Source organism: Podarcis tiliguerta (assembly GCF_965153285.1).
Source record: "Podarcis tiliguerta genome assembly, chromosome: 10".
Taxonomy (NCBI): domain Eukaryota; kingdom Metazoa; phylum Chordata; class Lepidosauria; order Squamata; family Lacertidae; genus Podarcis; species Podarcis tiliguerta.
The window spans coordinates 14,134,126-14,206,214 of record NC_139543.1 but is presented as its reverse complement, the minus strand read 5'-3'; the positions used below and the strand labels follow the sequence as shown (position 1 = coordinate 14,206,214).

Below are 72,089 nucleotides of genomic sequence, written 5' to 3'. Positions count from 1 at the left end.
ATATATTCTGAATGATGTTTTATTTCATTGGCTTTTGTGGTGATATTGAAGGTGTCATCTGAGTCAAAAAGGTTCCAGGAAATAGAAGGAAATATAATTCAGATTACCTCTTAATGTCTCTCTATACATTCATTTCTGTGCCTGCACGTTAAAATAAGAGTACCACTGTGTCCGTCCCATCTCAGAATAAAATGTAGAGATGGAAGAACTATCCAGAATGTAAATACATTTCCATGAGAAGAGACTCCTAAAATTTTTAGGATGGCTTATTAAGATGAAAAGGGAACCTCTTAACTGGGGTCTAATAGCAGTCTATAAAATCAGGAGAAAGTGAAGAGATAACTATTTCTGTTTGTAACACAAGAGAGAATTTTCACTTGCTTGAAAAACAACAGATATAAAACATGGAAATAGTTTTTATCTTTCTTTCCATAGAGCTTATCAGGGGGTTCCCTTGAGCATGGTCCAAAGGCTCTAAAGGTAAAGGACCCCTGACAGTTAAGTCCAGTCGTGAACAACTCTGAGGTTGCGGTGCTCATCTCGCTTTACTGGCCGAGGGAGCCGATGTTTGTCTGCAGACAGTTTTTCTGGGTCATGTGGCCAGCATAACTAAGCCTCTTCTGGCAAAAACAGAGCAGCGAATGGAAACACCATTTACCTTCCTGCCAGAGCAGTACCTATTTATCTACTTGCACTTTGACATGCTTTCGAACTGCTAGGTTGGCAGGAGCTGGGACCGAGCAACGGAAGCTCACCCCGTTGCGGGGATTCGAATCGCCAACCTTCCGATCGGCAAACCCTAAGCTCAGTGGTTTAGACCACAGCGCCACCTGCATCCCGCTCTAGCTGGTGCCAAATAATGTGTCGAGACTGTTGATGGGGACAGACGATTGCCAACACATAACTCTGGTACTCAAAAGTCTTTCCATATGCTTCCAGGCCATGTTCAAGATTCCTGTACAGTAGTACCTCTGGTTAAGTACTTAATTCATTCCGGAGGTCTGTTCTTAACCTGAAACTGTTCTTAACCTGAAGCACCACTTTAGCTAATGGGGCCTCCTGCTGCCACCGTGCCGCCGGAGCACAATTTCTGTTCTCATCCTGAAGCAAAGTTCGTAACCTGAAACACTATTTCTGGGTTAGCGGAGTCTGTAACCTGAAGCATCTGTAACCTGAAGTGGTACAGTGGTACCTCGGGTTACATACGCTTCAGGTTACATATGCTTCAGGTTACAGACTCCGCTAACCCAGTGGTGCGGCAGCAGTGGGAGGCCCCATTAGCTAAACTGGTGCTTCAGGTTAAGAACAGACCTCTGGAATGAATTAAGTACTTAACCTGAGGTACCACTGTAATTTAAAGCCATTTAGGGCTTTAGGGGTCTGGCTTTAGAGAATGGAGATGAGTTGTGAGAGCATGTGCAACCTTCAATATCCAGTGTTGGCCATGCTCAGAACAGATCAGTTGAAATCAATGTGCTGAGGTAACTTCAGTCCATTTCAGTGAGTCGACTTAGTTGGGTATCACACCCATGTGTATTACCTCTGAAGCTCTGCTGCTGCTAAGTGCCACCTTTCTCTGGTTCTATAAAACAATAACAGCACGTTATTCAGGTTACATTCTTCTGAAGCAACAATCTTATAAAACTTAGCCACAAAAGCTGTAAACGTCTCCGACAGCCAGTTTAGCTCTGGAAGAACATTCTGTTTTGTTTGCTAGTGTCACTTTTCACACATAACCACAAGATCTCCTGGGAAGCCCTTGATCTCCATGTTTTCTGCAAACATGAGCTGACCCTATCAAGGGCTTATAACAAAAAAAATAATAATCTACTCAGGTAAATTAACGACTTGAGTAACATTAGTGCTGTGTTGGCTCACGTGTCATCGCAAAACACCGAAGAGTTGAACTTGCAAGCGCACCAGGCAATAAGGAAGTGGGAGATTTCTGTATTTCAAGGAGGTTTTTATGCATGGAAATTACACCTTTCGCGAGGTTCTCATGAAATGCTAGTGAAGATGAAACCCCACTCCAAGCCAAAAAAACGTTTCTTAAAAGAAAGGTGATCCATTATGCTTCTCTTATGGTTTGGCAACAACAGAAGGATCAGCCTTCCTTCCCAAATAAAAGCTGGGAAGCGGATATATTTAGTGTGGGATTTGAAGAACCTGGGTTGGAGAAAGGTATCAGATAGCCACCTTATCTGCAAAATACTCGGATATCAGTTCTTAACTTACCTGAGATAAAGAAAAGGAAGGAAGGAATTCCACATTCTTTGTAACTTGTTGACTAGATAGGAGTGTCTTAAAGGTTGGCATGTGCCAAATATTCACCACTTTTATTTCAGGTGAAAAATAGATTTATTTATTTATTTTGAGGTAGAAGTTTTCCTTCCTTCCTTCCTTCTTCCTCCCTCCCCCCTTTTCTCCAGACATCCTTTTCATTGTGTACATACAGTGGTTTGCGCTCATGATGGTTATACTCACTTTCAATGATATTTGTACCTGGAAACGTTTTGGGGTAGGCTTAACTGCTTCATTTCCTTTTTTTAAAAAAATAATATTTATTAAAAATTTAAAGATTACAGGGGGAAAAAAGAGTGGAAAAAAAGAAAAGAATAAACAATAAAAATCAATACCTTACAATACATAAAAAACAAAAAACAAAAAACACAATACATCAAAACACGAACAAAAACAAAAACAATTAAAAACACATCCAATATTTATCATTATCTTTCATTAACTTATTTCCTTGACCTCCTCCCACCTCCCTTTTTTGTATTCTAGTTATTAATTATTTCAGCAAATCCTTTCCATCTTCCACTGCTTTCTGTCATTTAATTATCTTAATTTATATTAGCGTTATCTTACCATAAAAACCCTAAAGCTTATTTGTACTTAACTCCTTATAATGTTTCTACTAAAGCCATGTAATTTCATTCCAGCATTTTCCTAACATGCATTAATTTTACATATTTCTCTAAATAATTCTTTTTTTAAAAAAAATTCCAATCTTCCTCCACCATCTCTTCTCCCTGGTCTCGGATTCTGTCAGTCCTTTCTATCAGTTCCATATAGTCCATCAACCTGGTGATCTTCTGTCCGAGGCTCTTAGCTCTATTCCATGTCCCTTCTGCAGATCTTCTTCATATTTATGCATATTAACTGCTTCATTTCCAATCAGTGCATGTCCTGTAACTTGCTGCTGATATTCTGTAAATTTTCATATTGTAAGTTCCCCAAGGTTTATTAATTTGTTATTTTAAAAGATTTATATCACACTTAAAACAAGAGGTTTGCGTGAAACGGTATAAAATACTCATTTAAAATAGTGATAAAAATGGTCATTGGAACAGTAGACATAAAACGATCAAACTACAGAGAAAATCAACAAATTTGAAAAATGAATGTGCATAATAAAATTACAGTTAAAGGCAAGATTGTGGTTATCAATAACCATGCTCTTAGCAGTTAAAGGCCTGTTTGAGGAAGAATATAAATAGTGAAACATTGCCAAATAAGAAAAGAGCTGAAATGTGCTTTCCAAAGATGTTTCTGATATGTGTGGTTCTTTCTCCTCCAAGACAATGGGATGCTGTTGTAAAGCACAGAGCACTGTGGGATTTGAACCCATGGCCAAACTGCTGTGCTACAGTGTCAGGGCTACAGGTCAGCCTGGAGAATCAGAGATGAGCAGTGAAGTTGATTCTTTACTCAAGAAAACAGAATACAGAGACTGGCCCCAGTGAAGCAGTTGCCAGAACTGATGGTCTGGGCCTCCTACTTCCTTCTAAGTCTCCTCGCCATCTGACTGTTTCCCCCACAGTCTTAAACTTTGCTCGGTAGCCCCCCCAAAAAAACCTCTGGGCTCGTTGTTGTGCTACACACAAAAGTCTCTGAGTCCTTCACTGCCGAGAAGGCCCTCTGCCTAACCAGCAGCCTCTGTAGCCTCACTTCTCGCAGTGAGAGAACCGCTAGAAGGCCCTCAGAGCTGGACCTCAGTGTCCAGGCAGAACGATGGTGATGGAGAGGCTCCTTCAGGTATCCTGGGCCCAGGCCGTTTAGGGCTTTGAACTGTAGGACCAGCAGGTTCCTGTTGCAGCCTCATCCCCCAGCTCCTTCTCAGCTTCCTGTCCTGCATCTGCAGTGCTTTCTGTGTCTTCTTCCTCTCTCACACTCAAGCCTGTGGCTTGTTCAGCATGCAACCATTGTGCCCCCCCACCTTCATCCTCTGACCTGTCCTCCATGTTCCACCCACCCTGGCTCTCAGCCTTCCTCTTCTGAGGCTTCCCTAGGTAGGCTTCTCCAGGTAGAGTGTCCCACCACTCTTCATAGTCCAGCCAGTCCCTGACATACAACAAAGGTGTGCTGTGGCACCACAGAGTACCAGAAAATAGCATAGATGTGGTGGATTTGTTTGTTTGTTTGTTTGTTTGTTTATATTTCATTTCATTTCATTTCTATACCATCCTATACCCGAAGGTCTCAGGACAGTTCACATAAAATATAAAATACAGTGGTACCTTGGGTTACATACACTTCAGGTTACATACACTTCAGGTTACAGACTCCGCTAACCCAGAAATAGTACCTCGGGTTAAAAACTTTGCTTCAGGATGAGAACAGAAATCGTGCTCCGGCGGCACAGCAGCAGCAGGAGGCCCCATTAGCTAAAGTGGTGCTTCAGGTTAAGAATAGTTTCAGGTTAAAAACGGACCTCCGGAACGAATTAAGTACTTAACCTGAGGTACCACTGTACTTAAAAAAGTAAAGGACCCCTGACAGTGAAGTCCAGTTGTGAACGACTCTGGGGTTGCGGCTCCCGTTGTTCAGTCCCAGCTCCTGCCAACATAGCACTTCGAAAGCACGTCAAAGTGCAAGTAGATAAAAAGGTACCGCTCCGGTGGGAAGGTAAACGGCGTTTCCATGAGCTGCTCTGGTTTCGCCAGAAGTGGCGTAGTCATGCCAGCCACATGTCCTGGAAAAACTGCCTGTGGAAAAATGTTGGTTCCCTTGGCCTGTAAACCGTGTCTTTATTCTCTACATTTGTGGGAGGGGGCGGGAATTGCCACGCAAGCTGTATCTGCAGCCATCAGGAGCAGAGCCAATCCTAATTTGCATGCACAATAATTAGTTGGTACAGTCCTTAGAGTACAGACTGCACCACCTCAATTTTCACATTTGGTGGTTGTTGAAACAGGCCATTTCAAAAACTGTAGCTCTTGTAAGAAAAGAAAAAAACTGAGTGAAAACTAGCTTTTCGCCTGACATGTACATTTTCCAGATGGGAACATCTTAACACAAATTACCAATGTGAACACTAATGCAGTCCCACCCCCACTCCGAGAGGACTGTGCCACCGTATCATTGCATCTATTAAGTCGCTGAAAACATTTATTATTATTATTATTATTATTATTATTATTATTATTATTATTATTTATTTGTACCCCAACCATCTGGCTGGGCCTCTCCAGCTACTCTGGGAGGCTTCCAACAAAGATTAAAAATACATTAAAATGTCACACATTAAAAACTTCCCTGAACAGGGCTGCCTTCAGATGACTTCTAAATGCCAGGTAGTTGTTTATCTCTTTGACATCTGATGGGAGGGCGTTCCACAGGGTGGGTGCCATCACCGAGAAGGCCCTTTGCCTGGTTCTCTGTAACCTCACTTCTTGCAGTGAGGGAACCTCAAGAAGACCCTCGGTGCTGGACCTCAGTGTCCAGGCAGAATGATGGCGGTGGAGATGCTCCTTCAGGTATACTGGGCTGAAGCCGCTTAGGGCTTTAAAGGTCAACACCAACAGTTTGAATTGTGCTTGGAAACGTAATTGGCATCTCCAGGAAGACCTGGGGAGGACTCCTGCCTGAAAGTGAAACACAGGACAGTTAAGGAGCCAATGTAGGTCTCTCAGGTGTTATGTCTCGGCAGCCGCCCCCAGTCACCAGTCTAGCTGCCACATTCTGGGTTAGTTGCAGTTTCCAGGTCACCTTCAAAGGGAGCCCCACGTAGAGTGCATTGCAGTAGTCCAAGCGGGAGATAACTAGAGCATGCACCACTCTGATGAGACAGTCCGCGGGCAGGTAGGGTCTCAGCCTGCGTACCAGAGCTGCCTTGAACACAGAACTGACCTGCACCTCCATGGAAAGTTGTGAGTCCAAAATGACTCCCAGGCTGCGCACCTGGTCCTTCAGGGGCACAGTTACCCCATTCAGGACCAGGGAGTCATCCACACCCACCCACCTCCTGTCCCCCAAGAACAGTACTTCTGTCTTGACAGGATTCAACCTCAATCCATTAGCCGTTGTCCATATAAACGACTAACTCCTTGATAACTCAAATACTGTCATGCATGGGGGGGGGGGGGATGTTCCTACTTTAATTGCAGAAGTGAAGATTTAAAACAAACAAAGAGGAAGGGATTCTAATGGACTCCAAGATACTTTTAATCTGCGGCATATTTTATTGACTTGCATTTTAAATGTTAGGCTGTTCCCTGTGTCCTCGTATGACTTTTGGCTCAAGCAAAATTAACTCCAGAAGCGAAGGATATGCCTGCTGAGATCACTTCCTGCTCCAGTCTGTTTCTTGGCTGGGAAACTAGCTTTGCTTGTTCATGCTGGAAAACATTTACAATGGAGAGGTTGTAGTGTACTGGCAGTGTTACTCTAGGACATGAACACAAATATAAATAGCCATTTGAATACTGTTAGGCTGTGTGATAGGAGTCTGCAGAATTGGCCCAGGAAAGCCAAACCACTTCATAATTTGTATATAAATCCCCCACTCCCTGTGTCCAAACTCCATGTTATGATTACTGTACTGTAACTAATATTATTGGAAGTGGTTCACGTACCAAGGAGGGAATACCACCATCCGAATCTTCGGAAGAAAGCCAACTTTCTGCTCTCTTAAAGTCGCCGAATCCTAAACCATGCAAATAACACGGGTGCATTTTATGGAACAATGTCGATCCTTTCTGAAAGCAACCATTGATTTAAGATCTCCACCCTGGCAGAAGCTTTACATTTCAAATTCTTCTGCTCTTTGCCTCTCCCCTTTGGAGCTGAGCACCGACTTGGCCCTAAGTTCGGTCTGTGCGGGGAAACCCTCTATGGCAAAGCAAGGCTGCACATACAAACAAACCATTGGGAGACTGACTGAGGCAAATTCAAGGTGCTCTTTAAACACATCCACTTATCCAGCTCTGATGCAAGCTCTGTTTTCTTTTAATGGTTCTTTTGGTGGGTTGAGATGGGGCAGGGAAGTTCCAGCTGTAGAAAGAGTCCATACTCAATTTGCTTATTTATTTATTTAATAATAATAATAATAATAATAATAATAATAATAATAATAATAATTTATTATTTATACGCCTCCCATCTGGCTGAGTCTCCCCAGCCACTCTGGGCGGCTCCCAATCAAGTGTTAAAAATATTTAAATATTTTTTTAAAAAAGTACAGCGTTAAATATTAAAAACTTCCCTAAACAGGGCTGCCTTCAGATGTCTTTTAATGATAGGTTAGCTGCTTATTCCCTTCACATCTGATGGGAGAGCATTCCACAGTTTTGCAGTCCTGAGCTGTTATTCTCCCATTGGACAACCCAAGCCTTCTAAATCATAAAAGGTAAAGGTACCCCTGACCGTTAGGTCTAGTCATGGATGACTCTGCAGTTGCGGCGCTCATCTCGCTCTATAGGCCGAGGGAGCCGGCGTTTGTCCACAGACAGCTTCCGGGTCATGTGGCCAGCATGATTAAGCCGCTTCTGGCAAACCAGAGCAGTGTGCAGAAAGGCCGTTTACCTTCCCGTCAGAGCGGTACCTATTTATCTACTTGCACTGTGACATGCTTTTGAACTGCTTAGGTGGGCAGGAGCTGGGACAGAGCAATGGGAGCTCACCCCGTCATGGAGATTCGAACCACTGACCTTCCGATCGGCAAGCCCCAGGCTCTATGATTTAGACCCACAGCGCCACCCGCATCCCACTTATAAATCATACTCTCAAGTAAAGATGGATAAATACAGTTAAACTTCATATATATACAGTGTGTGTGTGTTTGTGTGTGGTTTTTTAGATTAAAAAATTACAGTCACCTATCCAACATGCAACATAGAAACAAGATTCCAAGGAATCTCATGGACTTCCCTCCTCCCCTTTGTGGATCCTACTGTTAATCATTTCCTCCTGCATCTTTTATAATAATCCAAATCTTTTACCTCTCCATTGTGTCCAAAATTCACCATTAAACTACAAGTGTTATTCCAATGGTCTCCAAGATAAATTATAAAAAAAATTCCCATTCCTTATTAAAACCAGCAGCGTGGTGTAGTGGTTAAGAGCGGTAGAGTCGTAATCTGGGGGAACCGGGTTCGCGTCTCCGCTCCTCCACATGCAGGTGCTGGGTGACCTTGGGCTAGTCACACTTCTCTGAAGTCTCTCAGCCCCACTCACTTCACAGAGTGTTTGTTGTGGGGGAGGAATGGAAAGGAGAATGTTAGCCGCTTTGAGACTCCTTCGGGTAGTGATAAAGCGGGATATCAAATCCAAACTACCCTTCTTCTTCTTCTTCTTCTTCTTCTTCTTCTTCTTCTTCTTCTTCTTCTTCTTCCTGGTTTCTGATTCTTCCAGTCATTTTTAGCCATTTTGGCATAATCCATCAACTTGATCTGCCATTCTTTTCTGGTAGGGACTTTATCTCCTTTCCATCTCTGGGCCAATAACATCCGCACAGCTATGGTCACATACATAAATAGTCATTTCTGCTCCTTTGGGATTTTGGCACCGCATTCCTCATAAGCTGTGCCACATTTGGACAGAAGTAGTTCGCTAAGGATCAAGGCGGCAGGCCAATCAGGGCTATGCGGCTGCAGTGGCAGGAGCAATGGACTCTTTGCATCCACGTGGCCCCATCTTTCATGCCTTCTCACTCCTTTTCCTCCTGGTAAGTGGAAGCAACAGCCCTGCAGGGTAGTGCACCTTCTGCCTTTAGAACCTTCTGAATCGTGTCCAAACGATGCTGCATTAATCTTTCCCAGTTTCCCCACTGAACCCAAAGGAACCCATTCCTTAGATCCTTGCTTGGATAGGTAGCTGTAACCCACCCCCCAACACACACACACACACACACTTTAATCATTAGCCTAAATTACTATGCAGCTGGGAAATTAATACACTTTTAACTAGTTTGAACTGGTGGGAATTTTAGGAGGGTGCCATTTAAGGCTCAGTAATATATATGCTTTATTGGCTAGTAGCAGTTTGGTTAATTATTTTTTATTTGCCAGTTATTTCTGTTAGTTCATTATTTTTATTTGCCAGTTATTACTTTTAGTTGGTTATTTTTATTTGCCAATTATTTCTGTTCGCTAATTATTCTTGTGTAATTGCTGCCATCTTTATATCCCTTTGTAATGCAAAGTCGCTTAGTTCCTATTGTTTCTCAGGTTTTGCTCATTTCTCCCTCGTTCTATCGTTCTATCGTTCTATCGTTCTACGTATCTCACATTTTACTTTCCCCTTACAGTAGTACCTCGGGTTAAGAACTTAATTCGTTCCATAGGTCCGTTCTTAACCTGAAACTGTTCTTAACCTGAGACACCACTTTAGCTAATGGGGCTTCCTGCTGCCGCTGCACCGCCGGAACACGATTTCTGTTCTCATCCTGAAGAAAAGTTCTTAACCCAAGGTACTATTTCTGGGTTAGCGGAGTCTCAGGTTAAGAACGAACCTCCAGAACGAATTAAGTACTTAACCAGAGGTACCACTGTATTCTTATTTTTATTCTTATTATGGCTTCCTGGGGGCTCAGGGAGCAGAGCAGTGGAGTCACAATGCTCACTTCCCAGTTGGTGGGTTGCTGTTGCTTAATGGGAAAGAGGTACAGATAGGTGGGGCCCTGGCAAATGCCCTGGCAAGAGTGCTGGAAAGCTTTGCCAATGTGTTTGCACCACACCAGCCAGCCCACCCCAATCCCACCCTCTTATTGGAGGCAAGCTAGTATAGCAAAAAGGTAAAGTAAAGGTAAAGGACCCCTGGACAGTTGAGTCCAGTCAAAGGCGACTATTGGGTTGTGGCGCTCATCTTGCTTTCAGGTTGAGGAAATAGGCGTTTTTTCCACAGACAGCTTTCCGGGTCATGTGGCCAGCAGGACTAAACCACTTCTGGCACAACGGGACACCGTGACGGAAGCCAGAGTGCACAGAAATGCCATTTGCCAGCCCGCCATAGTGGTACCTATTTATCTACTTGCACTGGTGTGCTTTAGAACTGCTGCCATTCCACCCAGCAAGCAGCTTCGGTTTGCACCCGTCTGCATTTTTTCTATGCCTGAACTGCTAAGAGCAGCATCTCATTGGGAGAAGTGCTAAATCTGATGGTTAACTAAGGTCTAAACTGCCCCATGATATGCGGTTCAGGTGCGACTCATATAGGAACGTGCGGCAATCTGAACCCTCCATCATCCCTGGCTTAAAGAAAGCCTGATCGTGGTGGGAGATCTCTTTGATTCCCAACTTGAGCGGCATTTCTGCCAGTGGCTCTGGAGCTTCGTGAGTTTGGAAGGGCATACTTTCTTCTGGCAAAATGGCTGGGGCATGTCAGCATCTGAACAAACACTGATTTGACCTGAGAAGCAGTGTTCAACCTGATGCCATGAGCTGCATCACTGCAAAAAGGGAAATGAAGTCCATCACCGCGGGGCATTTTGAGTCCCTGACTCAACTTGTCGTAGCCTGTGAAGGTCCTGCTGTTCTCTTCCTGCCATGTTGGGCCACTGAATGTTGATTTAAGGGGAATGGCCACTTGCATGTGCTGTACATCTTTGTTTGTGTTCTGTAAGACACATGGGCAGGTGTGAGAGCCAGTGTGGTGTAGTGGTTAAGAGCGGTAGATTTGTAATCTGGGGAACCGGGTTCGCGTCTCCGCTCCTCCACATGCAGCTGCTGGGTGACCTTGGGCTAGTCACACTTCTCTGAAGTCCCTCAGCCCCACTCACCTCACAGAGTGTTTGTTGTGGGGGAGGAAGGGAAAGGAGAATGAAAGCCGCTTTGAGACTGCTTCGGGTAGTGATAAAGCGGGATATCAAATCCAAACTCTTCTTCTTCTTTGAAACTGCAGAATAAATTGCTTTTCAAAAAATAATTATCCTAGTAATGAGTTTTCAGGCATAAATTCATGCCAATATTCATAGCTGGATGTTGTGTGATTGTCTGTGTAAAGCATGGGTAAGGCCCAGGGGCTGGATCCAGCCCAATCACCTTCTAAATCGGGCCCATGGATGGTCCAGGAATCAGCGTGTTTTTACATGAGTAGAATGTGTCCTTTTATTTAAAATGGATCTCTGGGTTATTTGTGGGGCCTGCCTGGTGTTTTTACATGAGTAGAATCATAGAGTTGGAAGAGACCACAAGGGCCATCGAGTCCAACCCCCTGCCAAGCAGGAAACACCATCAGAGCACTCCTGACATATGGTTGTCAAGCCTCTGCTTAAAGACCTCCAAAGAAGGAGACTCCACCACACTCCTTGGCAGCAAATTCCACTGTCGAACAGCTCTTACTGTCAGGAAGTTCTTCCTAATGTTTAGGTGGAATCTTCTTTCTTGCAGTTTGGATCCATTGCTCCGTGTCCGTTTCTCTGGAGCAGCAGAAAACAACCTTTCTCCCTCCTCTGTGTGACATCCTTTTATATATTTGAACATGGCTATCATATCACCCCTTAACCTCCTCTTCTCCAGGCTAAACATGCCCAGCTCCCTTAGCCGTTCCTCATAAGGCATCGTTTCCAGGCCTTTGACCATTTTGGTTGCCCTCCTCTGGACACGTTCCAGTTTGTCAGTGTCCTTCTTGAACTGTGGTGCCTGGACACAGTACTCCAGGTGAGGTCTGACCAGAGCAGAGTACAGTGGCACTATTACTTCCCTTGATCTAGATGCTATACTCCTATTGATGCAGTATATTTTATTTAATGCATCTCTGGGTTATTTGTGGGACATAGGAATTCGTTCATTTTCCCCCCTCTGGTGAGATAGCAGGACTTCCCTTAGGCAAGAGGTGGCCCGGCAGGCAGATGCTAGGCATATGTAGCTTGTTCCTGCGATCAGACTCGGTGTACCCCCAAATACGCAGGTCAGAAGGGGTAGCAAATCCCCCCCGTTCCTTAATGGATGTCCACACAGTTCTCCGGATTATGCTGCAGATACATAAACTTTTCCAGGCTATGGGTGTCAATGGGAAGAAATACATTAAGTTTCTCTTGGGACAGGATTTGCAGTGATTGGAAATGTACTGCCTCCATAGTACTTGCTACATTACAAGTGTTATTGCAATCCTGCTAACATTTGCATCTGCTTACAGTGGTCTCCAAGATAAATTATAATTCCCCCCCCCCCCATTCTTTTTTAGTTTTGGTCTTCCGGGTTCCTGAGCTTTCTAGTCAGTTTTGCCATTTCGGCATAGTCCAACAGTTCAATTTGTCCTTCTTCTCTAGTACAGACTTTATCTTCTTTCCATTTCTGGGCATAAGGAGTTGTGTTTATCATGCACCTCTTAACCTTCGTGTGACATTATTATGTAATATGGACGTAATATTTCAAAGGAGCATGATTTGCAGTAAGTGCTCCCCTTGCCTCCTGGACGCTGTCCAAATTCACTGCAACAACTTGGGTCAAGTTTACCTGAGGTTACACCCCAGCTTCCCCTATGTGACTCTCACAATGCATCACTTCAGTATTCTTTTAAAAAGAAATGGCTGTGACTTATCAGAGTTCATTCCAGGTGGTCAGAATGACATTGGCTGCAGGCTGGCTGAGAAGTAACCTACAATGTCTCATGCAGCAAGCCGATGTGAGGAGGAAATTCTGTTAGGAACCATCCCTGAGAAGTCAATATGTTAAATTTCAAACTAGGTCAGCCTGACATGGATTGTGATTGCGCATGAGGAGGAATAGAGAAGTTATCTTTGCTCTAAGCATATAAATCGATTGTTCCTTAGAAGGCCTATGGGATACTCTGTTGTTCCTATGGAAGAGTTTTGCATTATGCTCACGGCAAGTTTTCTACAAAGCCACTTCCGAGCTTGAGAGGAGGGGGGGTTGCAGGCCACCCCCTCCCACACATGCAGGGGCTGGTTTTAGCCCCCGCGAGAAGAGGGAATCCCCGGGCGTGTCTGCGACCCGGCCCGCAAAACGGCGGGCAGGGGAGGCGTGGCCTAGCCCATTTTAGGCCGGTGTGCCCGGGGACCGCCCTCTTTGCCCCGTTCCAGCTGCCCAGTTTTCCCATCCCACCCACCCTTTAGGTTAGTTAGCTTTGACCTTGCTATGGACTCCGGTTGGTCACCGCAAGGGGCCTGGTAGGAATTTTTCCAACTTGGCACACTTCCAGCCTTTTGGTTTTTTCGCCTACCTCGTAGCAAACGTCACAACTTCTTCGGTATTGATTGGCGGTTAGGCATTGGCAGGGATTAATTGTTATGCAAATGAAGGGGGGTAGGAAGTGCCATCACCTTCCCCCAATGAAAAGGGTAGTCCGGTAGAGGACTCCGGGGGGCATTGCCCTGTCCGAAACCTAGGGAGGTGAGGGCCTCTGGCACGCCCCCGAGCGGTGACACCCGTGGGATCCTAGTTGGCGCACTTCAACAGGACCCCCATGGCTGGTGGATAACCCTTCCCGGTCCCCATGCCGGGTAGTCGATAGGAGCCAATGCCTAAGGCCAATACCTTCCAATTCCTGTAATCAATAAAGTTGTGGCCTTTTTATGCCCAGTAACCTTAAATAATAGGTCCAGTGTCTTCATTTCACTTGGAGGGAGGGGACTTGCCATGCAACAGGTGTTTCCACATCCACACCTGTGCAAGAGGCACAGCCTGTAGGCCATCCTATAATTTCTCAACCTTCGATCCACTTTAACCAGGGCTGTGTGCTCTCCAAATTTAAATCCTATGTGCCCAGGCAGTCCATTCTGCTACCCATCTGGCTTCTGATATTTCAACAGGCATTGTGGAAATACACATCTTTGCAGCCATGAAGACTAGATACTTCTTTTCTTTTCTTCCAAAACGGAAAGCTGAAATTGTCAAGAAGTTTAAATTCTGTGTTCGGTGCCTCACCTTTTTCTGAGCATCTGCAATTCAAAGCAAAGTTCTGTTCTGAAATCTTCACAGCTGACTATGGCCAAGGGCCAAGCTACACGTTTTCCAGAAACAGCACCTCTGTTACATACTCACAAATGTATGCATCAAATCCATAAGGTTTCTTATTACTCTCATTTCCACTGGCAACCCTCAATAATCCCTCATCCAGCCACATTCATGCGTCCTAACGATGATCCTTAGAAATCAGTGCCAATCAGATGATCAAGAGGAATGCACAAAATTTGGTTATGAGGGCCTTTAAAAATTATCTGATGCGCCTAAATGCAACATGCATGTACAATACGCCAAATAGGATACATGCATGTTTTTAGCAGTATACAACAGGGTAGCCTTCTAGATGTCGTTATACTACAACTCCCATCATCATTCACTATTGGCCATGCTGGAGAGGAACTGCGGTCTAACGACATCCAGAATGCAGTAGAGGGAAGAAGCCTCTGTTAAAGAAGAGGAAGAAGATTGGTAAACTAAACTATTGAACTATACAGGACAAACTAGTTAGCGTAGAACCCAAGACAGAAAGAGGACTTTGAATAATAAAAAAGGGTTAAAGGTTTAATGCTCATCTTTAAAGCTTTGTGTACAGTGGTACCTCTAGTTATGAACTCAATCTGTTCCGGGGTGCCATTGACACCCCAAAAAGTCTACAACTAGAGTGCCGCTTCTGCACGCACACACGGCGTGATAGAGCGCTTCTGCACACACGTGAGGTGCACAGAGCATTTCTGCGCATGTGCGCACAGCGAAACCTGAAAGTATACACTTCTGGGTTTGGCTCATTCATATCCAGAAAAAACACAGATGGAGACTGACGTAACAAGAGGTATGGCTGTATAGATTTTTACATTAGTATAACTTTAAATAACTCAGTTGTATTGAGATGAACAAGGCCTAAAAAAATGGATTATTAAGATTATAAGGCTATAAGGACATGAGTGAACAAGCATTAAACAATGAAACCAATAGGGAGAGGGGAGAGAAGTCAAGCAAATATTTAATATTTTTTTATGATGGGGTTTTTTGTTTTGTTTTTTCTTTATATATTGTTGTTTTAGGTATACACACACACACACACACACACACACACACACAGAATGCAGCAGAGAGGAATGGCAAATTAAACTGTTGGACTACACCGAAATGATGAAACTGACTGGAAAGCTCAGGAACCAGGAAGACCAAAATTTTAGCAAATAATGGGGGGAAATTATAATTTATCTTGGAGACCACTGTAAGCAGATGGAAACATTAGCAGGATTGCAATAACACTTGTAATGTAGCAAATACTATGGAGACAATGGAGTGATATAAAATAAGTATTATTGAAAAAGATACAGTAGGAAAGGTTAATAATAGGGCCCACAGAGGTGAAGGTGAGAAGTTCAGAGGAATCTTTAAATGTGGATGTACAGTGGTACCTCGGGTTAAGAACTTAATTTGTTCTGGAGGTCTGTTCTTAACCTGAAACTGTTCTTAACCTGAAGCACCACTTTAGCTAATGGGGCCCCCCGCTGTCGCTGCCTGATTTCTGTTCTCATCCTGAGGTAAAGTTCTTAACCCGAGGTACTATTTCTGGGTTAGCGGAGTCTGTAACCTGAAGCGGCTGTAACCTGAAGCATCTGTAACCCAAGGTACCACTGTATATGGTTGTATTGTTATAATTTTATACTTGTAAAACCAAATAAAACTTATTTCAGAATGCAGTAGGTTGCCTGCCCCTGCTATAGAAGCTGTAATGGTGGGTTTGTGTTTCTTTTCAAAACTTGAGAGGTGGGATACAAATTATTTTAGCGGCATTCATAAAAGGGGGTGGGGTGGGAGTCTAGGAAATGAATGGTACATTCCCCAACCGCCACTCTCCGAAATCAACAGGAGGATGAAAAGCACTAAGCGATCGCAGGTGTGTAGCTACATTCTTTCCGACGGGTTTCCCCGCCATGTAGTAATCTTTACAGAAATGCTTTGAAGTCTCAGAAATGTGAGATTGCAGCACACAGTACACATACATATTCATATTAAGGTTATGGATCGAAAATGCAGGCTTGATTTAAAGGATGCCAGATGAGTGCTTGAGGAAAATTAGTGGGATGACAACTGTGTGCTGCATGAAAGCCAACTCAAAGAGAAGGTCAGCCCTGCGTGCCTACAGTCTTTCTTTAAAGCTCCACCGATACTCAGCTCTCGCACAGGCTTTTATGCAGTGAATTAAAACATCTGTCTGGTATTTCTAAGGATCTGGAAAGCAAATGGAAATAAGATACCACATCCCAGGCTTTTGATCTGACTTTTATTAATTGCAGATCAGAAAGCAAAGTAACAATCCAGGTGGGATTGTCTCGGTATGACTTTTCCAGCCCAAATTCCGAGCTGCAATATACCGTATTTTTCGCTCTATAACACGCACCAGACCATAACACGCATGTAGTTTTTAGAGGAGGAAAAAATATTCTAAACAAAATAGTGGATATATGATTTTTGTGGTTCATGCTGTGGCCACAGGCATGTGATCTGACAGTGAGTTTGGAGTAGCCCAATGCAAAAATCCTGTGGATCCATGTTGATCCATGCTTCGTAACCACGGAGGAGGGAAGGAAGGGGAACCATGGATCCTCTGCTCACGACTGCAGCAGATCCCCCCCCCCCGCCACCCGCAGGCATTCGCTCCATAACACGCACAGACATTTCCCCTTACTTTCTAGGAGGAAAAAAGTGAGTGTTATGGTGCAAAAAATACGGTACATTCCCCACAAGGAGGGGGGGGGGAATCCTATAGGAGCGGCACATCTGCATAGGACCGAGTGTGCAGTCCCCCCCCCTACAGAATACATATTTGGAGGTTTAAATCATATGGTTTGACCCACCATCCTCTCTCACCACCAAGGAAGTATGACAAGCGAATAGTAGGAGAACCCATACAAGTGATGCTGACACAAAACCTCACACATACACTAAGTAAAAGAATAGAAGCATTGCCACCCCACCCCGCCCACTGTTCCCCCTTCCCCCTCTTTCCCCCTCTTTTCTTCCTAACCTAACACTGTAATGCAACACTAATGTCTCACAACAAATGAAACTGATTTGTAGAAAACGCAACTTGAAAAAAAAGACAATGCACGTATTTTTGTAAACCAAGAAATCTTTAATAAAAAGAAAAATATTTTTAAAAATCATATGGTTTGAAACATATGTGATGAGAAGCTGTGATTGACCGTATCCATGTGTGTGATAGTGAGATGACAAGTTTATCTACTGGATAATCACATCATAATCCACACATGGGTCCCATGCTAAACATGGAAGGGTTTTCTGTGTCTGAGTGGGAAGGGTTTTCTATTTACCCCTCGTGCCACGACCCTCGTTGTCCCTGTGTCACAACCTCCTTGAGTGTTTTTCCATGCCTGGAATGTGTCTTTGAACTATGAGGATAAAAAAAGTAAAGGATCCCAAGACGGTTAAGTCCAGTCAAAGGCGACTATGGGGTTTCGGCGCTCATCTTGCTTTCAGGCCGAGGGAGCCGGCGTTTGTCCACAGACAGCTTTCCAGATCATGTGGCCAGCATGGCTAAACTTCTTCTGGCGCAATGACCGAAACAAGAGCACACAGAAAAGCTGTTTACCTTCCCGCTGCAGTGGTACCTATTTATCTACTTGCACTGGCGTGCTTTCAAACTGCTAGGTTGACAGGAGTTGGGTCAGAGCAACGGGAGGTCACCCTGTCACAGGGATTCAAACCGATGACCTTCTGATTGGCAAGCCCAAGAGGCTCAGTGGTTTAGACCACAGTGCCACCCGCATCCCTGAGGGTAAAGTGGAGTGTGAACCCGTAGAAACTAGCCTAGTGTAGAAATGATAAACATATATTCATTGCTCTGTCTGCTTTTGCCTTTGACCCTGACCACCACTGGTGTGCAGCCTCCCCAAAAGCTACCCAGAAGTTAGTGCAGCCCTCGGGACTAAACAATACCCCCCACCCTCCATTAGGAAGTGTTTGAGTTGAAATCGCTTCCATATTTTTCTGTAGAGCTGCTAATAACTTTGCCACTCACGTGCTCCCTGTGAACAAATGCATTCTTCCCCAGAGCAATGCACCATCTTATAAAATGCAGAAATTAAAGAGGAGAAACAGTAGATGGGAGAATGAAAAGGCTGTCCATTGTGCTGATGGGCAATTGGTTGATATTTAATAAAGGCCTTATTCATCTGGGCTAAGGGAAGTTTTCACGGAAGGTTCCTCTGAATTTCTGCCAAAGCTCAATGCAGCAGTATAAGGAGATCATTATCAGAGAACAGTCTACAAATTGGGTCACACTGCACCAACATTAAACCTGGGATCTCAGAGGTCATAGCAGGGCAGGAAGGCACTGTCAGGAACCAACTTGAATATCTCAAAGACTGGAGAAAGGATTTCATACATGAAGAAACCATTGATTGCAAAACTCCGTACAACATGGCATTGTCAGGTTTCTTACAACATCCCCAGATTTACCAACGGTACCGATCATTATACAAGGAACTGGTTGCGTGTAACATCATGAACATCTGCAAACGCCAAAGATAATCCTAATTACCCATGTCAGCCTTTTTGTTGTAGCAGATCAGATGCCACCCTCCTTTCGACACATCTGATTGATCTTTGATGAGACAAGAAACCTACCCTATTTGTCTACAAATAGAAAGTTGTTGATTTCAGCCCCTGCAAAGACCATAATTAGTGTCTTCAGCATTAGTGGTTCTTTCTCAATGATGAAAGCAATGATGAAAATTGGAAGCTTGAGTTGACACCTTGACTATGGAAGTGGTTATTGGAAAGATTGACGTGCTAATGATTCTTAGTAAACCATTATTGGCTTATGCTCCTGATCGCATATTTTAGAGTCAATGACTCTTTCATAACAACACCCCATTGGAAGATAGCTATGTCCATTGCTTCATTCGTCTCAACAAACAGTGCCCAAAGTGTCTAGCAACACACTGATGTACAACAATTACAGCCCCTCCAAGCGTCCCTGTTTTCCAGCGACAGTCTCGGATTTAGAGAAGCCATTCCAGTTTCTGATTTGAACCCAGAATCTCCCAATTTTCATTGGATAAATGTTGGAGGGGACAGCTCTATTTTTGTCGGAGAAATGTTGGAAGGTATGCAATAAATATAACCTTTCCAGGGAAAAGGTGCATTAGGAACAGTGACAAACAATCATAGTGTCAATAAGTAAGTCCGTCGTTTAAAATTCCATCCAGGCACCATTGTATAACACAATGCAAATCAACTAGCCTTAAAACTAAACAAGAGAGAGAATAAAGCCTAAAGCCTTCTTTAGTTGATCTGTTTGTTGAGCGTTATTCTGTAGCCCTGACTGCAAATGCCGGGAATTGAATCTGGGCAGAGCCTCTGCCTCTGAGCTACCAAGCTAAAATCAGGAAACCTGATTTTAAGACATTGTAATAAATTCAATTAAATATGGTTTGCTGTAAGAATTTGGAAAATTAATAAAAGTGATCTGGAGAAAGAAGGCTAGCTAAGACATATCTATTTAGGACATGTTTTGCATTTCCCCTAATACATTTGGACACAAAAAGGATGTAAGCATTTTAACTAAGTGCACTTGGCTCTTCACTTAACATGTGACTGCTTCCTAGAAATAATTTCAGTTCCTAGTATGATGCTCAGTAGCAGTGTTAATCTCTTGATGCTATCATTTTCAAGAATCCACTGGTATTTCTAACTACAGTTCTGCTGTACTTGCTCTGCTACATATGGACATCAGTTTCCCAAAAGGCAGACAAATTAAATGCCCATTGTGCAACATGGTGTAAAGTGGGACTTCAGGAACACACTTTCATTGTGTTCATCCATGGGGGGGAGGTATTGAAATAGCACTAACTTGCTTGTTGAGTAGATGTTCAGCAAGATGGTTAATCGTATTCTTCCTAAAAGAGGGCACGTGTTGTGGTGAGACCTGGAGACTGAACCTTTGTGTTGTGGGTGGGTCTACTGGATAGCCACAACACCCAATTGGTAGGTCCCTCGTTGCTGGGTTTAATCTGGCCAATGGGGTGCAGTCTAAACGGATTGAGGGACCTATATATACCCATGCACATGACCCAGAGCTTCCTTTTTCTGTGTGTGCATCGGAACACCCACCCACCTCTCCCTACTTTTAGGGCATTTTGCGATTGACCTTGCTATGCCTATTGTGTGTCGTCTGTCGTTGGGACAAAGACACGGCACTTGGCTGATTGGCTGTTGCCATTTAGGTTTCACCTGCCACGTAGCAAATCATCAAAACTTGTAAGGTTGCAGATAGGCTCTGGTTCAAGTGATAGGGATGAGAGAATGGTTTCGCCATCCCTATGTGAAGGGTATGCCGTTAAAGGAATCCAGGGACTCAACTTGGTTTGGTCAACCCCCGAAAGGGGGTTGTGCCCATGCCTGAGTCCAGGGGAGCATCTGGGGAGAGAACAGAGTCTGTTCCCAGACTTTCCACCTGCCTCAGGTGTTCACCCTTGGCTGACCTATGCTGGTGCCCTGGGTCAGCGCTGCCTGCAAGGGTGCAGGGAGCTAGTCGAACCAGAGCCTATGCAACCAAGTCACTTTCTGTAATCAATCAAGTTGTGGCCTAAATTCTGCCAAAAACCCAAACTAAAATTTGAGTCAAATGTGTTTTTATTTAGGGGGAGGTCTCTGGGTCTGAACACGCAAATAATAATAATACTACTAATAATAATACCACATAATGCCCAGATGGCTTCCAAGCTGCATACAACACAGAGAATGTTGTTAAAATACGGAATAATTGAAAACATACCATAATTGCACAATAAAACAATCCCATTAAAATATTAAAATATAAATGCTGAGCGTGATTAAAATGTGCAATAAAACACTTCAGCAATTAAAAGAGCAATTGAATTCCCCACCACCACACTTTTAAAGGCATGGGAGTCCCCTTTAGGATACGCTAGAAGAGATATGGATTGTGTTTATTTATTAATGAACTGGTTGTTGTTAAACTGAAGGTTAAATTTGGCGAAATGTGAAGGGTGGGTTATACTGGGAGATTGGCAGTGTTAGAGGGGAGGAATGTATATTATATATTTATACAAAAGAATTTCTAGGGGTTTCATTTTCACCCTCTGCACGCCACACCAGTGAGGCTGAGTTACTGAATACTGGGGCCAGATGTCAGACAGCTATGTTCAAGGCCAGCAAACTTTTTCAGCAGGGGGCCGGTCCACTATCCTTCAGACCTTGTGGGTGGCCAGACTCTATATATATATATATATATATATGCAGGTTTTGGTGTCCTCGGGTGTCTTCCCGTGTAAAAGTTGGGGTGTCAAGGCGACGTTTCGACGAGGTCTCACTCGTCATCTTCAGGCTGGTGCTTTCGGCTTCTTGTTACTGGAACAGAGCAGGATCTCAGTGTTTGAGTTCCTATAAATACTGTTGAGGAGGTGTGGTGTATAGCCTCCAATGTTCTGGGCAGAGAGGAGGTTCCCAGGCTAGTGTGCCTTTTCTTCTTTTGTTCCTTAATTACTTGAGGGATATCTTGAGTGATTTCTTGAGTGATTTCCTGAATCCCACTTAGGTGGGTCATTAGGTGTGGATTAGTTGCTAAAGCCTTCGTGTCTTGAACTCTTGAACTTTGTGAAGAGTTTTTCTGAGATTATTTTTCTGAGTAATTAAGGAACAAAAGAAGAAAAGGCACACTAGCCTGGGAACCTCCTCTCTGCCCAGAACATTGGAGGCTATACACCACACCTCCTCAACAGTATTTATAGGAACTCAAACACTGAGATCCTGCTCTGTTCCAGTAACAAGAAGCCGAAAGCACCAGCCTGAAGATGACGAGTGAGACCTCGTCGAAACGTCGCCTTGACACCCCAACTTTTACACGGGAAGACACCCGAGGACACCAAAACCTGCATTCCTGTACCCGTGAAAATCTACGAAAGCATATATATATATATATATATATATATATATATATATTGGGGGGGGTGAAAAATTCCTATGCCCCACAAATAACCCAGAGATGCATTAAATAAAAGCACACATTCTACTCATGTAAAAACACCAGGCAGGCCCCACAAATAACCCAGAGATGCATTTTAAATAAAAGGACACATTCTACTCATGTAAAAACACGCTGATTCCCGAACCCTCTGCAGGCCGAATTTAGAAGGCGATTGGGCCGGATCCGGCCCCGGGCCTTAAGTTTGCCTATCAGTAGGAAATATTTGAAAATCGATGAACGACTGTTATAGATAGTTAGCAGAGGATTTACTCTACTCAACTATTTTGAGGACAGGCTATAACAATGTATAAAACCCATAGCAGAAATTGGTAATTGAACAGGTGATGCGTAGGGAGAAGGGATGAATGTATTTTGAAATGATGGTTGGAAAAGTTATTTTATTGGGACCACAAAAGAGGGAGGAAAATAGAGGGGACCACTGGTCTGATGCAGCAGGCTAGTCTAAGTTCCTATGTTGTCTATCCCTACTTCCGTCCCAGGGACGCTGTGGTGCTGTGGTCTAAACCTCTGAGTGTCTTGGGCTTGCCGATCAGAAGGTTGGCGGTTCAAATCCACGTGATGGAGTGAGCTCCCATTGCTCTGTCCCAGCTCCTGCCAACCTAGCAGTTCAAGAGCATACCAGTGCGAGTAGATAAATAGATACTGCTGCGGTGGGAAGGTAAACGGTGTTTCCATGTGCTCTGGTTTCCGTCACGTGTCCTGTTGTGCCAGAAGCGGTTTAGTCATGCTGGCCACATGACCCGGAAAGCTGTCTGTGGACAAACGCTGGCTCCCTTGGTCTGAAAGAGAGATGAGCACTGAAACCCCATAGTCGCCTTTGACTGAATTTAATTGTCCAGGGGTCCCTTACTTTAACTTGGGTCACAGGTTTTTATGCATTGGCACATCTTGGGTACTTCTTATTGACTTCATTGTGGAATGTCAGAACCGCCTCTCAGTTCATTCTGGGAAATAATTTCCTTTATCATAGGATAGGGGATGACAAGCTTTGTTGTTGTTGTTGTTTAGTCATGTCCGACTCTTCATGACATCATGGATCAGAGCACGCCAGGCACTCCTGTCTTCCACTGACTCTCGCAGTTTGGTCAAACTCATGTTTGTAGCTTCGAGAACACTGTCCAACCATCTTGTCCTCTGTCGTCCCCTTCTCCTTGTGCCCTCCATCTTTCCCAACATCAGGGTCTTTTCCAGGGAGTCTTCTCTTCTCGTGAGGTGGCCAAAGTACTGGAGCCTCAGCTTCAGGATATGTCCTTCCAGTGAGCACTCAGGGCTGATTTCCTTCACAATGGATAGGTTTGATGACAAGCTTAGGAAGGTATAAGCCAGCATGAGGCCTGAGAGCCTCGTATCTCACCTGTGGATGAGATAGGGATAAGGAAACCCTACTTTGGTGTAAGCCACCTTTGCAAAACAACAATGTTGTTGACGGCAAGTAAGAAATGAATAGACGTTTTATGAGGAGCTCCAGGGAAGTAAGTTGGCTTGAAGGCTGCAGGACAAAGATGGTCCATCAACGGCAGGATGAAGAGAGAGAAAAAAGGGGGTTGGTTTCTGTGGTTAGCAACAGGAATGGCACCAACAAAGGTTGTCAAAGTAAAACTGAATAGTGCATTTAAAAGGTCCTGAAATATGAGTTCTTCTTCCAAGGATCTCCCTGGCACAGTCCTACCCAGCGGAGACCCCTCCTTGATCTCAATGGCTCTTGTCGTCACTGTGCATACAAATTAAACTGCCAGTCTAAGGCTTATCTGTTAAATGAGCAAGCATTGTGGTATTATTAATTTACAGCTCCTGTCTCGAATGTGTAATCTGCAGTGCTGTGTTCATGCTCCGCGCCACTTTTCTCCCCCTTCAAAAATATTATCGTTTTCAATCTTTATTCCATTTACCTTTCAGCAATACTTTGAGGGTATTCTTTGATGTTCAGTATGCACGGTGGAGAAGGAGACGATGAACTAGAATCAGGGATGGGCTGAGATTTACTGATGGTTTTTATTTATTTTTTACAAGTTTCAGTCCCTAGCAAGATACTCCACACCTCATACTTAACTCTTAAACCTTTGATCTGCCCCCTTTGCGTGACCAGGCGGCGACAGCCCCAGCCCCCAGGGATCATAAAAAAGGAATAAAGACTCTGACAACGTTATGGAATTAAAAATTAGGCCACAACTTTATTAAACTTCCAAATGTAGGAAGACCTTGGCTTAGGCCTTGGGCGTGTGTCCCTCCCAGCCGGGGGAACTGGGGCACATCAGGGTAAATGGGAAATGGGGGTGCTCTGCAAGACGTAAGTGTAGCAGGCAGCCCAGCCCATATCCCCACACGGAGGGTAGTTGACTGACGACCTTTCAGTCCAGTGACACCCATTATATAACCCCTTTAAGAGGGGACCCTGGAATCGCTGCCACAGGGGGGTGAGTTACCACTTCACGCCTCCCCCCCCTCCATTATAGGGAAGAAAAGGATTCCACCCAAGGCCATAACCACCAAAGTTGTGATGAATTGCTATGGGGAAGACACAACCTGCCAATGCAGGAAAATTTCTTCCCGGTCCTTCAACAGCAACCAGTCAAAGACTGCAGCAGCGCCCGCTAAACAGGAAGAAAAAGTTAACCTGCAAATAAGAAAACATTAAACAAAGGGAGGGGAGGGAGGGTGAATCTCCAGAGCCAACTGCCTGGCTATTGTCGGCTCCACCCCCTATTTATAAATGGGAGTGGCCCCACCTCCCAGCAATGAAACTTGAATACTGGGGCTGGGTGTGAACCTCCAAATAATAACACTGAGAGGCAGGCCAGTCCCTGTTTGCCATTAAGCTCCCTGGGAACTGTAGCACCGCATGTGATCCCACAAAGGGCACCCCCATTTTAAAGTGTGAGTGCTTATTCTACGACTTTTTAAAATATGCCTTGGCTCGCATTGGTCTGCTCATCACTTGATGTCTGCAGAATCGAGGCGCAACTAGCATGCATGATTAATCAATCAATTACACAAGATGTTGATTGTCTTTATTCATTCATTTTCATATGTACAAATTTATTATCTTTGTATCCTGTCTTTCCTCCAAGGATCTCAAAGTGGTGTGCACAGTTATATGAAGGCAGCCCTGTTTAGGGAAATTTTAATGTTTGATGTTTTATTGTGTTTTTAATATTCTGTTGGAAGCTGCCCTGAGTGAGTGGGGAGGCCTAGCCAGATGGGCGGGGTATAAGTAATATATTATTGTCAGGGGTTCAGGAGCAGAGTCACTGGAGAGGGAAGAAACAGAGAGCGAGGGGGAGGAGTCGGAAGGAAATGTCAGCGGCGACAGTAGTCCAAGATCTCTGAGTCTCTCCAGTGACTCGGAGGATTCACAGAAAGGGGCCCCCATGGTCAGGGCAAGGGGAGTGCCCAGGGGGACACCTCGGGAAGAAGGGGACTCAGAGAGTAGCAGCTGGAAATCCGGACCAGCGTCCCCCCCAGAGTGCAGTAGGGGGGAGGAGTCTAAGGCATCGGGATCAGGGAGCGCGCAGGCAGAGGGAGAACGTGAGGCAGGAGTGGCCACACCCTCGTCAGGGAGCGAGGAAACGGTCATCCGGAAAGTAAAACGCGCGCGCGCGCCAAGTTCAAATGTACAGGAGGGCGGCAAGGTGGGCAGCCCGGGTAAGGAGCCAGGTCCTAAAGCCCGCCGAAGAGAGGGGGAGGAGTCAGAGGGGTCTAGCTCCGCGTCGGAAGAGTCCAGGAGGAATGAGACCCCGGGGGGTAGTAAGACCCAGAGGAAGAGAGAGAGAAGGAAGAGGTGGAGTAAGATTAGAGTCTTGAACTGGTGCACGGGGGGTGGAGATCCAGACAGAGCATCGCCGGTCTAAAGTCCAGACGTAGGGCTGGGACGCTGAGACTTGTAAATGGAGACTATTCTTCAATAAAGACTTTGATACTGTACTATCGGCTAGCGTTGGTCCTTGGTGAGCTGGGACCCGGAGCCAGCCCTGACAGTATGCTCTGTCTCACATTTTAAAGTTTTGGCACCGAGAACCTCGCCACGTGAGTCGGCGCAGCGAGGACAGAGGAGGGGTGCTTACAGAGCTCACAAAACTCAGGCAAGATGACGACGGAAGAGAAGATAAAAGCCCTGCAAGAAGCGGTGACACAACTCAGCACTGAGGTAATTGCATCCAGGAAGAGAGAGGAGGAGATGGTTACCTCCTGCCGGGATCTCCAGGCCAGGTTGGAAGTGCTTTCCAAAGAGGGGCAAACGGGAGCCAAGGCAGAAGGCATAGGTTTGGGGAGAAGGGGAGGAAGCCTCGTATCGCATTTCGACGGGAGTTTGCAGCAGTACCCCAACTTCAGAGCAGACCTGCTGTTTGCGCTGGATTTACTTGACAAAGATTTTAGAGATGAGAGAGAGAGAGTGGGGTTTATCTTGTCCCATTTGCATGGGGAAGCCAAAACGTGGCTGCGGAATCTATGGAGGGACAATGATCCAGCGCTCCAAGATGCGAAGGCTTTTATTAAAGCAATGGACTCATGCTTTTTATCAAAGGTAGACGTCGATATTGCCAGGAGGGACATACATGGACTTAAACAAGGCAAAGCCAGCGTGCGGCAGTACCATACTCGATTCTTCGGACTGGTTCATGCCCTGGGGTGGGAAAAAGATTCTGCGCCAGTCAGAGACCTCTTTTGGGAGGGGTTGAATGCAGATGTAAAAGCGGAGATTGGAAGAGGGGAGAGACCAAGGAGCACCCAGCAGGTAGTCCAGAGGGCTCTGGAGATCGGGGTGCATCTGGAAGAACGTCCTTGCAACAGGGAAGAAGGGCGTTGGGGAAGGGCACCAGCCAGAGCACCTCCCTTCTTTCCCAGAGAAGCAGCGCGTGCGCACTCCACACCCTCGCAGGGAGGGGGAGAAGAGCCGATGGAGATAGGAGGTGCCAGGGCTCAGTCAGCTAACAGAGCCCTAACACCGGGAGCAGCCAAAACGAAGCCTCCTAGAGGGAACAGGAAGTGCTACATCTGCGACAGTGCTCAACACATGGCGAAAGAGTGTCCCCAGAGGCTCCACAAGCACACTGCAGCCTCCGCAACAGTCGCCGAAGCAGCTCAATTGAAAACGCAGCAACAGTTAAACGACAGAGTCTGGCTGGAGGAAGAGGCACTGGGGTCCAGTCAGACAAGTCAATGAAACAATCCCCAGCGCTTTTGCAACCCACAGACCCCCTCCCACCCAAACCAGTGGTGCAGCTTACAGCGTCTCTCCAACTGCCCAATGGACGCACTCTGGAGGTGCCGATCACCATTGACTCCGGCAGTAACGCTGACTTTATAGGACTGGAATTCATTCAGCAGCACAATATACCACTGCTACCAGCCACGCTGCCCCTGAACGTTGTCACGGTGGATGGCAGAGACTTGTTAGGGGGGCAGGTGGTGCAACAAACGCCACCAATGGTGATGCGGATTGGAAATCACCGAGAAGTCATCAGCTTTAATGTCACACACCTGTCGGACACGCCTGTAGTCCTCGGCATGAGTTGGCTGCACAGGCACAGCCCAGCATTGGCGTGGTACCAACGCCAACTGACCTTCGGCTCCTCCTATTGCGCGGAACATTGCATCCTTCCTAGCCCGGAAGAAGGAGGGGACGACCCGCAGCTACAGTTAGGCACGCTGCAAGCAGTGCCTCGCAAGTATGCAGCGTTTTTGGAGGTTTTCTGCGAGAAAGAAGCGGACAAGCTGCCCCCCCACAGGCCCTATGACTGCAAGATTGACCTCCTGCCAGGAGCGACGCTGCCAGCCGGGAAACTGTATTCCATGTCTGAGGATGAGCTGCAGGAGCTCAAGGAGTTCATAGACCTCAACTTGAAGCGCGGTTTCATCCGGGAGTCGAAGGCAGCGGGGGGCAGTCCTGTATTCTTTGTGAAGAAGAGAGACACGCCCCAAAAAAGACTTGTGGTAGACTTCAGAATTTTAAATTCCAGAACCAAGCCCGCGGCCTTTCCCATGCCCAAGATAGATGACCTACTGGCGACGGCGAGGAAAGGACGCGTTTTTACAAAGTTGGATCTGCGAGGGGCGTACAACCTGATTCGCATACGGGAAGGAGACGAGTGGAAGACTGCCATGTTCACGCCCCTGGGCACATATGAATACAGAGTTATGCCCTTCGGTTTACAAAATGGCGCCCACTGTTTTCAAGCTTTCATGCATCACGTCCTGGCGGGTCTCCTCTACAAGACATGCGTCTGTTTCTTGGACGACATCCTGATATTCTCAGAATCTGAGGAGGCCCACGAAGGTGACGTCAAGCAAGTTCTGCAGAGACTGCAGGAGCATCGGCTGTATGCCAAGCTGGAGAAGTGCCAGTTCGACAGGACGGAGGTGGATTTCCTAGGCTACAAGCTGTCGGACAAGGGGCTTGCCATGGACAGCGCCAAGGTTCGCGCAGTGTTGGACTGGAAGAGCCCGCGCAATCGGAAGGAGGTCCAGCGGTTTGTGGGGTTCGCCAACTTTTACCGCAAGTTCATCAAGGGGTTCGCGATGCAGACGGCGGCCATTACTGACACGCTCAGCTCTAAGAAGAAGAAGTTCATCTGGACGGAGCAAGCGGAGCAGTCCTTTCAGAACCTTAAGCGTCTCTTCTCGTCCGAAGGGCAGCTACTGCATGTGAATCCCAGCAAACCGATGAGGGTTGAAACAGACGCCTCAGACAGAGCCGTGGGCGCCGTGCTGTTGCAGGAGGACCCGCATGGGGACTGGAGACCGTGTGCCTTCTACTCTAGGAAGCTCAGCAAGTCGGAGCAAAACTACACCATCTGGGACAGGGAGTTGCTGGCCATTCATGCAGCATTCAAGGCGTGGCGGCACTTCCTCGTCGGGGCCAAGCACACCGTGCAGGTCCGCACGGATCATAAGAACCTGGAGTACTGGCGCACGGCAAGATTCCTAAACCAGCGGCACATCAGATGGGCGGAATTTTTCGCGGATTTCGACTTCAGGATAGAATACATCCCAGGCGACAACAACATCATGGCGGATGCACTGTCCAGGAAGCCGCAATACCTCGAAGAGACGGCACCAGCAGCGGCCAAGCACATTTTCGCTCCGAAAGCGTGGGCGTGCGCTGCAGCAACCGTGGACTTGGAGGCGGTCCGTCGAGCACTGCAGAGGGACCCCTTTGCACAAGCCAAGATGGAGGAGGTGCACAAGGGCACGGTGAAGGACGACGAGTTCCAAGTACGAGACGGATTGCTCATCCGCAGAGGAGCACTCTACGTACCGGGAGACGACCTCCGGGCGAAAGTACTGCAGCAGTTACACGACGCACCCACCGCCGGGCACTTTGGCAAGGAGAAGACGGCAGAACTCGTTGCCAGAGATTTTTGGTGGCCCAAGATGCGGGGGGAAGTCGCGGAGTACGTCTCGAGGTGCGACACCTGCCAAAGGGCCAAGTCAGTCCACAAACCTCCGGCGGGACTGCTCGAACCGCTGCAGACTCCGAGCGAACCGTGGGAGAGGGTGGCCCTGGACTTTGTCACGGATTTACCCAGCTCAAGGGGTAAAACGGCAGTGCTAGTGGTGGTGGACATGTTCACTAAAATGGCCCACTTCATTCCGTGCGCGAAGGTCGCCACGGCAGAACAGACCGCCAAACTGTTCATAGACCACGTCTTCAGAGTGCATGGACTGCCACGGTCTATCTTGTCCGACAGGGGGCGCCAGTTCATTTCGAGCTTCTGGCAGAAGCTGATGGGTTTCCTGAACGTCAAGATCAACCTAGCGTCGGCGAGACACCCGCAGACCAATGGACAAGCGGAACGCGTCAACGCCGTCATGCAGCAGTACCTGAGATGCTACGCAAATCAACAGCCGACGACATGGGTGGACTACCTGCCGCTCGCTGAGTTCGCTTACAACAACACGAAGCACGTGTCCACAGGGGTGACGCCGTTCTTCGCCAACAACGGGAGGCATCCCAGAACCTTCCCGGGATTAGAGAGACTGGGGGAGGGGGAGCCACAGGCAGCGGAAGTCTTGGCGGCGGAATTGCAGGAAGTCCACGAGCAGCTTAGGAGGCAGTTAGAGCTGGCAAAGCACGCATATAAACTGCAGGCTGACAAGCACAGGAGGGTTGGTGAAGACATACAGGTGGGAGACTGGGTGTGGTTAGCGGCACACGCAGTGCCGACCAGATCCTTAGCTAAGAAGAAACTCGGACATAAGCAGCTAGGACCTTACCTAGTTGAGGCACAGATCAATCCGGTGGCCTTCCGGTTGACACTTCCGGAAGGATCCAGAATGCACCCAGTATTCCATAGGTCGGTGCTCACGCCCTACAAAGCACCTCACCGATTTCAGGCGCAGGGCACGGCACCAGATCAGTATAAGGAGATCCCCCCAAGGAGGGAGTCGCCAAGAAGGGAACCCATCAACCAGGTCACAGAGATTTTGGACTCGAGATGGGGGGAAGAGGGAGTAGAATATTTTCTCGCAAGGGAAGGTACCCCGGCCAGCGCCAACAGTTGGGTGCCGGACTATGCCCTGGACGAGCCTCTCCTCAAAGAGGAGTTTCATGCCTTGTTCCCACACAGGCCCATGCCAGCCGAGTATTTCGACGACTGGCTTTTCACACCCACGCTTTCTACCAGCACGTTCCAGGGATTCACCTCGGACGAAGAACCAGCATTCGACACACGTTCACCGGAGGGCTCGCCCTCGGGGTTTGCCTCAGACCGCTCGTTTTGGTGGGACAATCGAGGAGAGGAGAGGTGGCTGAGGGGCCCTTGGCAGGCAACGGACCCAGAGGGGAACGAGGGTGAGAGGGACATGGACGTGATGGGGGAGGACGTTGGGTTCGAGCATGGCGGCACGGAGATGGAAGCAGAGGAGAACGAGGTCGGCGAAGACATGGAGGACGAGCCGGATTTCTCTAACTGGATGCACGCCACGGGGAACGAACTGTATCCACCATTCACCCCCACAACGACGGAGCACCCAGCACCCCCGCTGGAGGAAGGGGAGGGGGGAAGGGGGGGCTTCGAGGGGGGGATGGATGTCAGGGGTTCAGGAGCAGAGTCACTGGAGAGGGAAGAAACAGAGAGCGAGGGGGAGGAGTCGGAAGGAAATGTCAGCGGCGACAGTAGTCCAAGATCTCTGAGTCTCTCCAGTGACTCGGAGGATTCACAGAAAGGGGCCCCCATGGTCAGGGCAAGGGGAGTGCCCAGGGGGACACCTCGGGAAGAAGGGGACTCAGAGAGTAGCAGCTGGAAATCCGGACCAGCGTCCCCCCCAGAGTGCAGTAGGGGGGAGGAGTCTAAGGCATCGGGATCAGGGAGCGCGCAGGCAGAGGGAGAACGTGAGGCAGGAGTGGCCACACCCTCGTCAGGGAGCGAGGAAACGGTCATCCGGAAAGTAAAACGCGCGCGCGCGCCAAGTTCAAATGTACAGGAGGGCGGCAAGGTGGGCAGCCCGGGTAAGGAGCCAGGTCCTAAAGCCCGCCGAAGAGAGGGGGAGGAGTCAGAGGGGTCTAGCTCCGCGTCGGAAGAGTCCAGGAGGAATGAGACCCCGGGGGGTAGTAAGACCCAGAGGAAGAGAGAGAGAAGGAAGAGGTGGAGTAAGATTAGAGTCTTGAACTGGTGCACGGGGGGTGGAGATCCAGACAGAGCATCGCCGGTCTAAAGTCCAGACGTAGGGCTGGGACGCTGAGACTTGTAAATGGAGACTATTCTTCAATAAAGACTTTGATACTGTACTATCGGCTAGCGTTGGTCCTTGGTGAGCTGGGACCCGGAGCCAGCCCTGACAATTATTATTATTATTATTATTATTATTATTATTATTATTTGCGTGTCGAGGTCCCCAAGCCACCCCCCAAATAACTCACAACGCACACTTAATTTTTGTTTAAGGTTTTTGGCATAATTTTGGCCACAACTTTATTTAAATACAAAACCGTGAGTGGTTGTTTAGGCATTGGTTAAGACTATCTGTCCCCCCACCTGGGGACAGAACTGACTTCCAGGCACCACCGAAAGACAGTGCGGGGGAAAGCAAGTCGGGGAGAAATGGAGCTGAGTCACAGACCCTCAATTCTCATCCGCATGCTCCCCGAAGGCTTGCCGGCCCTAGTCCCATTCCAGGGATTGGACGAAAAGATGGCAAGCCCCAGGATTCCTTTTATAGAATTCCCTTTCCGCAGCAACCATGGAGGGGCAGGCCCAGCTTATCCTAACCCCTCCTCCACCAATTTATAACCAATGCCTAACCGCAACCTTAAAGTTGTGACGATTTGCTACGCAGTAGGCAAAAACCAAATGGCCCAGCCAATCAGCCAGATGGACAAAATTCATACCAGGCGCCTGCCCCAATGGCAGACGACCCCATGACAGGCATAGCAAGGTCAATGCAACAACCCCTTACTCAAGGGCGGGTGGGCGGGTGATCCGTTGCACGCAGCAAAGAGAAAGCTCCAGGCTGCGTGCAGAGTATTTAAACATTTTACCCCTCCCACCAAAATTGCAACATAACTTTTACCCCAGCAAGCCAGTGAACCAATCACTGCCCCAGGCCATCTTTAGAGACCCTGCCTGGTAACAGAGGGGTGGCTCAGTAGACCCCACCGCAACACGTGCTCTCCATGGTTAAGTGGAGATTGGAACCTTGTTCTCCCAGGTCGTCACCCAACACTTAAACCAGAACATCATACAGGTTCTTAAATGGAACATGCTCTTGCTCAGGATCACCAGCAGTGCAAATAACAATCTTCCAAAATGAATCGAGAACTGGAAGTGGAATATTGCCTGCTACGAGGCTCGGACCTTGAGGCAGCGAATGAAATCAGAAAGGCCACCCAAAAAGAAAGTGTTGTAACAATGGGTGACATCAGCTGTTCTTTCACTGAGTAATTGGGTAAACCCATGTTTTGGTCATGAAAAAGAGACAAAACATTCTGGTTACAGCAAATGGCTATACAGTCGTACCTTGGTTTTCAAACAGAATGCATTCTGGAAGTCCGTTTGACTTCGGAAACCAAGGCACAGCTTCTGATTGGCTGCAGGAGCATCCTGCAGCCAATCGGAAGCCGCAGAAGCCATGCCGGCCATTCAGTTTCTGAGGCAAACTTTCCAAACCAGAACACCTGCTTCCAGGTTTGCGGCGTTCAAGTTCCAAGTTGTTCGTAAACTAAGCCGTTTGAAAACCAAGGTACGACTGTACAGGACCAGTCCCACCGTTAGGCACAGTGAAGCAACTGCCTCAGGCAGCATTTGCTGAGGGACAGCAGCCTTAGTTCGTTCTTGTTCATCCTGCCAATACCAAAATGCTCCATGCAGTTGTCCCATGTGTCATCGGTGCCAACTTCCCCATGCAGGGACTGAGCACCCACAAATTTTGATGCCAGGGCCATACACGCTGCATGGCACCAAGGCACCCAGGCACCCATGGTGACGGGGCCAAGCTGGCACTCCTGCCATATCTTTCCCAACTCTGGCACTGAAATCTCCCAACAGGAATAGATGTTCTCATTCTGGGACCCTCCTAACACCCTGCTCTAGATCCTTATAGAACTGGTCCTTCGTTGTATGTCAGAGACCATAGTGGAAGCGTAGATGCTTGAGATGTTAACTGGACTGGTTGCAAGATGGAGGGAAAGTATTCAGAGCCCCCAGTTGGCAGTTCTATCGCAGTGGTATCTCCCTGACTGTAGCTCCTGCTGGAAGACAAGGTAAAGGTAAAGGACCCCTGGACGGTTAAGTCCAGTCAAAGGCGACTATGGGGTTGCAGCACTCATCTCGCTTTCAGGCCAAGGGAGCCGGCATTTGTCCACAGACAGCTTTCCAGGTCATGGGGCCAGCAGGACTAAACCATTTCTGGCACAACGGGACACCGTGACGGAAACCAGAGTGCACGGAAACACTGCTTACCTTCCCGCCACAGCGGTACGTATTTATCTACTTGCACTGGCATGCTTTCAAACTGCTAAGTTGGCAGTAGCTGGGACAGAGCAATGGGAGCTCAACCCATTGTGCGGATTCGAACCGCCAACCTTCTGATCGGCAAGCCCAAGAGGCTCAGTGGTTTAGACCACAGCGCCACCCGCGTTGTGCACAGAACTGTGCTTGCCTCACGGTCTGACCTGGAGTGCTAAACTAGCTTGCTGCTTCGGATGCAATGGAGGACTCTATCCCATTGTCAATGCTGAAGTGATGTTCACACAGTCCAGTCCACTTCTCTGTGTGGAATAGGAAGCGAGGCATCTCTCCAGGGGAGACAACCATTGGCTTAATTCTGAGCAGTACCCAAAGTGCTGCCAATCTGATTGGGAACCTCCTATAATATAATTTTTTATTGTTACACTGGTACCTCGGGTTACATACGCTTCAGGTTACATACGCTTCAGGTTACAGACTCCGCTAACCCAGAAATAGTACCTCAGGTTAAAAACTTTGCTTCAGGATGAGAACAGAAATTGTGCAGCAGCGGTGCGGCAACAGCAAGAGGCCCCATTAGCTAAAGTGGTCTTCAGGTTAAGTACAGTTTCAGGTTAAGAATGGATCACTGGAACGCATTAAGTACTTAACCTGAGGTAGGTAAAGGTAAAGGGACCCCTGACCATTAGGTCCAGTCATGACCGACTCTGGGGTTGCGGTGCTCATCTCGCTTTATTGGCCGAGGGAGCCGGCGTACAGCTTCCGGGTCATGTGGCCAGCATGACTAAGCCACTTCTGGCAAACCAGAGCAGCGCACCGAAACGCCATTTACCTTCCCGCTGGAGTTCTACCTATTTATCTACTTGCACTTTGAGGTGCTTTTGAACTGCTAGGTTGGCAGGAGCAGGGACCGAACAACAGGAACTCACCCTGTTGCTGGGATTCGAACCGCTGACCTTCTGATTGGCAAGTCCTAGGCTCTGTGGTTTAACACATATTGTGGCAACTTTTGAAGACCATGCCACATGGCAGCTTTTAAAGCAGCTCTGTTTATAAACGACACTTGGAGGTGGAAATATTATTCGTTCATGGAACTATCTGCGTACTTTCTGTTCCTCAGCATCCTAACCGTGACGATCGCAGCTAGACTTAGAGAGGAGGGGCAGGTGGCTGGATGTCATATGGAGAAGATGCATAGATAGATGCCCGAGATAACACTTAATTGAGCAGCAAGTGAATTGAGAGTGACAGCGGCAGTTCACTGGAGATAACAGGCTGGGGTAGAGGGTGGGGATGAGCCAGGAAGTCAGCGAGACATAACAAAGAGCGTAAATGAAATTAATCTTCTTCCTGCTGACAATAATTTTTAGACCAGTCCCAGTGATCCATTTCGGCACTATACCAGCCACAAATAATATCCTCGGCGTTATCTCAGAACTCACCAGGAGTGGCCGGAGGCTTCAGGACGTTCATTGCAACATATTGAACACCCACCCAGACATTGCATCTCTAGAGGGGCAGCCTTGGGCAAGGAGTCTCTGAGTCACGCTCTTCTTCCGACATCTGGAGAACAGCTGGGGAATATGGGGACATCCAGTTTGGTGCAGTGGTTGGTTAGCCGGACCCTGTAGGAAACCAGGGTTCAGATCCCTACTCACTGGCCTCTCAGCCGAACCTACCTCATAGGGTCGTTGTGGGGGATGAATGAGGAAGAAGAGAACTGGGCAAGGCTCTTTGAAGAAAAGGCAGCATAAAAATGCAATAAAATAACTGATAATCTGCAGCTGTATCTGACCACTCTTAATTTCCCACAATACCATAGGGCAGCCTTCTGAACCAGATATTGCCAGCTCCCATCATCACATTGTCCATGCAGACAATGGGAGGGCCACTCCCTCTGGAGGGCCACAAGTTGGGGAATGCTGCCCTAGCATAATATTGTTGGTGTGGCATAATGGTTAGAGGGTTGGACTAGGACCTGGGAGACCAGAGTTTGAATCCCCACTCAGCCACGTAGCTTGCTGGGTGACCTTGGGCCAGTCACCGTCTCAGATTGCCTGGCCTGAGTTTTTAATAATAATAATAATAATAACAATAATAATAATAATAATTTATTTATTTATTTATTTATACACCGCCCATCTGGATCTGGCTGGGTTTCTCCAGCTGTTATGTACTGAGTTGAATAGGATCCAAATTGCAGCAGTCAGATTGGTCCTAGAACAATAGGATTCAGAATGCAGCAGTCTGATTGGTCCTAGAACAATGCAGCAGTATGATTGGTTGGCAGGAACCACCCAATCATGCTCCAGATAGAAGTGAATCCACAACCTGATTGGCTTACAGTAGAATTCCGGAATTAGCCAATCATGTGCAGCCCATTGTGTAAATAATGTATATAAAGCAGATACTTTGAGGGGACATTCATTCATTCCTCCTCACCAGTATGAGCTGAATAAAGAGCATGAAATCACTTTGCGACTCTGAGTATATTTCACCAGCCATTCTGGGTGCCTCCCAACAGAATATTAAAAGCACAATAAAACATCAAACATTAAAAACTTCTCTATACAGGGCTGCCTTCGGGTGTCTTCTAAAAGTCAGATAGTTGTTTATTTCCTTGACATCTGATGGGAGGGCGTTCCACAGGGCAGGTGCCACTACCAAGAAGGCCCTCTGCCTGGTTCCCTGCAACCTCACTTCTCGCAGTGAGGGAACCGCCAGAAAGCTAGACCTCGGTATCCGGGTTGAATGATGGGGGTGGAAAAAACTGGAGGCTCAGAGCAGGCATTTGCAGTGGGCTCTATTGCTATTTTTTTAGGCTGCATACATGCCATACATTGAAAGCACATCCCCGCTTCCCCCAAAAAAGAATCCTGGGAACTGTAATTTGTTAAGTGTGCTGGGAATTATAGCTCTGTAGACTTCAGAGAAGTGTGACTAGCCCAAGGTCACCCAGCAGCTGCATGTGGAGGAGCGGGGAAGCGAACCTGGTTCACCAGATTACGAGTCCACCGCTCTTAACCACTACACCACGCTGGCTCTCACAGGATGTAAATCGGATCAACCAAAGGGCTGGTTAAAAAGGAATGTTTCTGCCTGGTGCCTATAGATGTATAATGAAGGCACCAGGTGAACTTCCCTGGGGAGAGCATTCCACAGATGGGGAGCCACTGCAGAGAAGGCTCGTTCTCGTACTGCCACCCTTCGGACCTCTCATGGAGGAGGCACACAAAGTAGGGCCTCAGGAGATGATCTCAGGGTCTGGGTAGCTTCATATGGAAATAGGCGGTCCTTGAGGTGTTGTGGTCTCCCTCCTATGTACAAGGCTTGAACCAGAGGTGGATGCTGGGGTGATGCCCTCTCCCACTTTGTGAAGCTGGGATTTGATCAGACATCAGGGAGTCTGCACACATTTTACTGCTGTTGTCCTTGATTCTGTGGGAAGGGACCTTCTCTCCATAATTGCCCAGTGCTCTCAGGTCCAAAAGCAGATTTGTGCATGTGTGTCAATGAAAGACAGTTTCTGAGCTGTCAGTTTTTTCCAGAGTCAAGGAGGCGGGAGCAATTTCTGACAGATTTCTACCCTTCTTCCTTCCTATATAGATAATGAGGGCCACAGACAGTCTAGACTGATTTCATATATATATATATGGGGGTGGGAATGGTCTAACTTTTGGGAGCAAACCTATTTTGTACAGTATTTTTCATCCACTTCTAACTGTTGCAAATCAGTACAGAAGGAACAAAATCAATAATTGTCATTAATTTCAGGGGCTAGTAATAACATCCAAGAAGTCGCATTTGTCTTGCCGGACAATGCAGGCATTCTTCTCTATCTGATCACATCCCACTGCCTGACACAACACACAGTCGGATCGGACAAAAACGTGCTGTCTCCTTTTCAGAATGCCATCCTTCAAAGTGAGGAGTGACTGCTGAATGGCAGAATCTTCTCGCTCACTTGTGGGTTGAGCTGGGGGGGGGGGGGAGAAGAAGCGAAGCTTTAAGATATGTAGCTGATTGTGAAACCCATTGCATTTCAGGATCCTAATGTTGAGGAGATGCATGGCATTTCAAATAGCGATCTGAATCATGTTGTGGGTGGGATTACTAATAACATTTCAAATTTCAGCAGCTATTGGTGAATTAAGCCTTTTCTTCCCTGATGTTTATGTCTTGGATTTTTTAAAAAAATACGTTGAGCCTTGATTTTTATTTTATTTTTTTAAAAAGAAATATTTATTTAGGGTTGCCATATTTCAAAAAGTGAAAACCCGGACACAAAAGTGGTTGAGATTTTTGGGCAAAGTTGTTGAGCGTTGGGTTGTTCATTTTTAGCTACCGTATTTTTTGCTCTATAAGACTCACTTTTTACCTCCTTAAAAGTAAGGGGAAATGTGTGTGCGCCTTATGGAGGAAATGCAGGCTGCGCAGCTATCCCAGAAGCCAGAACAGCAAGAGGAATTGCTGCTTTCACTGCGCAGCGATTCCTCTTGCTGTTCTGGCTTCTGAGATTCAGGATTTTTTTTTTCTTGTTTTCCTCCTCCAAAAACTAGGTGCGTCTTGTGGTCTGGTGCGTCTTATAGAGCGAAAAATACGGTAGTTTAGTTTAATTTTTTAATTTCAGTTTAGTTTTTTTAGATATTTTAAAGAAAATTCTCCCCCCCCCCCCCAAAAAATCAACATTTCCAATATGAGTTCTCCCAGGCATTTTAACTGACTTTCAAAAATACCGCCCAAATGGCATTTTCGACGAGTGAATCCTGGCTATGTCTGGGAAATTCCATACGTATGGCAGCCCTGGTTTATTTAGTTTTCAAAAGTTTGCATACTTTACCATCAGCAACACCTTATTCCCAATGTAGATCTTTATTTTCCACTTGTTCCCGATGTAGATCATCATTCACTCCTTCTTCCCTGGTTTGAGAGGGCGCCATTTTCTTGTTCACCTCACATGCCAAAATGTCTTTGGACGGTCCTGGCCCAGTGCTGGAAGATTCTTCCCTCATATTGAGGCTGCCAGCTGCAGTTCACCGATTCACCTACATGGGTCAGCTGTGCATACTGCCCTGTAATGCTCAGATCCTGTTAGGAAACTATTATTCTCCTCAGGTTGCCAATGGGAACAAGTGGTTTGGCCTGAGGCCAACTGCAGAGTTTGCACCTGAGATGAGATTTGAATTGGGGATTTTCCAGTTTGAGGCTTGTGCTCTTAGCCACCAAAAATAAAAACTCCCTTCTGTCATCTAATTTCCCTTTGTGTTTTCATGATATGACTACTAAACTGGAGGGTGCAGGAGAAAAGCCACAAAGCCTATCAGAGGAGTTGGCTAGCGATCAGCCCTTTGCATGGTTTCCTTACCTGATAATTAAAAAAGGTGTGTAGAGGCATGTCTACTACATACAATTAGAGGGTGGCTCCACCGGGGAGGGCATGAGTATTGCAAAATTTTAAAAAAGAGAAAGTTTCGGTTGAATTTTCAGGAGGCGGGGGGAGCCTACCCTGGGAGTCAGGCAGACTCAGCTCTGTAGGAAAGTTGTGGGAATTTTAACAGGCAGTTTGGACAAAATCTAGAAAATATGCTTTGGGAAAGAACAATTATGTCGACAGGGAACTACAGTGGTACCTCAGGTTAAGAACTTAATTCGTTTCGGAGGTCCGTTCTTAACCTGAAACTGTTCTTAACCTGAGGTACCACTTTAGCTAATGAGGCCTCCTGCTGCTGCCGCGCCGCTGGAGCACAATTTCTGTTCTCATCCTGAAGCAAAGTTCTTAACCCGAGGTACTATTTCTGGGTTAGCGGAGTCTGTAACCTGAAGCGTCTGTAACCTGAAGCGTCTGTAAGCCGAGGTACCACTGTACCTCCAGGGCCAATATCTGTGCCAGTTATAGCATACCCTCCAAAATTTCTCGAGTGAAAAGAGGGACACCCTATTACTATCCCCTCCATCATTTCTCCGATAAAAGAGGGATGTCCAATCCCCTCCCCTCCAACATTTCTCCGGTGAAAATAGGGACATCCAAAAGTGGGAACTTCCAGGATCAAATCAGAAACTGGGAGGGCTTCTGCAATTCCGGGACTGTCCCTGGAAAATAGGGACATTCAGAGGGTCTGTAATATAGGAAATCTGAGCTGTGTAACTCTTGGCCACAAGGAAGACACTGTCAGAAATAAATAATAATAATAATAATAATAATAATAATAATAATATTTATACCCCACCCATCTGACTGGGTTTCCCCAGCCACTTTGGGCAGCTTCCAACAGAATATTAAAATACAATAGTCTATTAAACATTAAAAGCTTCCCTAAACAGGGCTGACTTCAGATGTCTTCTAAAAGTCTGGTAGTTGTTTTTCTCTTTGACATCTGATGGGAGGGCGTTCCACAGGGCGGGTGCCACTACTGAGAAGGCCCTCTGCCTGGTTCCCTGTAACTTGGCTTCTTGCAGCAAGGGAACCGCCAGAAGGCCCTCGGCGCTGGACCTCAGTGTTTGAGCAGAACGATGGGGGTGGAGACTCTCCTTCAGGTATACTGGACCGAGGCCGTTTAGGCTGTTTAGGGCTTTAAAGGTCAGCACCAACACTTTGAATTGTTCTCAGAAACGTACTGGGAGCCAGTGTAGGTCTTTCAAGACCAGTGTTATGTGGTCTCGGCGGCCACTGCCAGTCACCAGTCTAGCTGCCACATTCTGGATTAGTTGTGGTTTCCGGGTCACCTTCAAGTGTAGCCCCACGTAGAGCGCATTGTAGTAGTCCAAGCGAGAGATAACCAGAGCATGCACCACTCTGGCGAGACACAACCATTTCCGAAGATGGAATCGATCTTGGTAGGAAATGATGACAGACATTGACAGCTGATTATGCCAAACTCCACCTCCTGTAGCATAGGCTTGTCTTCAAGATTGATCTCTGACTGGTGGGCCTCAGTAACTTGCAGCCTTCTCAAGTGGGCCTTGCGGGTATAAAGTATGAAAACTGCTGTTTTGGATTTCCCTCACATGAATGTGCAAAGTGTTTGTGCATGTTCCCATTCAACTTGTCTTAACTCCAAAATACATATTGTAATCGCCAGTCTGAGGTTGAAAGGATCCGAGGTTGTCCGTCGCCTCAAATGCTCAACTGATCTGTGAAGCTTTCAAATGAAAGGTGAGAAAGAATCTATCCTCTCTCTCCACACACACACACACACACACACACACACAAACCCCTTTAAAATTTAAAATTGTGGAACCTCAAACATTCAGTGTCAGTGCTAAATTGATTCTGGAACGTTGCTACTGGATGAGGAAGCTATTTTTGTCATCATTCATACCTGAGAGAACAGAAATAGACCTTGACGGGCAGTTATCAAATGTGAGGAGACAACGTTTTACCTGCCTGAAGAACCCCTTTCAGAAGGGAGCAAATCGGGTTAAGAACATCATTCCTCTCCTGTTTTTCAATCACACCTGCTAAATACGAGATTCCATTTGTTCCACGTGGGTTTAGAAATGCCAGTTTCACAAGCTGCATAGTAAGCAGCTTTTTTGTTATTATTATTATCCTTGAGTGACCTTGCAAACACGTACGAGAACAATACTGATTCGACTTACACGTGGCTGAGAAATGCCTCCGTTTGCTCACAGTTAAGGTTGCCAATTGACAAACAGTATACAGTGGTACCTCAGGTTACATACACTTCAGGTTACATACGCTTCAGGTTACAGTCTCCGCTAACCCAGAAATATTACCTCGGGTTAAGAACTTTGCTTCAGGATGAGAACAGAAATCGTACTCCGGCATCGTGGTGGCAGTGGGAAGCCCCATTAGCTAAAGTGGTGCTTCAGGTTAAGAACAGTTTCAGGTTAAGAACGGACCTCCGGAACGAATTAAGTACTTAACCCGAGGTATACCACTGTATAGGCACAATAAGAACCTTATGCTCTTGGCCGGTTGCAAATAAAATAGATCAGCTGAGCCCTTTTTACTGTTGGTACACATGTATGAATTAATTGTGACAGTGCACATGTGAACACTAAGGCATGACAGCAGGACAAAGAACTGAATTTGGGATATTGGGGGCAGGGGGAGTGCATACTGAATTTGAGAGTAGGCACAAGAGTAGACCTGGCTTCTTTGACCACAGCCCCATGGTAAAATTGGAGCATATGATCAGATTTTAACTCTGGCCTGGATCGTGCTGTAAGTCAGGGTTTCCCAAACTTGAGTTTCCAGCTGTTTTTGGACTACAACTCCCATCATCCCTAGCTAGCAGGACCAGAGGTTAGTGAGGATGATGGGAATTGTAGTTCAAAAGCAGCTGGAGACCCAAGTTTGGGAAACCCTGTCTAAGTTGTTGTTTAAAAATGCAAAGCACATTTCATTTTCTTCTGAAATGTTAACTACTCAGTTGACTGGGGTGATCTTTTTTTAACCTAAAAAAATGAAATTTAATCCATAACACGTATGTAAATGCCTTCTCTTTTGACAGTGCTGCTATGCATCTTTGTGCTTGTTTCTTTTCATATTGCTGGAATTGGTGGTCAGCAAAATTTCCTTATTTCCTTTACCTTTCTTACTGAACAACTTTCATAGAATCATAGAATCATAGAGTTGGAAGAGACCACAAGGGCCATCGAGTCCATCATGAAGACGCAGTTTGGATGGCTTTAGAGAATGTAAATCTATCAATGGTTCCTAGTCATCAGGACTGTAAAAAAAAAAAAGGTAAAGGATCCCTGGTCAGTTAAGTCCAGTCAAAGGTGACTATGGGGTTGCGGCACTCATCTTGCTTTCAGGCCAAGGGAGCTGGTGTTTGTCCACAGACAGCTTTCCGGGTCATGTGGCCAGCATGACTAAAACGCTTCTGGTGCAATGGGACACTGTGATGGAAGCCAGAGCGAACAGAAACGCTGATTACCTTCCTGCCATAGTGGTACCTATTTATCTACTAGCACTGGCATGCTCTCAAACTGCTAGGTGGGCAGGAGCAACGGGAGCTCACTCCGTCACGTGGATTTGAGCTGGGACAGAGCAACGGGAGCTCACTCCGTCACATGGATTCGAACCACTGACCTTCCGATTGGCAAGCCACCCGCATTCCTTCATCGTGACTGTATGAATAATAATAATAGTAATAATTTATTATTTATACCCCATTCATCTGGCTGGGTTTTCTCTGCTCAGTCACTCTGGGTGGCTCCCAACAGAATATCATCATCATCAACAACAACAACAACAATAATGTGATAAAACATCAAACATAAAAAACTTCCCTAAACATAGTCAGATAGTTGTTTATATCCTTGACATCTGATGGGGGGAGTGTTCCACAGGGTGGGCACCACTACCAAGAAGGCCCTCCGCCTGGTTCCCTCACTTCTCACAGTGAGGGAACTGCCAGAAGGCCATTGGAGCTGGACCTCAGTGTCAGGGCTGTACGATGGGGGTGGAGACGCTCCTTCAGGTATACTGGGCCAAAGTGTCTCCAGAGGCACCATGCTATTGGAGAGCAACACCTGGAGAGGACTGTAGGTCCTGCTTGTGAGCATCTCAGAGGCATCTGGTTAGAGAAACCAATGTAGTACTGATTTTGTTGGACTTCAGCTCTCATCAGTCCCAGCCAGCATGGCCATAATAGGGCATGATAGGAGTTGTAGTCTAGCAGCATCTGAAAGACACCAAGTTGGTCACCCCTGGCTTAGATGCTGTAGGAAGCTGCATGCTGGTCTAGTTGAACCATCGGTCAAGTATGGCTCTTCCAATGTCTCTTGCAAGTCTGTGACCCCGCAGGGCTTTTGTTATATTCACATCCCTATCACTCATGTTATCAAATAATAGGGCCTAGCCAAACTGTCCTAAACATTAATAGATTGGATTATCTATATAATCACTGCAATTACCTATGCTTCCACTCAGACCTTGTGCAATCTTTTCGTTCTGATATCACTTAGGGATAGAAATCTTATTTTCATAGAACGACTAGCGTTTTATCCCCAGAGATGCAATATATTCCTCCGAGAAGCGGCAAGAAAATGACCGAAAAGTGAATTTTTAAACGAGCTACGTTTTGTATCACAAGATGAGCGCATTTGAAAAGCTTTCCCTTTCTCCTTCCTGCTAATGACCTGGCTTTACACGCTTGAGGCACATTAGGAACCGGAGGTCGGAGGAGATGGGTTTGATAGAAGTGTGCAGGATTGCAGAAATGGAGTTCGCCTGCTCAAAATTGAAGCTTCTCGTAGCAAGCAATTTGATGAGTGCTTTTGTATAAGCAACCAAGCTTAACTGAAAAACCTTTTCCTTTTTTTTTAATATGAAGAGCCTAGCTCCACGAGGGGAAGAAATCGAACCTTTCTGTAGCCACCGACTTTGTTAAATGATTGGTTTGCATCAAGTTGCCCCGCATAGCTGCCAATGTTTCCCTTTTTTTAAGGGAAATTCCCTTATTCCAAATAGGATTCCTCGCAAGAAAAGGGAAAAGTTGACAGCTATGTTGACCTGTGAAAGGGCCCCAGCCCTTGACTCAGTGTCCCAGACACACACGTACACCAACTGTATTGAAAAGAAAATATTTGGTACTCTGCAGTTGATGTCTGTTTGTTTTTTAAAAAGTTTGCCCAATATAGATTGTGGAGAGACAGGGAAAAGGGTGCAGCAGTGAAATCAACAGACCAGAAGAGAAACCCTCTGGCAGCAGAGCAGCTGAGTTGGTGAATCTGTCCTTTTGCACACTGCTAGCATTGACTACTTGGGTTGGGACATGTGCCTTGCCAGCTTGGTCCATGCTATCAGCATGAATGAGCATTACCGCTCCGTGAGCAGTCTGAGTTCCAGATTCAATGGTGTTCGCATCTGACCTTCGGCTGCCAAGTCAAGCAAACGGCAGCAGCTTCAAACAATAGGAAGGTTAGCCCTCGGCGATTCCTGCTTAGCCGAAAGATTAGGGAGCTGTTCTCTTGCACTTCAGGCATGCCTTCACGGAAGCTTCCTGTATTCTGGCTTCGGAAAGGCAGCTTGCAATCGATCAGGTCTCCAGGAATGGCAGACAGGACCACGCAGAACGGAGGATGCTAAGTTGCAGGGCATGGCATTAATCCCACATCATGCACTGGCCTGACAACCGTTTCTGCAAGCTTCAGAGGATGTGGGGAGAAGCACCCTGCTTGAAAAGATGGAATGAATCAAGACATATCTTGTAAGCAAGAGCTGTGGGGTCATGGCTTTGATGCAGGAATATTGGAGAATGGGCATCTGCTAAATAAAATCCAGAAACGTAGACACACTTTTCTCTTTTTCTTTTTTGCTGCAATACTTACCTGGGAGTAAGTCCCACTGAGTTCAATAGGATAAACTTCTGAGTTGGCATTAATTGGATTGCAGAGTGAAGCCACATTCACAACATACATTTAAAGCACTATGATCACTCTTTAGACAGTTTTCGCTTTCCCCTCGCATAATAATTCTGCAAATGCAATTTGTTAAGGGTGCAGGGAGTTGTTAGGAAGCCAGTGCTTTTTTTCTAAAAAGAAAGTTTAGGGGTACTCTAATTTTCCTACTCATATTGAAATTGAAATATTGAAATTCAATTGAAATTGATACTGAAATACTGTCCCTGAATGAGGCCAAACTTAGATTCACAAAATGTTTAGGGGTATGTATACCCCTGCGTCGTCCTGTCCCCCCCCAGAAAAAAAGCACTGGAGAACCCTATTTGTTTCACAGAATTACAGTTCCCAGTTCCTTGATTGTTAAACCACTCTGGGAATGACATCTCCCAGAATTCTTTGGGTGAAGAAGCCATGACGGTTTGAAGAGGCATCAGGGTGCTGTGAATGTATGGTGTGAATGTGGCCCAAGAACCCAACATCTTAATGACAGATGGATAAAGAGTTATCTTCAGTTGGCAGGCTGTGTGTATGTGCTAATGCATGCATGCAGCTACACATAGGAATGAACCACGCCACCCATCAATGCAAGCTTTATGTGCTTGAAATGCAAGATATAGGTGTGTCTTGAATTCACATTACTTTGTAGAGTCAGATATATTGCAAATGGGCAAAAGACCTCGTCAGAGTTGCTATGACCCGCTTCCAAGTGATAATGAATTAGCTAAACAAGATGAACAATGAGCATCACATGAGGGACAACTGAACCAGTCACAGCTTCCATTTAGCCCGAGTCTAATGGTGTCAAATTCAAAATATGAATTCCAGCTCAGCAGCTTTTTGTTGGATATTCTTCTTCTTCTCTATCCACTTACTACAGAATGTTCCTTTGCTGCTTTCTGAACTGAGCTCCGGCAAGTTCCCCCTGAAAAAAAAGTCCCACTTCAATCTCTATACAGCATCCGGCAACTGAAGATAATATTTTGTGCATCTGACAAAGTGGGTTGGCCTACGAAGCTTATGTTACAATAAACGTCTTAGTCTTCAAGGCGCCACACACTTACCGAATGTAAGGTTCATGATGTTCTCCAGGCCCTTTGAACAAAAGACGTTATATGTCTCCCAGTTTGTTGACATCTCACCTTGTCCCATTTTTCATCAAAGGTGACGACCAAATATCTTGGCAGAAGTGCTTAGCAACAGCCTTAAATCCACCTGGCGAGTGAATATTTGAAAAAGCGTATTTCCTGTGGCCCACTTCGGATGCTACATTTGTGGTGCATTAAAGGTAAAGGGACCATTAGGTCCAGTCGTGGCCAACTCTGGCCACGCTTTATTGGCCGAGGGAGCCGACGTACAGCTTTCCGGTTCATATGGCCAGCATGACTAAGCCGCTTCTGGTGAACCAGAGCAGTGCACAGAAATGCCGTTTACCTTCCCACCGGAACGGTACCTATTTATCTACTTGCACTTTGAGGTGCTTTCGAACTGCTAGGTTGGCAGGAGCTGGGACTGAGCAACGGGACCTCACCCTGTCGAGGGGATTCGATCTGCCGACCTTCTGATCAGCAAGTCCTAGGCTCTGTGGTTAAACCCACAGCGCCACCTGTGTCCCATGTATGCACATACATACCAGTTAAAAAGAAACATTCTCTGTGTGAGGCACATCCAACAGGAGTTGCTGCATGTGTCTTGGCACATGTAGAATACACAAGACAAGACCTTCTAGCTATTCATCCAAACTACAGGCGGCGACCATTTTAGGCATGTTCAAATTATGTGTGATTGCTGATGTGTGGGTCCTTTTGGACCCGGAAGAGGGAATAATGGGGGCAGAATGGTAATGGAGGGGTGTAACAAGGCATAATGGGGCAGGGCTCACTTATGCCAGGAATGGAACCCGCACGCGAAATGGCCATCAGCGGTAACATGCCATTGTGCGATTCCAGCTACATTCCATCAACACTGGGGACAGAACGTGACTCAGTGGCAGAGTGTATTCTTTGCCATGCTCTCAACACCTGCCATCTTCAGCTGAAAAGAATCAAGGACTGACTGTTGGGAAAGGCCTGAACCTCGAACTATGTCGGAGCCCTGATAGTCAAAATAAACTGAGCTAGAATGAACAAATGGTACGACTGGGGAAAAGGCAACTTTGTATGTTCTAAACATCTCATACATCTGAATTAACCAAGGTCTTAAGTGAGGCTAATTGAGTTTAGAGGACCTCCTTGAAGTGGAATGAAAGTGTGATCTTTCGCAAGAGCAGGCATTTCCCTCCCACCTTGAACCTGAGTAGGTTTAGAAGAATTTAAGTATGGGATTTATATAAAATATACTTCTGTAAAACCAATCAACTTTTGCTTCAAATTGCAATTACATAACAGCATGAAAATAATAATTCTCGAAATGAAACCTTTTGAAGACATACAGGAGAAACATGATTAGTCTATAAGTAGAATTTAATCCATCCTTTGACACCAGCTATATATTTCAAGCTTCATAATTACATGAACAGGTGAGTAATGTGTTCTGGCGTCTTCTCACTTTGAGAAAAATATGTCAAAGATTGAAATGCTCTTATATGAATCACTTAATTTATTCTCACCGTGATATGTTTTTATCCATATGTGTGTGTGTGTGGAAAAACTTAACCATTAAATCTTTACTGTGGCTATAAAATTCCTTGTATTAAAAAAGAGAGGAGGAGAGCTTCTGCATATTCTATCGGTGTTTACGAGCTTGTTAGCTTTTTATTCTGAGTGGAAGCTTCTTACGACATCATCCATGCATTCTGATGACATTCTGTGTGTCTGTGCATCTTCTGAAGAACAGTCAGAAGAACATGAGGAAGCCAAGTGGATTGGGCCAATGGTTCATTTAGTTCCACAGTCCATTTCTCACAGTGGCCAACTAGCTTCCTTCTGGAAGGCCTACAAGTCGAACATCAAGGAGAAGAGGTCCATAGTTTGCATTGGATGCAGAAGATCCTAGGGTCAGTTCTCCACGTAGGGCTGGGAAAGACCCCCTTCTGAAACCCTGGAGAGCTACTGTTAATCAGTGTGGACTGGGGAAGAAATACTCTGGCCTATGGGCCTAATTAGACTTGCCAAATGGCCTTCCCAATTGGCTCATGAGTCCACTTCAGCTGAGCCATGACCATCTACCCTACACCAAACATCCATCATATATGTTGATGTTGACAAGCTGGAACGTGTACAGAAGAGGGCAACCAAGATGATCAAGGGTGTGGGAACCAAGCCTTATGAGGATTAGTTGAAGGAGCTGGTTGTGTTTAGCCAGGAAAAGAGGAGATATGATAGCCATCTTCAACTATCTCAAGGGCTATCACAGGGAAGAGGGAGCAAGCTTGTTTTCTCCTGCTCTGGAGGGTAGGACTCAAACCAATGGATTCAGGTTACAAGAAGGAGATTCCAACTAAACACCAGGAAGAACTTTCTGACAGGAAGAATTGTTCGACAGTGGAATGGTCTCCCTTGGGAGGTTGTGGACTCGCCTTCCTTGGAGGTTTTTAAGCAGAGATTGGATGGCCATCCTTTTTTTATAGCTTTCATAACTAGAGGTCATCACCACACTTTGTGCAAATAGCTTACATATTGTGTGGTATAATATTTTCTTTAGCCTGCCTGAATCTAATGTCCATAAATGAGCCCAAGTTCTAGTGTTGTAGAAGAGAAACAGGCTTCCAGGCGTACCTGTAGAACCTCACCCTGTATGGAGCTAGAGCCTTGCTCAGCCTCACAGGCAAAAAAACAGAGGCAGGAGCAGAGGCATTGACTTGTGCCTAAGATCTGAGGGGGCCCAGCGCACACATGTGACATCATGTCCGCAACATGCATGCAATGTTGCATCATCAGGAGGAGGCCAAGCGTGGACCCTAACACAGAGCAACTTTAATGACTGACAGCTCCTCCTCACTCATGTTCAGGAAGAACTGACAACTGAAACCTTGCTGCACTCAGCTCCATGATGGCTCCCTCCTCCTCCTCCTTCGGCGATCACTCATAGCTGAGTAAGATTGTCTTCCATGAACACAGTCTTAGCAATGAGTCCATAAATGATTGTGGAGGCCAATTCTGGATGCATACATCCTTCCACAGTGGAGACATAGATTTCTGGGCAGGAGCTGATCACGGTGAGGGTTTGCCAAGCATGCCTTCCTCTTAGCATGTTTCTCCCGATCATCTTGAGTTCGAATGTCTTCAAAGTCCATGACACCTTTGGTGAAGGCTGTTCTCCAATTGGAGCGCTCGCAGGCCAGTGTTTCCCAGATGTCAGTGTTTATACTACATTATTTTATTTTTATTTTAGTTTTGCCTTGAGGTTGTCTTTAAACCTCTTTTGTTGACCGCCACCATTACGCTTTTCATTTTTAAGTTCAGAATGGAGCTTTGGAAGCTGATAATCAGGCATCCGCATAACATGACCAGTCCAATGAAGTTTATGTTGAAGAATCATTGCTTTGACACTGGTAATCTTTGCTTCTTCCACCACACTGGCATTAGTTTGCCTATCTTCCCAAGTGATGTGTAAAAAAATTTGGAGACACCATTGACGGAATCTTTTGAGGAGTTGGAGGTTGGTAGTGCAATAGCTTTGTAAACAAGCATTTTGGTTTCTGCACTTTAATCGGACCCCTTCCCACAGATATAGGGAGGGCTGGAGACACTTCGGCCCTATAGAGTTGGTGCCAGAGGCATTAGTTATATAAAGTTATTTAAGAGCAGCTGGTATTTTATTGGTTCCTCAGGTCACCTGATCCTGCTGCAAAGCAGAAAGACATCAGTGTGTACATTCCTTCTGCCCTGATAGTGCAACAGAGCCCCTGGTTCAAGGTCCCGGCACGTTACAAAGAAAGCTTTCAAGTTTGCAAACTGTGCAGTTTCTCAGGGCTTATGGCTCATTTGCCACATGACATCCCACACAGAGTATTTACTATGTCATAAACAATCCCAACATAGAACGATGGAAGTGCCACCAGCTTTTGGCAGAGTAGCTCTGCTCTCCTCTAAATACAGCATTTTCTCCTGGCACAAGTGAGCTTTTTCTGCCAGCTCCTCTCTCCTAGATGCTGACTCTTGGCTTTCATACTCTTGGCTTTCAACCTTGCTCTTCTAATTACACCCTCAGAGCTGCCAGGTTTCATCTGTAAGCTGAAGAGAAGAGTGAAATTCTAAATCTTCACATTGCGGTGTTGCTAAGGGTGTTGATGAAAGCATGGTAGTGATCACCAAAGCTTAATTCAAGTCATCCCTAAGGGGCAGATAGTTTTCGTCTTTCGTTCCACCGAAGGTTCAGGAATTCCTCAGATATGTGTAATAATCATACTTTTGTTTTTGATCCATTTGCAGGTATTCTAAACCTGATCTCTCCCTCCCCCCCCCCCCCTCTCGCTCAGATTTGTGTTTGGAACAGTCTCTTTTTTTTGGCCCTACAGAGCTGTTTTAGGAGGCTGGAGATTTGGGTTTGAGATTGAGGTTCCTGGCAACCTGTTTATTGAGAATTCTTCCTGATACGTTTGCAGGGGGGGGTGTAATTTAATTATTATTTTGTTTGTTTGTTTGTTTGTTTGTTTGTTTGTTTGTTTCTATCCCACCCATCAAGGGACGCGGGTGGCGCTGTGGGTTAAACCACAGAGCCTAGGACTTGCCGATCAGAAGGTCGGCGGTTCAAATCCCCGCGACGGGGTGAGCTCCCATTGCTCGATCCCTGCTCCTGCCAACCTAGCAGTTCGAAAGCTCACCAGTGCAAGTAGATAAATAGGTACCACTCCAGTGGGAAGGTAAATGGTGTTTCCGTGCGCTGCTCTCGTTCACCAGAAGCGGCTTAGTCATGCTGGCCACATGACCTAGAAGCTGTACGCCAGCTCCCTCGGCCAATAAAGCGAGATGACCCCAGAGTCAGCCACGACTGGACCTAATGGTCAGGGGTCCCTTTACCCTTTACCTTTACCCCACCCATCTATACCAGGGATTGAGTCTGATGCTTTCTGCATGCCAAGCAGATACTCTACCATTGAATTACAACTCTTCCTGAGATCCTCTGGTGGATATCAACCAGTACCTTTCCAGCTTGTGTTCCCCTTGGTATTATTTTCAAGTGGTCACCTTCTTAGCTTTGTGGAAGCTGACCTCACCCTAATCACGAAACGGGTGATATATTTTTAGTTTCTCCCGAAAGCCGGAGAGGACATAATGTCAACCCCCAAATGTCTACCTCAAAAAGCTGTAATTTGGTACACTTGTAGCCAAGGCTACACAGACTACTGAAGGAATCTCAAAGTGGGTCAGTTCTTCAACAATTTTTTTAAAACTTTGGCCATCCGGTCTACTCACAATAAGGGCAAGCATTCCATTCACGAGCCAGCAGCATTCCAGTGCATTCCAAGGGGGTTGGAATGTTGATCCGTGGGAGTTTGGTTGTTTCTTCATACTTAGACTTGGGGAGGGTATGGATTCAGAGCAGCAACCACACAACGTTTTCAAATATATTATATATTGCATGAAGCTTTGCTACGGATGGCAATTGGGTCATAAAGCAATTGCCCTCTAATACGTGATTCCCCATAGCATCAGTTATTGATTCAAGGGCCTAATGGGACCACAAAAATTAAATCCTGTTATTTTCTAGGTGTACAGAATTGGCAAATTTTCTTCACAAAGAATGCAATAATATAGGCAAATTTAACAGGGCTCTGTTTGTTGCTATTTTGTTAATGTTGTGAATATTGTTTTATAGATGTGAATGCTGTCGTACTTTGTGAATCCTATAATATGATTTTTGGTCTAACTGTGAAGTTTAGCTCTTTTGTTAATCGTGTTACATAGATGGTAATTGTTTTATTTGTGATTTGTGATTGTTTTACTAGTGATTTGTTACGTATGCTATACGATTTGTGCTGTATTTGTGATGTTCCATTATATTATTTTTATCTTTTGTTTGTAAGCCACTTTGGGATTATTTGAATAAAAAACAGCATAGAAATAGAATCAATCAATCAATCAATCAATCAATCAACTAGGTAGCTCAGTAAATTAATTTGCTTTTCTGGTAGCCCACAGCTATTAATACCAACCTTGAAAGCGTAGGAAAGATTGCAAGGTCCTGGCAAGACACAATATGTCTCTTCTCTCGGTTGCAAAGAACGATGGGGTAACTATTGCCCTGCCTTCGGAGACCAATCACCACAGCATGCAAGTAGGGTGATCACAGAGTATACTAGATGATCAAGGTGAAATAACTGACCCCAGGACTACTTTGGTTGTTTAGTCATTTAGTGGTGTCCGACTCTTCGTGACCCCATGGACCAGAGCACGCCAGGCACTCCTGTCTTCCACTGCCTCCCGCAGTTTGGTCAAACTCATGTTCGTAGCTTCGAGAACACTGTCCAACCATCTTGTCCTCCGTCGTCCCCTTCTCCTTGTGCCCTCCATCTTTCCCAACATCAGGGTCTTTTCCAGGGAGTCTTCTCTTCTCATGAGGTGGCCAAAGTATTGGATCCTCAGCTTCAGGATCTGTCCTTCCAGTGAGCACTCAGGGCTGATTTCCTTCAGAATGGATAGGTTTGATCTTCTTGCAGTCCATGGGACTCTCCAGAGTCTCCTCCAGCACCAGAATTCAAAAGCATCAGTTCTTCGGCAATCAGCCTTCTTTATGGTCCAGGACTACTATATCTTCCCAAATAATTGCGGAGACAAACTCACACCATTTCCCCTTAGCATTGGCAGCTTTTCTTTCAGCAATCTACTTACAGGTATGAGGTGTCTCCTTTTTCCCTCTTTTATCGAAGAAGAACAGGATATTTTCATGCCATCATCATCGCAGAGGTATCTGTGGAGTGGATATATTAATTGAAAACGTCTAGTAGATTGGACAAATACAGCAGTGGGCAAAGCTATATTGCAACTTTTGAATAAATGCATAATAATAATAATAATAATAATAATAACGGGTGAGGTAGAGGAGGCTACCTTAGCTTTATGACAGTCTCACTGTTTTTAGAGGGGAACCAGGGTTTGGCCAAAACTGGGGGAAGCCAGGGATTGAGCTTGTGAACTTGTTGATTAAAGGAGTCCCGACCTTTCATGACCTTTCACCCCATAATTCAAGTGCCTTTCCCTTTACCATTCCAGTCATGGCTGTATGCATGAAATGAAGTTAAACAAGTTCCTCTCCTCCTATGCAACAGTAGTCTGGAAGTGTCATGTCCCTAGCCTCTGAGTTAACTGCAAACCAAAATGCACCGGTGAGTCCATGCAGTAGAATGATCACGTTAAGATTCCTTTGCACCCCCTCTTTCTTACAATGCCATTCTTCCCAAATAAGTCCAATCATTTCTGACTATTGGCTCTGGTGGAGCGGGAGTCGAAAATATCTGGAGGGCACAGACCAAACTGATGGAGCCAGATGGACCAATGTTGTTTCTTAACAAAAGATACCGTATTTTTTGCTCTATAAGACTCACTTTTTCCCTCCTAAAAAGTAAGGGGAAGTGTGTGTGCGTCTTATGGAGCGAATGCGGGCTGCGCATCTATCCCAGAAGCCAGAACAGCAAGAGGGATTGCTGCTTTCACTGCGCAGCGATCCCTCTTGCTGTTCTGGCTTCTGAGATTCAGAATTTTTTTTTTCTTGTTTTCCTCCTCCAAAGACTAGGTGCGTCTTGTGGTCTGGTGCGTCTTATAGAGCAAAAAATACGGTAACTTTCTACATTCCTAAGCTGCTATCTAGCCATGGATAGGAACAGTTACGGGATTAAAAATGGAAAGCGTAATGCCGGTGGTCAACAAAAGAGGTTTATAGACTCTCTCAAAGCAGGTCTTTTAAAAATGTAGTATAAACACCGGCAACTGGGAAACACTGGCCTGCAAGCGCTCCAATTGCAGAACAGCCTTCATCAAAGGTGCCATGGACTTTGAAGACGCTCGAACTCAGGACAAAAGGGAGAAACATGCTATAACAACATACTAGAAACATTTATACTAATGAAAAATATTCAGGATTCACTGGAAACATATTTAATCTGACTCAAAAAAGAGAGAGAGAGAACAAAATTTAAACTTCTATTGTACATCTTTGATTGCAGGGGACCTTGGTCTTAGAAGCAAAAAAATCAAATATCACCCTTCTATCTATTCCTATTTAGGGGGTAAAGAAGAGATTGTCATAACGTGGTACATTTATCTTCTGAAGTCTGTGTGTGCTCGTAAGTTTCAGAAGTCATTTATCATCATCACCGTTTATGAAAATCTGTTGTAGCTTTGCCATAAATGATAGAGCAAAGGGGGTTGAGTTACTTCTTTCTACTGGAGAAGCCATCAGTTGGTTTGGGACACAATATTTTGAGTTGCAGGGAAATGCTTGCCCATGTTTGGGGGTGGGGTGAGGAGGCACATGTGGAAAATGCCCTTTGAGCCTCCCACTAAGATCTGTTTCATCAATGGCTCCCAACATCTGGGCAAAGAGCTTTGTGACACAACCAACAAGGATTCCCCCCCCCCCCATCATCTAGGGAACAGATTGCCTCTTGCATGACTGACAAAGAGAGCCAGCTGCAGCTGCAATTTTCTGGAAAACAGCAATACTGCAAAGCAAAAATGGGACACCTGTCACTCTCCAGATGTAGCTAGACAATGGCTGCCATCATCTCCATCATTGGCCATGATGGGCAGAGCTGATGAGTGTTGGAGTCCAACAACAAATGAAGGTCCACAAGTTCACCAACCCAGTTAAAACCATTAAAACCACTTCAAACAATATTGGAAGCTAGGTTGGACAAACCTGCATTTCTTGTTTCTTTCAGTTTCTCAATTTCCCCATCAGCTTGCCCCATTTCCTCATAAAAAAGGCATCCACATGAAAACCGATAGACGTGTGATTCATCAAATACACACAATTTCTTTACACAACTTTCCTCATGTATGCAATTTTGCAAGCAATTGTTCCCAATATAATACATTCTTTTTAATGGGTATAAGCCTTTTTGAGCACCCTTTCCCCTAATGTACACTCTTTCTGTGCTCATTTTATTTGTCAGAGAACCACATCACAAAATTTGGAAATGTGCAGATTTGAAGGGTAGTGTAATGGTTGTAGGGATTGCTTGTGCGTAAGTAGCCTTTACTCGTGGCTAGGTTGCATGGTTGAACCCTTTCTGACTAGACAGCCCTCTATTCCGCGGCTGCCTCAGTCGCTGGCAGAATCCGTCAGTGGGCGTTTCTTAAACCGCTTCCAACATAAAAGCTGCTTGACGTCCAGTCTCCTCCCCCGTTGCCTGCACGAAAGCTTTTTGCGCAAGGTGGGTGTGGGCAAAGGAGCACTAGTCCCCTCTCCGCTTGTCTCCTGCAAAGAGTCCTGGAGCCACCTCTCCGCTTCCTCTATCTCCTCCCCTTCTCCACTGGTGTTACGCTGATTTCCTTCCCCAGCGTATGGGCTATCCCTCCTCCTACTGGGACCCTCTCCACCATCATCCGGGAGCCCTCTCACCTCCTCCTGCTCCGATGGCAGTTCCCTGACAGGTAGCTTCAGTTCTCATACATCTTTTCCTAGAAAAATACCAGTGCCCATACTTCGCACCACATATGGCAGGTGTGGGGCAGGATGGCATGGTCTGAGGGAAAACAATGGGGGAGGCCTGCAGCTCTGAGCACCCCTGAATTAAATCAATGCAGATGTGTTCACCTTTCAGCAGCTGACTGCCTTGCCCCCTTCTAAATCCTGTTTCCATCCTTTCATGGCTGTCACGCCGCGTGAAAATTCAACAATGGCAGGTTTCACCCATCGCCATTCTCCCTATATCCAGTGGTACCTCTGGTTGCGAACGGGATCCGTTCTGGAGCCCCGTTCACAACATGAGCAGAACGCAACCTGCGTCTGCGAGTCTGCACATGCGCAGGTCGCAATTTGCTGCTTCTGCGCATGCGTGTGATGTCATTTTGAGCGTCTGCGCATGCGTGAGCGGCAAAACTCAGAAGTAACCCTTTCCGGTACTTCCGGGTTGCCATGGGACACACAACCTGAAAAGATTTAACCTGAAGCAAACGTAACAAGAGGTATGACTGTACTAGAATGTTGAACTGGTTGAGCTTATATTTTTTGACATCTTTTCAAAGCACGGACGCCTACCCGGAGGCCAGTGGGAGGATAGCAGCCATCTCTCTGAGACAATGATCACTGGACACAAGCCTGCTTGTGCAGAGGTTATATTTTTCCAATGCACAAGACTTGATTTTTGAGAAGGGAGAATAGATCAGAACATGACACTGTCGGCCTGCATCTCGCAGAGTTGCCTTGGCTTGTGAAAAGCTGCATGCTGCTCCTTTCAACACGCACAGCAAGTGTTGTTCTCTCTGCCCGCCCGCCCTGCAGTTTGCCTCTAGCATAGTTCTTCTTGGGCTGCCACTTATAAGGCTTAATCTCTGCTTCCTCTCATGCATCCTGTGGCTTAAGGGAAGGGAAAGCAGTGCTCAGCTCCAAATCTCCCCCCATGGTTCATTGCAAGCCCAGATCTCGTCCACAAGTGCTCTGAGGTACATCATCCATAGGCTAGATAATATTTCTCTGATACACCCTCTTTCCCCAGATGACGGGCCACCAACGTAGACCCTCCAAGTGGGTCTGTCCACTTTTCCAGGGAGTCTGTTAGATAGGCAGGCTAATGATCCAGCAGCAAAGCTCATGGTTCTGAAGATGCTCAGACCTGTCATTTCCTACGAGGATCAAGGGACATTTCATTTTCTGTAAAGCACTCTCAGACCCTCCAAGTGTCCCTGTTTTCCAGTCCCAGAATTACAGAAACCGTCCCACTTTCTGATTTGATCCTGTAATGTCCAGCTTTTCTTTAGGCCATCCCAATTTTCATTGGAGAAATATTGGAGGGTTTGGAGTTATCCGTGTCAGTACGCCTTTCAACCGATTTCAGCAACTGGGCTCAATAACTGGTTCTGCCCCGACTGGGCTAGGCAACTGGAGCACTTTCAAAGACCTTCCAATCCTGGAAAGCAGGTCCCGGGCACTGGACCTACAACTGTGCATTGTGAGCACCAGACTCAACAAAGTATAAATAACACGGAAGCTAGCTGTGAAGCATAACTCCTTTTATTTCTAACAGCTACTACAAACTACCTCACCTGAAGTACTGTGTCCAGTTCTGGGCACCACAGTTCAAGAAGGACACTGACAAACTGGAACGTGTCCAGAGGAGGGCAACCAAAATGGTCAAAGGCCTGGAAACGATGCCTTAGGAGGAACGGCTAAGGGAGCTGGGCATGTTTAGCCTGGAGAAGAGGAGGTTAAGGGGTGATATGATAGCCATGTTCAAATATATAAAAGGATGTCACATAGAGGAGGGAGAAAGGTTGTTTTCTGCTGCTCCAGAGAAGCGGACACGGAGCAATGGATCCAAACTACAAGAAAGAAGATTCCACCTAAACATTAGGAAGAACCTCCTGACAGTAAGAGCTGTTTGACAGTGGAATTTGCTGCCAAGGAGTGTGGTGGAGTCTCCTTCTTTGGAGGTCTTTAAGCAGAGGCTTGACAACCATATGTCAGGAGTGCTCTGATGGTGTTTCCTGCTTGGCAGGGGGTTGGACTCAATGGCCCTTGTGGTCTCTTCCAACTCTATGATTCTATGATTCTAAAGAACTACTGGCTTGCATGAGTGTTACAGCTCCCACTCAGCCATCGAGTCACTACATAGATAAGACTCTCTCCACACACAGTCAGGTAGTCAGTCAGGAGGGGAAGAAGAGAAGAGCAGTTTTCGCCCCCTCCTTTCTCAAAACATCAGATCAGGAGATTCTTGCAATGGAAGGGGGTGAGAATATCAGCAATCTGACCCCCCCCCCCCCCAAGCCAAGGAGATGCAACTTTTAGAAGACACCTGAAAGCCGCCCTTAAAAAAGTTTAATGTTTTATCATTATTTTATATGCACTAGAAGCCGCCCAGAGTGGCTGGGGCAACCCAGACATATGGAATGGGGATTAATAATAGTAATATAATAGGAAGTCCCTAATTTCATTGGAAAATGCCAATGCAGGGCCACAGGTGCCAGGGGGCCTGCCAGTAAGAGCTGTGAACAGTCTTAGGAAATATCCATTTCCTGTTACCTGTGCCCTCCCCGGTATCCATTTTGAAGTATGCAAGGTCTCCACAGCAGCCTTTTTGAAAAGTTCCACATATGCCCACTGGCCCAAATTCTAGACCATCCCTTTTAACAATACAGTGGTACCTCGAGTTACATGCATCTCAGGTTACAAACGCTTCAGGTTACAAACTCTGCTAACCTGGAAGAGTTACCTCGAGTTGAGAACTTTGCCCCAGGATGCGAACGGAAATCGTGTGCTGGTGGCGCAGCGGCAGCAAGAGGCCCCATTAGCGGAAGTACACCTCTAGTTAAGAACAGTTTCAGGTTAAGAACGGACCTCTGGAACGAATTAAGTTCGTAACTAGAGGTACCACTGTACTGAAATGAAAGCATGCCTGATGGATGAATATCTTGTTATCTTTTCAAACACCAACTCCGCTTGCAAATTGTATTGGCTCTTAAAAGATGTTTTGAAAGAACTATACAGCATTCCACATACTTTTGCCTTATTATTTTCTACCTAAGAAGCACAGAAATCAGCTCCCCTCCGTTTCAAGGATGGCTGGCAGCACGATCGTTTAACTTAATTGATCTCTATTACTTTGAACTACCTCTTCACCATCTGTTCTCCTCTATAATTATGAATGTAAAAAGGCAACATCTTTCACAATTTCATTACTCAAATGCCTAATATAAAGCGACTTGAAATGCTATGTGCATTCCTTGCACCAGGCAGCATCAGTCTGTGATGTTTGCCTCGTGTTTCAGGTACCATTTGAATGGAGGGAAATGTATGTGTTATGTTCAATTCTTCTGCTTGCTATAATGTACTTCGCCAGCACAGTTGAGGGCTTAATGATAGCAAGATTTTTGGTCCATTATGTTTTTAGGCAAAATAAACACACCAGCAGACATTTTGACCCCAATCATTTTGCATTATTAGTCCTTAAAAGGGGGGGGGGGTGGCTTATCCAAACATGTTAACATTTCCTAAGCCGTATGTTTCCTGTTACTTAATGGGCAGTAGCAAGGTTTTTCTTTGTTCTCCTGGGATTTCTCTGAATGGAGAAATTGAACTTCTGCAGTGTTCATCATACAATATTCTCAAATCATGCAAGCACCACATTCTTTGGGCAGAGATGGGGGTGATGGAAGATTCATTAACACATTCTTTTTCTCCTTGTGTTTAAGCAAAGTTTCCTTTGACACCATTTTTTTTTTTTTTTAAATTCAAGGCTCAGCATATTGCTTAAAATGCCAGTTGAAGTGTTGTCTTAAGATAGTCGGCAAGGATAATTACCCAAAGTTGTGCGATGGCTGAAAAGTAAGGTAAAGGTAAAGGGACCCCTGACCATTAGGTCCAGTCGTGGCCGACTCTGGGGTTGCGGCGCTCATCTCACTTTATTGGCCGAGGGAGCCGGCATACAGCTTCTAGGTCATGTGGCCAGCATGACTAAGCTGTTTCTGGTGAGCCAGAGCAGCGCACGGAAACGCCATTTACCTTCCCACCAGAGTGGTACCTATTTATCTACTTGCACTTTGACGTGCTTTCGAACTGCTAGGTTGGCAGGAGCAGGGACCAAGCAACGGGAGCTCACCCTGTCTCAGGGATTCGAACTGCCAACCTTCTGATCGGCAAGTCCTAGGCTCTGTGGTTTAACCCACAGTGCCACCCGCGTCCCTCCCGGCTGAAAAGTAGCTTATGTTTATTTAAAAAACCAACAAACAAACAGCTATGACACCGTCCAATCCAGTCTGCGAAGAATACCAAACTAAGTCTCCCATCCCTAAACATTTGAAGTAGAAATTTCTTCCTGCGCTTGTGAATGGACCTCACCAGTCTTGGTGAATGTATGTGTGAGCTACATAAAACACAGAGGATATTGCTATTAGCTCCCTGTATGATTCATGACCAAACCACTGCTCATCCATTGTGTCGGTAATGGACTACAGAAGATCGGCAGGTCTGCTGCAATGTTTCGCTGCAGGAAAACTGAAAGACAAAGTAACTGTTGCTCCTTGCAAAGTAACTGTTGCTCCTTTAAATAAGTTTCTCCCTGCTGGTCGGACACCGGGGCTCAAATTATTGGGTGGGGGAAGGGAGAGAGAGAAAATCTGGGGGCTGGGCTCTCAATGCATGCACACACACACACACACACACACGTAATGCGAAGACTTTCCGACAGAGAAGGAATGGCAACACAGCAGACCATTTCCCTTTCAATCTTCTGCTAGTGACACCCAAGAGTGAATAAAAAAAGAATTCTTCTGAAAGCGGCTTTGAATTCTCAACCCTGATCCGACAATTTATAAATCCCCCTCCTATCTCTTGTTCTGTTTTGTGAACCTTTGCTAAACTGCCTGGCGATCTCTGTACTTTACTGTAAGGAGCTGTTTCTCGACGAGATATTTCGTGAGCTATACCCAGGGCTGGATTTAGGTTTTATGAGGCCCTAAGCTACTGAAGGTAATGGGGCCCTTTATATGTCCAGCTGTCCTTTGTCAACAACAAATTGTCACTGTTTTTTTGTGTTGAATATATGCTATATGGTAATTTATAGACCTAACAGGTATCTAAAGCCATTTGCACATAACAAAATATGTTTTTTATCAAAGTAATTTGGTTTTTATCTTATATTTTGGAAATGTGCATCTAGTCCCCCCCCCCTTTAAATTTTTTTGGGCCCCCAAGAGATTGGTGCCCTAAGCTATAGCTTAGGTGGAGAGAAGTGTGAATTAGGTAGATTTACATCTGAACGAAACCCAACCAGTTGAACATACCCTCCAATATTTCTCCGATTAAAACATGGACATCCTATTTAATAATTAGAATTAGAATTAGAATTGGAATTATAATTTTATTGTTATTCATAGCCTGCCCATATGACTGGACCCCAGGCACTCTGGGCAACTTCCAACATATATAAAAACATGATAAAACATTAAACTTTTTTTAAAAAAACCTCCCCCATACAGGGCTGCCTTCAGATGTCTTCGAAAGGTTGTGTAGTTACTTATATGGGGTCGCACAACTCCATACTCTCCAATGTTTCTCCAGTGAAAATAGGGATGTCCTAAGGAAAAGCAGGATATTCTGGGATCGAATCAGAAACCAGGACCGCTTATGTAAAGGTAAAACTAAAAAAAGTAAAGGTAAAGGACCCCTGGATGGATTAAGGCCAGTCAAAGGAGACTATGGAGTTGAGGTGCTCATCTCGCTTTCAGGCCAATGGAGCCAGTGTTCGTCCACAGGCAACTTTCCGGGTCATGTGGCCAGCAGGACTGAACCACTTCTGGTGCAATGGAACTCATGTGCATCCAGTTTTTTTTTACTCTTTAATTTTTTGGGGGGTCTCCAAGAGATTGGTGCCCTAAGGTATAGCTATTGGTGCCCTAAGCTATAGCCCTAACCAGAGCACAGGGAAACACCGTTTACCTTCCCACCGCAGCGGTACCTATTTATCTACTTGCGCTGGTGTGCTTTCGAACTGCTAGGTTGGCAGGAGCTGGGACAGAGCAACGGGAGCTCACCCCATTGCGGGGATTCGAACTGCTGACCTCCCGATAGGCAAGCCCAAGAGGCTCAGTGGTTTAGACCACAGTGCCACCCGTGTCCCTTGTGTAAATCCGGGACTGTCCCTGGAAAATAGGGACAATCGGAGGGTCTGGTTACAGTGTTGTGAGGCTTTCTGGTTTTTGAGCTCCTCGAAGGAGACGTTGGTGATCACAAGAAAGAATCATGCTCTGGCAAGAGGAAGCAGAAATGCCATGCGGTCCTTCCAAATAAAAAAGCCCAGATAAGCTTTGGCAGACTGCAGTATCCAAGAGCATCATTTAGAGGCTGTTCAGAGAACAGTACAATCTCTGGCGGCAGAGCTACATTTAGCTTAGAACAAAATGCTGCCATGTGGCTTGGTGACATTGTTCTCACTTTCGTTTTCAACAACATTTTGATTAGAGACGGTCTGTAATTTGTCTCAATTTTAAAAAAAATAATCAAATGGGGGGGGGGATTTTGGAACACTTTGCTTTTACTGATGCTTCACAGGTTTCTTGTAATTAAAGAAGAATTTAAAAAAATAGTGATAAGTTATACTGTACTGTACAGAATTTTTAGAAAGTTTATAACCTTACCTGCAAACCCAGGAAATGAGTTCTGATCTTTGGGTTTGTGATCTGTAGCATGTGATCTGTTTTCATTATCATATGAAAATATTTGTAGGTTACAATTCTAAGCATGCTTACTTGGGGAAAGGTTCTGTTGAAATTTACTATTATTATGACAGCCAACCAAGTAATATCATCAGTCCTACCCAGGCACGTGATTTGGTTACATCTGTTTTTTAGGTTGGTTTGAAAGGTTTGAATTGTGTTTAGACGTCTGAACAGTTTTTAAATGTTCATAAATATATTTTTGAAAAGAACACAAGCCGTGGTTGCCAGTTTGGAACTGAACATGCATAGGATTGTGGGAGTAAAATGGACAGAGCTTATCAGTTGCAATACCAGGGGCTGTTTTGAAGCTTATCAAAGTCCATACATTTGACAGCATTCCCCCCGCCCCTGAACGACAGGTGAAGGACAAATTCCTTGAAATGTCCTTGTAATTACAGGCTCAAATCAGGTCCTTAATCTTGATAAGCGCTGCTGTATTCAAATATATGTGAAAGTTATATAACAGTGAACTATATAAACAGGAAGAAGGCTAATGTTCTGTACGAACTTTTCATAATCAATTGATTAGTCAGTGAAACAGTAGATATTTAATGAATTAGAAACTTGCTTTATGGTTTGCAAATGAACAGACGTAATTATTCACAATTAGCTTGCATTGCCTGATCTACTGCATTTATACTCATCCATGGACGTCCCTATTTTCATCAGAGAAATGTTGGAGGGTATGGAGTTATATGACCCTCAAGCCAAGGAGATAAGTAACTACACAACCTTTAGAAGACATCTGAAGGTAGCCCTCTATAGAGATTTTTTAATGTTTAATTTTATATATGTTGAAAGCCACTCCCAGAGTGTTTGGGGCAACCCAATCAGATGGGTGGGGTATAAATAATAAAATTCTTACTATTTCTGTGATGAATAATAATAATAAAATTACAGTGATACCTCGGGTTAAATACTTAATTCGTTCTGGAGGCCTGTTCTTAACCTGAAACTGTTCTTAACCTGAAGCACCACTTTAGCTAATGGGGCCTCCTGCTGCTGCCGCGCTGCCAAAGCACAATTTCTGTTCTCATCCTGAAGCAAAGTTCTTAACCTGAAGCACTATTTCTGGGTTAGCGGAGTCTGCAACCTGAAGCGTATGTAACCTGAAGTGTATGTAACCCGAGGTACCACAGTATTATTTCTCCAGTAAAAATAGGGATGTCCAAATGAAAAGCGGGGCATTCTGGGATCAAATAAAAAACCGGGGGGGGGGGGTACTGTAAATTTGGGACTGTCCTTCTAAAATAGGGACACTTGGAGGGTCTGCAAGGAGCCTTTTGGGCTTGCCGATCAAAAGGTTGGCAGTTCAAATCCCCACAACAGAGTGAGCTCCCTTTGCTCTGACCCAGCTCCTGCCAACCTAGCAGTTTGAAAGCACACCAGTGCAAGTAGATAAATAGGTACCGCTGTGGCGGGAAGGTAAATGGTGTTTCTGTGTGTTCTGGTTTCCGTCACAGTGTTCCGTTGTGCGAGAAGTGGTTTAGTCCTGCTGGCCCCATGACCCGGAAAGCTGTCTGTGGACAAACGCTGGCTCCCTCGGCCTGAAAGCGAGATGAGCGCCACAACCCCAACCTTTGACTGGACTTAACCATTCAGGGGTCCTTTACCTACCTTTTTAATCTACGTATGGACACCTGAGCAAACCTGCTGACACCTGAGAACCATTGACTCTCCTAGAAGGAAAGGCAGACAGAACGACTGCAGCAGTTGCACTATCTAAGCCCAAACTGTTCAAAGCAAAATTTGCCGGCTACTTCTGCAATGTTTGCACTCCAGCGTACTTTATCTTTCGTGCAGCATTGTATATCATTGACATTTGTAGAGTTTCCACTTTTGTTGATTGTTATGTACTAAGCTTGGATCCTAGAACAATAGGCAAGTAGGTTCCTAGAATGCAACAACTGATTGGCCTGCAGGAAAAGACCAATCAGGCTCCAGGAGGGAAGCAGAATCAGCCAATCAGACGGGACTCATTGTGTAAATAATGTATATAAAAGCCTGAGGTTTGGGGGGGCAATTGAATCACTGTTTTACAAGCTGCAATAAAGAGCATGAAAGCACTACAGGACTCTGAGAATATTTCATTGATCCTTATTTTTGCTCAGCTTAATTTGTATGGTGGATCTCATCTGGTCATATACGACCATCACCGTTTCTGGTTTATGGAGTGCAGGTTGTGGAATATCTGTAAATGGTTCGCCATTAAGTTGTAATGGCAGAATAACAGTGAGAGAGAGAGAGAGAGAGAGAGAGAGATGGACTGCCAGAATTTTTTATGAGGATTTATTTTTTGCTACAAAATATTCCAAAATTATGAAACCTAAAAATGAGAATCAACAAAATAGACACCATGCCTTCCAACAACTACGCTGTCGGTCAAACATATAAGAAAGAAGCAGGGGAGAAGCCATATAGGAGATATCTTAAATATTCTGAGACCTGGTTAATCATTATGCAAGGTTAGGAGGAAACGGTTGTTAGAGATATGAATACAGGTTTTGCGGGGGCAGTGTTTCATATTCACTAGGTTGGCATAAGAGATAAGTTGGCCCTAGGTAGCGAAGTAAATAAATGCCATTCTGATTGTGCTAACTTTGGGTATGTGAGAATGACCAGAGGATAAATAAAAACTCATTGGTGGAGAGACAAGCTTGAAGTTTGGATATAGAGTCTCACATCTCTGCTTTGCTCTGCATCCCAGATGTACAAATACAGTGGTACTTTGGATCTCAAACTTAATCTGTTCTGGGAGTCCGCTCGACTCCCAAAACCATTCGAAAACCAAGATGTGGCTTCCAATTGGCTGCAGGAGCTTCCTGCCCTCAAGCAGAAGCCGCGTCGGACGTTTAGCTTCCGAAAAACATTCACAAACCGGAACACTTGCTTCCAGGTTTGCGGCAGTTGGGAGCCGATTTGTTTGACAACTAAGCTGTTCGAGAACGAAGGTACCATTATAGTTTATACCCATTATATTGATGTTGTTGTTTTTGTTTAGTCGTGTCTGACTCTTCGTGACCCCATGGACCAGAGCACGCCAGGCACTCCTCTCTTCCACTGCCTCCCGCAGTTTGGTCAAACTCATGCTGGTAGCTTTGAGAACACTGTCCAACCATCTCGTACTCTGTTGTCCCCTTCTCCTTATTCCCTCCATCTTTTCCAACATCAGGGTCTTTTCAGGGAGTCTTCTCTTGTCATGAGGTGCCCAAAGTATTGGAGTCTCAGCTTCAGGATCTGTCCTTCCAGAGAGCACTCAGGGCTGATTTCCTTAAGAATGGATAGGTTTGATCTTCTTGCAGTCCATGGGACTCTCAAGAGTCTCCTCCAGCACCATAATTCAAAAGCATCAATTCTTCGGCAATCAGCCTTCTTGATGGTCCAGCTCTCACTTCCATAATCACTACTGGGAAAACCATAGCTTTATTATATTGATACTATACCTATAATCTCCTGTAGGCCAAGAAAACCCTTCCACCACATTAACTTCCTATTCAGCCACTAGTTCATGGCTTGGTAGAGATTTTTAAAGATTTTTTAAAAATCCTCAGGCTCTTCTTAGCTAGGCAAAACAGTCTCAAGTCTTTGATCCTTAGCTCTCTGCCTTGCCACTGACTCACCAGATAGCTAGTGGCAAGTCACTCAGGTCTTTCTTCTTTCATTTCCTTGCCTGGAAAATGAGGATAATGATATCAACAATTCACTACATGGGGATAATAAATTAATGTCTGAGTAGTGCCTTATAAATGTTTGATATGTCATGTAAGTATTATTTTCCATGTCAATTGGTTTTTCAGAGGACAAGCATCCCCAGCTGTCTGAACACAAGGAAATGTGCCAGAGCTTTTCTTTAATACATGCAGATCCTATACAAAGAAAAAAGAACGCCGGTACATTTTATCAAAACAGAATTCTGTAATGATTTTGGAACGATACAACAGAGGTTTGACAATGTTTGCACTATGTGATAAAGCATTTCACAATAAAGTACCGTTGCAATATCTGGCAGTCTTTTAGTTCTCCGTGCTACCCCAGAGGTTCGGGTTAAATTAAAGAACCCAACTGAATCACAGCCAAACCTTAAAGTGTGAGTTTATGTTCACTTGACTGTGGAAGGTGTCTATTTTCACCAGCACTCAATTTTGGGCTTTGGTGACACAATTGGCTAAGCTTGAGTGGAAGAAAGAACTGGTAATATGGGGCTTAAAGAGGTAATGTGCAGTCTGATGGGATGCAGGTGGCGCTGTGATCTAAACCACTGAGCCTCTCGGGCTTGCCGATCAGAAGGTTGGCGGTTCAAATCCCCGCGACGGAGTAAGCTCCCATTGCTCTGTCCCAGCTCCTGTCAACCTAGCAGTTTGAAAGCACACCATTGCAAGTAGATAAATAGGTACCACTGCGGTGGGAAGGTAAATGGTGTTTCCGTGCACTCTGGTTTCCATCACAGTGTTCCATTGGGCCAGAAGCAGTTTAGTCATGCTGGCCACATGACCCAGAAAATTCTGTGGACAAATGCTGGCTCCCTCGGCCTGAAAGCGAGATGAGCACCACATCCCACAGTTGTCTTTGACTGGACTTAATCATCCAGGGGTCCTTTACCTTTTACATTCTGATGAACAACGTAGTGATGGGTTTAGTGTGTACAGGATTTACTACCCTATTAAGAGTGCAAGTGATGGGTTTATCTTAAGGATGTTGTCCAAAACAGCTTTCCTTTTGTGAAGGATCCCTGCCTTGGTATAATGTATACCTCCACTCAACTTAAGAATTAAAATCATTATGGGGGAAATGTTGATGCCGCCCCCAGTAGGCAATGAGAACGCAGTCTTCAGGTCTGGAGATCCACAATAGGATGGGTTCAACCTGTACAGTGAATACCTCCCTCCCCAACTATACATCAGGGTTGGGGCAAGATTATTCCAGCATCAAGTACTACTACTACTAATTTTATTATTTATACCCGGCCCATTTGGCTGGCTTTCCTCAGCCACTCTGGGCAGCTCCCAATAGAATATTAAAAACATGACAAAACATCAAACATTGAAAACCTCCCTAAACAGGATTGCCTTCAGATGTCTTCTAAAAGTCAGATAATTGTTTATTTCCTTGACAACTGAAGGGAGGGTGTTCCACAGGGCAGGCGCCACTACCGAGAAGGCCCTCTGCCTGGTTCCCTGTAACCTCACTTCTCGCAGCGAGGGAACCGCCAAAAGGCCCTCAGAGCTGGACCAGGGGGGTGGAGATGCTCCTTTAGGTATACTGGCCCAAGGTCCTTTATTCCATATCCTGTCTTATCTGTAATTCCTTGGGCATGTACACACAAAGATTAGTCACAGGGCAACCGCACCTATCACATGATGCTAGCTGTTTTACCAAACCATACTATCACAAATAACCAGCACCTCAACTGACTTGTAGGCTGGCTTTTAATTGACATCCTATGTGATTCTCTGACACAGCTGGGTTGTGGAGAGTAGGCCATTTGTGGCAGACTTTTAGCTGCAACAACGATTATGCAATTCGTAGTTTGCACATCCTACAGGGTGGTTCACAAAGTCCGGTGTGAGTTCTGACCTCACTGACGTTGGACAGAACTTGGTTGTCAAGCACATCGATCCACCGCAATGGATATTTGAAAGATAGCAAAGTGTGTTCTCCCTAATAGCAGGCCTAGCAGGTCTAGCAGGCCACCCCGCTGTTGCTGGGCAGATCTGTTTGGATGGCCACAGGCAGTCATTGGGCAGTTGAGTTTCTGGGGAGATTTACATGTTGCCAATTTGGGGGTGGGACACAAAGGTTTTAAATACAGGACACGCAGCTTTGGGTGTTTTCTTTTGCTGCGTGCACCGGATCACCCTCCCACCCTCCCTGAACTGGGGGTCTTATCGCTTTGACCTTGCTGTACCTGTCATGGGGTCGCCTGCTTTTGGGGCAGGGGCCTGGTAGGAATTTTGTCCATTTGGCTGATTGGCTGGTGCCATTTGGTTTTTGCCTACTGCGTAGCAAATCATCACAACTTGTAAAGTTTGCAGTTAGGCATTAGTTTAAAAATTGGTTGGTGGAGGGGTAAGTGCCTACCCCTCCAATGCTGGTGCTGCAATGGAATTCCATTGAAGGAATCCGGGGGCTTGCCATGCCTTCGTCCAAAGCCCTGGCATCGGGTTTGGGCCGCGCAAGCCCCTGGGAGCATGCGGGGAGAGGTGAGGGTCTGGTGCCCAGCTTCATTGATCCCCAATATTGTTTTCCCTGACTGGCTTCCGCTGGAATCCGGAAGTCAGTTCTGTCCCTGGGGCAAGGACAGATAATCGTAACCAATGCCTAAGCAACCACTCACATTTGTGTATTTAAATAAAGTTGTGGCCAAAATTATGCCAAAAACCTTAAACAAAAATTGATGTGTGAAGTGTGAGTTAATTTGGGGTGGCTTGGGGACCTCGACACGCAAAAGCATCTCACATTCCTGGCAGGAGTGTGCATTTGGCTCCAACAAGTGCAAAACCTTGTTGCAAATGATACAGTAAACCCAGTTCATTGCAGGCTTGCAAACTTCGTGCCTCTCATTCTCCATTCATAAATCTCTTCTGATGTCACTGAAGGACAGATCAGAGGAGGCAGAGGGAATTTGACAATCACAACACATTCTTTCCTTCTCTCAACCCTGCAGCTTTGACCACGCTCCTGCACTCCACCCAGCTGTAAAAATGCTCACAGGTCTTCCCACTGCTAACACCTACCCTAGATATATATTTATAATATAGGCTTCTGTAATTACGTAATTGCTTTACTAGAAGCCGGGTCTTTAAAGCCAGAATTAAAGGTGTTTGATGTGTTATAATTATGAACATCGCTTTGTTGTCTTTTTTTCTCTCCTTTTCTGATTTGATCGATCTAATCGCCCCTCCTCTCCGTCGCTCTCACAAAGAGGTTGGGTACGGTTGAGTCGTGATTCACAGAAGTGCAGCCCGGGCACCGGGCCCTTTTCTGTTGATGGACAGAACCACGGGTTTGCACCGGCAAAACTCAGATCGCAATCTGGCTCCGGGAGTTGAGTAACTCGCATAGTTTCAGTATGAAAGTTTGCAAACCAGTGAAACTACAAGTCAAAACTTGCTGCACTGGCTCGCCTTCAGAAGCGCTGCTTGTGGGAAACTGCGGTTCGTCCTCTCGCCTGCAATAAACATCTCAGCTGGTGGCCCTGCTACAACAATGCCTATTTTTTGCAGTGACATCACAGTAATGAAAGGCTTTTGCTGCATCCCAAGATGCTGTTAAAAACTTATCGATTATTGCAGGTTAAAAACATTGGCAGGATTTTAAACACATTTGTAATGTAACAGAATGTATGGATAACCTAGAAAGATTTTTAAAAATTGGGAAAGTATTGATATGCAGTTGAAAATAGGATCAATAGAGCCCATGGAAAGGGATGGGGGGAAGTCAGGAGATTCAGAGAAATCTGGATATTTGGATGCGAAATTGGTTTTGTCGTATGTTTATATTCTTGAAAATCAAATAAGAGTTTATTTTTTTAAAATCACTTATTGATTCTTCTTTAAATACAGTGGTACCTCAGGTTAAGTACATAATTCATTCCAGAGGTCCGTACTTAATCTGAAACTGTTCTTAACCTGAAGCACCACTTTAGCTGATGGGGCCTCCTGCTGCCGCCGCGCCTCAGGAGCACGATTTCTGTTCTCATCCTGAAGCAAAGTTCTTAACCTGAAGCACTATTTCTGGGTTAGCGGAGTCTGTAACCTGAAGCGTATGTAACCTGAAGCGTATGTAACCTGAGGTACAACTGTAAGTTTTTTATAAGTGCAGTAATGAACTATTCAGAGTGAGCAAAATGAACAGCAAAACTAAGAGAATCAAATGATGGGTGCCTTTTTTGGACTATTTCAATAAATATTATAATATGATGAACTCGTGAACCAGACAGAGGGCCTTCTCAGTAGTGGCGCCCGCCCTGTGGAACGCCCTCCCTTCAGATGTCAAAGAGATAAACAACTACCTGACATTCAGAAGACATCTTAAGGCAGCCCTCTTCAGGAAAGTTTTTAATGTGTGACATTTTAGTGTATTTTTGGTCTCTGTGGAAGCTGCCCAGAGTGGCTGGGGAAACCCAGCCAGATGGGCAGGGTATAAATAAATAAATAAATAAATAAATAAATAAATAAATAAATAAATGCTATGAGCAATAGAAGTAATTGATTATAATATTGTGGGTATGATTTGATAGACAGGGTGCCGCAGAAGGGGATTAAAAACAACTCCATGGGGGAAAGGGTGGGAAGTCGACAAAAATAAAAGACAAAATTGTGTTTTGACTGTATATGTTAAAAATGTTAAAACTTAATAAAATCTATTGGGGGGGAGCTTATTTAAAAGCCCCAGCACCCTAGTAGGCTCTGTGTTCAAAGGTAAACATTTCTGCTACCCGTCTCAATGTCTTGCAAAAGCCATTATCTCCATTGAGAAATCCTCTCGCGAAGAAACAGGCAGACAGTGCAGAAATGCAACAATGCATATTTTACATACCTAATTTATGATCGTAATTGCACCAAAGGCTTCTGAGACGATTCTTTTCTACATCTTGGCAACGCACAGTATAATTTGGAGTTGCTTTAATATTCCAGTTGCTTTAAATATCCACTTTAGGCGATATCTACATTCATTTGTACGTTTGAGTCAGCATAATGGCCCAAGAAGCATTCCAAACTGCTGTCTCCGATGGCTGGGAGCGGGGAAGAAAATCCCTTGCAAACTTTAATAATAGATTAATGGCTTTGCCACATCCACCAGTCCTCGTGTGCGGAAACTGAGCATTTCTGAAGTCAGCTTCCATGAGTGCAATGTGGAACGGCAACTGATGTGTGGATGTGGGCAAACCCTTTCCTTAGCCAACCTGCCCCATATGCTTGAGTAAAATGAAAACTGAAAATCATTAGAATCAACAGGATGACTTGATTAGAATCAATGCATTCCCAGCCACCAATTAACCCTGCTAATGCCCCTACGACAAGTCAGAGTCTGTGTACACTTCTTCCTCCTCCTCCTCTTCTTCTTCTTCAATCACTCGTAGCCGAGTAAGATTGGCTTCAATGAACACGATCTTAACAGTGAGTCCTTGAGTGACTGTGGAGGCCAATTCTGGTTCCACACGTCATTCCACAGTGGGGACATAGGTTTCCAGGCGGAAGTTGATCATGGTGAGGGCTTGCCATGAGTGCCTTCCTCTTAGCACGTTTCTCCCTTTCTTCCTAAGTTCGAGCGTCTTCAAAGCCCATGGCACCTTTGGTAA

General features: G+C 45.6%; 1 long non-coding RNA gene across 1 annotated transcript; it reads left to right on the top strand.

Moving 5' to 3' along the window:
• Nucleotides 1-41,027: 41,027 nt before the first annotated feature.
• LOC310658316 lies at nt 41,028-45,363 on the top strand. Its single transcript, XR_014502223.1, has 2 exons — nt 41,028-41,514; nt 44,698-45,363. It is a non-coding gene; the product is annotated as an uncharacterized lncRNA (long non-coding RNA).
• The last annotated feature ends 26,726 nt before the right edge of the window (nt 45,364-72,089 follow it).